The sequence below is a fragment of the Helianthus annuus genome, chromosome 2 (genome assembly GCF_002127325.2).
Source record: "Helianthus annuus cultivar XRQ/B chromosome 2, HanXRQr2.0-SUNRISE, whole genome shotgun sequence".
NCBI classification, from domain to species: Eukaryota; Viridiplantae; Streptophyta; class Magnoliopsida; order Asterales; family Asteraceae; genus Helianthus; species Helianthus annuus.
In genome coordinates this window covers 63,921,402-63,993,490 of record NC_035434.2, presented here as the reverse complement: position 1 = coordinate 63,993,490, position 72,089 = coordinate 63,921,402, and the positions used below count along the sequence as shown (strand labels likewise).

Here is a 72,089-nt window from a genome sequence, read left to right as displayed (position 1 = left end):
GAGTAACTGGGAATGAACATGTCACGTTTTTAAACTTTGGGGTAACCCCCACGGCAGGATGCCAGTTAAAGGAAACTGTTTTTGAAACAACTAAAACGAACACCCAACCGTGAACTCACTCAACTAGTTGTTGACTCGTTACTACATGCTTTGCAGGACCATAGGTACTGAGCTGGAGCTTGCATGGAGGAGGGTCGTTGTGGGACACGGATTGCTACGTGCTATGTTAAACTTGAAACTTTTGAACTTATGTTATAACTTTAAACTTAGGCTTCCGCTTGCAACTTAACTTGTTTGTTTTGAAACACCAATCGTATTGGTTAAACTATTACAACTGTTTATATGCTTGTTCAGTATGATTGGTGGCTGGATCCTGGTCAGTCACGCCTCCCAGCGGTAGTACTCCGCAGGTGGGATTTTGGGGGTGTGACACAGTAGCGGTAGATCTATCTGGGTGTAGCGAGCCCAGCCCCAGGCCCAGCAGAACGGACCTCGGGGTGACTTTGTGCCCAACGCAAAATATGCTAGGTTTGAGTCTTCCTACTGCACTTCACACATATCAATGGCCTTGCAAACCATTGGTGATCTCTTTATTTCCTTATTTGCTACATACCAGGGTTTTTATACATACAAAGGTTTTACTTACTCACTACACATGAACTCGCTCAACATTTTTGTTGATTTTTTTCAACTTACATGTATTTCAGGGAACTAAGGATTCTGGCACGATATGCTACGTTTTCACGCTGCAATAGAGTCACGGGATCATCCACGTTTAGGGATTGTGACTTTTACCTGGACGAGTCGCAAGTCTTAAACGATGTTTATTTTAAAGTTTGTGGTTGTGTCTTAAGAACAATGTTTTCATTTGGTAGGTTGTAATTTCCGTTGCATGTGTCAACGCTTTGAGACAATGTTGTTACTTTTGTTTTTAAGACTTTAATGGATGATTCTGCATGGTTTTACATTCATATAGCTTGGTTATGATTAAGCTATGGTATTAAGAAGTCACACCATATTAACGCACGCTTCCGCAAAGCCAGGGTGTGACAGCTTGGTATCAGAGCACTGATCATAGCGAACTAGGATTCCTTCTCGAGTCTAGACTATGATCACTAGGGCTCTCACGAAAACATTTTTACACTGCATACCACTTAAGTCCAGATCCAAAACGTTTTTACAAATAAAAGTTGAGCACATTTTATTTATTAGCTATGGCACAGTCTGGGAGGCTGAGGTTCGGTCTGGGAGACCGAGGTAGTTGTCTAGTGGGACTAGGGAGTCAGTCTGGGAGGCTGGGAAAATTGTCTAGTGGGACTAGGGAGTCAATCTGGGAGGCTGGGAAGTTAATCTAGTGGACTAGGGAGTCAGTCTGGGAGGCTAGTGGGACTAGGAAAGAGCAGTCTGGGAGGCTGGGAGGCTAGTGGGACTAGGAAGAGCAGTCTGGGAGGCTGGGAGGCTAGTGGGACTAGGAAGATCAGTCTGGGAGGCTGGGAGGCTAGTGGGACTAGGAGAACTATTTGATTGCTTATTGATGGCTAATGTGTTTATCTGACTATATGATTGATTATTTGTGCATATTTGTGTTTGTGTTACAAACACTATGGATTCATCCGGCACAGGAGGGTCGGACACCACTGACCCTATACACATTGTATCAGACGACCGGGAGTCATCAGAGCGAGGGTGTACACTTCGGACACCACCAGTACAGACGATGACGATTTCCAGCCGTTTGCACTACCCGATGCCGTGATTGAGCCCGCTGATGGCCCCATCATCGGGGATTTGCCGCTTGTGGAGATCCCTGCTCCCATACCCCTTGCCATGTACCCTGTTATTGATATGCCTCTAGACGTAGTCGTTGACGACGACGTCGATTTGTTTGACGACGAGCCACTAGAGGCTGACGTTGAGGGCGAGGCCCTATTAGCTGCCGACGATCTTTTGCTACTCGCAGATGCTCCTGCTGAGGAGTCACCTGATCATTCACCCGTCGCAGACTCTTTCGAGTCTGTGGCATCTGCACCGTCGCACGCGTAGGGCGCGTAACACTATTCTCATGATTCAGACCCTGATAGGGCGTCATCTGCTGCACCTGCCCCTGCCCCGAGTTGTCACACCCCGATTTCCACGTGTCTCACCGGTGGGCCCGGTGGGGGATTACCGTGACGATATTGGCAACAATATAGTCAAACCACACAATTATATAATGCACAGCGGAAGCTTAAAGATAAATAAATATATTTCAACCTCTGATTGTAATATCAAATGTATTACAGAAGTCGAATGTATCCACAGCGGATCAAAATAAATAAATATTGTTCATTCAGATACGGCATCGAGTTTGCGAGACTATCCGTGATGCTTAGGCAGCTAATACCAACCAATTTCGTCTAGCACCTGCACTTAATCTTTTTGGGGAAAATACGTCAGTTTACACTGGTAAATACATTCAACTGACACATTTGAAAATGTTTATTAAAATTGATTTGAATGCACAAGGCACAAACTCTTTTATAACTTGGGAAAATTATAATAAAATCTTGTGAACGTTTTACATGTTCTTTTATGCGTTCAGTAGCCCGGGTCGTGCCGGGTTAAAGATTTATAGACACACCACATTGCGTAAAACCGTAGTATAAAAACCAACGGCTACGTCTTTTAATTTAATGTCAACACTTTATACCGGGTGTACGCCTACACCGGGATGTCGATGGTCGTGGCCATTTCGTAAAATGATGCCAAGGATATCCGGGACAACGGTCATTAAACCCCCCAAAGGCTTATAAGCAACAAAACTGTTTAAATGAGCCGATCATATTATTTAATTAACCACCTAAGCGATGGAAGAATATAATGCTCAATCAAGCGGTATTAATATACCGTAACCCAAGCCCATATAGGGGAAATAAGTTAAAGTATTTACCTTTGCAAGTATATTTCCTTAATTTGGATTAAATCACCGATAGCTTTTACTGGGGCTCCTAATCTGGAACGAAGGTTTTAATTAACCTCTTAGAATCCTAACGAGTCGTTATAATGGTCGTAGCCTAGACCGGTTGGTTCCGATATATATATAGATATGGTTTAATCGCGCGAAAAGGCGAAAACCGAGAATGGAGTGTGATTCTGACCCAACAAGTTCAGAGACTTGTTCATTATGGGTTAATGGTTCACACTCTGGATTTTGGGGTTCAAATAATATAATTTGACCCGTATCGGCTAATTTATGAAAACTAGTTTCATAAGCCGAACCGTGCGCGCAATAGGCGAAACGGTTAACCATGAGAGTCGTACGCTTATTTCCTAAGTCAATATGCCTTAAATGGGTTGTGGTATCAGTAGGATACCTTCCGTGACGCCCGTAACGAGTTTAAGTTAATACTATGCCCCGTAGGGGCTTTTCGGTCATTTTAAAGACTTTTAAAGAGCTTTTCGAGTTCTACAGGAAATCTGAGTTTCCCGAACAGCTTATAAAGCTTAAAATACTTTATTTATTATTTAAAACCAGTAGCAACTGGAATCGGGTCAAAAGACCTTGTAGAACTCATGTTTTGGCCGAAAAGGGCATATTCGGTATTTACCGAACCGTAGCCATAACCGCAGGTTATGAGCGAGGTAAAAATTATTAAAAATCTTTAAAATTCCCAAAATATTATTTTAATACAGTGGGTAAAAGTTTTGGTGGCGAAATCTTGGTTTAGATAGGTGTTATGCTAATTGCGCCGTTAATTACTAAAGTTTATTTAAATTGCGCTAATTAGCATAACTCTCATTCGAGACCTCGGATTGACGTGAAACTTTAAGGACATGCTTATAATTTAATAAGCAAGGTTCTGGTCCGTTCACGTGTCCGAAATACTCGTTTAAATTTCAAAAGGCCGTTACGGTCAACTTTTAGGCGAATGACAGAAATGCGCAAAAGACTCGGATAACTCATGAACCGATCACAGAGGTTTATACCAACATGTGACCTGGTCCTAAGAGAGTTCTAAGGCATATCTATACCTCACTAAAACGGGTCAGAACTGAAGTCAAAGCAAAAGTCAAACTTTTGCGACATTCGGCTCCGAACCGGGTCAATATAGCAAATGGTCGATTCAAACGAGCGCAAACAAGTTTATATACTTATTATCATGTTTTATAAGTGTCAAAACAGGTTTTATAACATATACATTACAGATTATGCATAAATCGCTAAAATAGCTTTCTGTTGACTTTTTAACCGCACGTTTGACTCGATATTTGACATAGTTAGAGTGGTGATCAGGGGGAACCCTTTTAGAGGTTTATTACCCACATAAATACCAACTCAAAACTACTTTTGATCCGTCATAAGACTGAACCATTTGCAAGTTATTGTAATGACAACCGTTAGTTACGACGGTTGTGTTTCTAAGCTAAAACTATGGAAATGTATGACCAAAATGGTTATGAACGACTTACAGAAGTTGTATCTTGATTATGGAACAGAAGAGAATGCTAGGGAGCTCTTGGAATGATCAGATGGAAGTGTTTGAGTTGTGTGAATGTTGTAACCTCAACATTGCTATTTATAGTGCTCAAAGGACCTCAAGATCATCACAACTCAGCCTACATTTGATCATGGATCATGGGCAGGTGTCCCTAAGGTGTATGGGTCGAGTAGGGGGCACCCATGCCTCATTGATTGATGTTTGGTCGTTCAAATGCTCCAAAAGGCAAGTAGTTACAACTTTCTGCATCTGGGCGTCTAATGCGGCCCGCATGGGAGTTCCATGCGTTTCTAATGCGGGCCGCCTGGGATTTAAATATCAGGCGAGTAAAAGAGGAGGCTCGCGGCCCGCCTCAACTTAACCACAAATGCAATGCGGGTCGCGTGGGGCCTGTTTTTCAGATTTTTAAAATCTATTGAAATGATTACGAAATCCTGGTAATTAATAACGAAATCTTTCGTAATGATTTACCTGACCTTTCGGGTTTGAAGGGGTAACTTTGCGGTTTGGCCCTCGGTTATTTACCGATAGGGGCCTCGTGTTATTTACCCGCATTATAAAGTCCCTGGTTAGTTTATTAATTATTTGGAAAGCCTTAACTTTCACTATTGACGCTTTTAACCCTTCTCATACGAATTTGAGTATAACTCTTTCGTTTTAAGACGGAACTTCGCGGAATTTATACAGTATATTCTAGTGAGCGTATAACACTGTTACGAACCGGCCCGCCTCAACTTAACCACAAATGCAATGCGGGTCGCGTGGGGCCTGTTTTTCAGATTTTTAAAATCTATTGAAATGATTACGAAATCCTGGTAATTAATAACGAAATCTTTCGTAATGATTTACCTGACCTTTCGGGTTTGAAGGGGTAACTTTGCGGTTTGGCCCTCGGTTATTTACCGATAGGGGCCTCGTGTTATTTACCCGCATTATAAAGTCCCTGGTTAGTTTATTAATTATTTGGAAAGCCTTAACTTTCACTGTTGACGCTTTTAACCCTTCTCATACGAATTTGAGTATAACTCTTTCGTTTTAAGACGGAACTTCGCGGAATTTATACAGTATATTCTAGTGAGCGTATAACACTGTTACGAAGTCTTGGGAACGTTAAAGGGTCACTCAGAGGTAATATTAAACATGTTGACACAGTTAACCCCTGTAGCTCGTAATCTCTCACTTTCTTCCGCGTTTCGCTTCCGTACGATTTATGATTTATTCGTTTGAAGGTATAAGCGTTATTTAGGGTTACTATACAGTATATTTACCCTTGTTGACATTTATAACCCTCGAATTTATATACTTTCAAGGTTTGTCAAAACTAGTCCTTTATTTATTATAGATGCCACGTGTAAACAAATGACACGTGTTAACACATCATTGGACACAAAAATTCGAGGTGTTACATCCTCACCCCCTTAAAATAAATCTCGACTCGAGATTTACTCAAATAAATAGGGGTACTTTTCTTTCATTGTAGCTTCGACTTCCCACGTATATTCAGGACCTCTACGAGCATCCCATTTGACTTTTACAATCGGTACGTGCTTTCTGCGAAGCTTCTTCACCTGTCGATCTTCAATCGACAAAGGTTTTTCTATAAATTTTAAGCTCTCATCTATATGCACATCTGTGTGTGGAATCACCAATGATTCATCGGCGAAGCACTTTTTGAGATTGCAGATGTGGAACACGTTGTGAATTCCATTGAGCTCTTCAGGCAAGTTTAACTTATAGGCAACTGATCCGACCCGTTCAATGACCTCAAAAGGTCCTATGTATCTCGGACTCAGTTTGCCTTTCTTGCCGAAACGCATCACCCCCTTCCAAGGTGACACCTTAAGCAATACCTTTTCACCCACTTCGAAGTGAAAATCCTTACGCTTTGGATCAGCGTAGCTCTTCTGCCTATCGCGGGCAGCCTTGAGACGTTCCCGGATCTGGACAATCTTGTCCGTCGTCTGGAAAACAATCTCTGGTCCTGTTAATTGGACCTCTCCTACTTCCGCCCAACAAACAGGCGATCTACATTTCCTACCGTATAATGCCTCGAAAGGCGCAGCCTTTATGCTAGTGTGGTAGCTATTATTGTAGGAGAATTCGATCAGAGGTAGATTCTTATCCCAGTTACCACCTAAATCGATCGCACATGCACGAAGCATGTCTTCAAGCGTTTGTATAGTACGCTCACTTTGACCGTCCGTCTGTGGATGGTAAGCCGTACTAAAGTTTAAACGCGTGCCCAAAGATTGCTGGAAACTTTTCCAGAAATGAGATGTGTATCTAGTATCCCTGTCGGAGATAATAGACACAGGTATGCCGTGTAAGGCTACAATCTTATCAACATAAAGTTGGGCTAACATATCGGAGCTATATGTCTCCTTAATGGGTAGAAAATGAGCTGATTTTGTCAGCCTATCAACTATGACCCATATTGTATCGTTTCCTTTCCTGGTTTTGGGTAACTTGGTTATGAAGTCCATAGTTACGCATTCCCACTTCCACTCGGGAAGTTCAGGCTGTTGTAGCAAGCCAGACGGCTTTTGGTGCTCGGCTTTGACCTGAGCACAAGTCAAGCACTTTGCTACGTGGGCGGCTACAGACTTTTTCAAGCCTATCCACCAATAATTTGCCTTTAAGTCTTGGTACATCTTATCAGCACCAGGATGAACTGAGTCTTTGGAACTATGGGCTTCCTGGAGAACAACATCTCGTAGTCCTCCATAAATCGGAACCCATATACGTCCGTTCAGCCTCAAGATTCCATCCTTGCTAAGAGTCAACTGCTCCTCAGTTACTCCTAGCTTTTCATTAGGGTAATTAGCTTCCAACACAGCCTCTCGCTGTGCAGCTAATATCCTTTCAATTAGGTTGTTCTTGACCTCAATGCTCTTGGCATTGATTCGAATAGGTTTTACCCTTTCTTTCCTGCTTAAGGCATCAGCGACTACATTCGCCTTGCCGGGATGGTACCTGATCTCACAATCATAGTCATTCAGGGTCTCCATCCAACGGCGTTACCTCATGTTCAACTCTTTCTGGTTGAACAGGTGCTGGAGGCTTTTGTGATCAGAATAAATCACAAATTTAATACCATAAAGGTAGTGCCTCCACAACTTCAGTGCAAATACAACGGCACCCAACTCCAAATCATGGGTGGTGTAATTCTTTTCATGCACCTTTAATTGCCTTGAAGCATAGGCAATCACCTTGCCCTTCTGCATAAGAACACACCCCATGCCCGTGTGTGATGCATCGCAGTAAACTACGAATTCATCTGTACCTTCCGGTAATGTCAACACAGGTGCGTTGCTTAGCTTTTGCTTCAGTATTTCGAAGGACTCTTGCTGCTTTGGGCCCCAAATGTACTTTTCTTTCTTCTTGGTCAAGGAAGTCAAGGGCGCAGCAATCCTCGAAAAATTTTCAATAAATCTCCGGTAGTATCCTGCTAACCCCAGGAAGCTACGGATTTCGGTAGGCGTCTTTGGCTCTTGCCAGTTCATGACGGCCTCTACCTTAGCGGGATCCACTTGGATACCACGCTCACTCACAACGTGCCCTAAAAATTGAACCTCTCGTAGCCAGAATTCACATTTCGAGAATTTGGCGTAGAGTTTCTCACGCTGTAGTAATTCGAGAATGCAACGGAGGTGCTTCTCGTGGTCTGCTTGGTTTTTGGAATATATAAGGATATCGTCGATGAAGACTATGACAAATTTGTCCAAATACGGCTTGCAGACGCGATTCATGAGATCCATGAACGCAGCCGGTGCATTTGTGAGCCCAAAAGGCATCACTAGGAACTCGTAATGACCATAGCGAGTCCTAAATGCAGTCTTGTGTACATCTTCATCTCTGACCCTTAGCTGATGATAGCCCGACCTCAAGTCGATCTTCGAGAAGTAGCTTGCTCCTTGCAGCTGGTCGAACAGATCATCGATCCTCGGTAAAGGATATCTGTTCTTTATGGTAACTTTATTTAGCTCTCGGTAGTCGATGCACAACCGCATCGATCCGTCCTTCTTCTTTACAAATAGGACTGGTGCTCCCCAGGGAGATGAACTAGGTCTGATAAAACCTTTCGCCAGCAGTTCATCCAACTGGGTCCTCAGTTCTTTCATTTCCGTCGGAGCTAATCTGTAAGGTGCTCTTGCTATCGGAGCCGCTCCAGGAATGATGTCTATTCTGAACTCCACTTGTCTATCTGGTGGCAAACCAGGTAGTTCTTCGGGAAAAACCTCGGGGTATTCAGAAATGACAGGAAGATCCTCGATCTTCGGCTTCGGTTCTTCAAGTATCACCTGAGCCATGTAAATTACACAGCCTCTGTTCAAACATCTTGAAGCTTTTAGCATAGATACGTCTTCGGGCAATCCGTACTGCGTATCCCCTCGAATGGTAAGAGATTCACCACTCGGAGTCTTTAGCACTATATGCCTCTTGCCGCAAATGATTTGGGCCTGGTTATGGGATAACCAGTCCATGCCTAGGACAATGTCAAAACCCGCTAATTTGAAGGGAAGTAGAGATAAAGGAAAAGAATGGTTCCTAATGGACATTTCACATCCTTCTAGAACAGTTGAGACGGTTTCTATCGTGCCGTCTGCTAACTCTACTTCGTATTTCTCATCAAGGGTTTTGATAGGCATATTTAGTAGTTGGCAAAATTTCTGGTCTACAAAGGATTTATCTGCGCCAGAATCGAATAGTACTCTTGCAAATATATTATTTACGAGGAAAGTACCTGTAAGCACATTGTCGTTCTGGACCGCTTCCTTTGCATCCATGCGAAAAACTCTCGCATTCGACTTCTTCGTCTCTTCCGCCTTCTTGGCATACTTTGGGCAGTTACTCTTGATGTGCCCTTTTTCATTACAACCATAGCAGGTTGCATCCTTGATCTTTTTGCACTCCACAGTCTTATGATCCTTGGACTTGCATAGTCCACAGGAAGGAGTCTTTGATTGCGACTGTGAGTTTGATGCAAATCTGCATTTCCCAGAGTGGGGTTTCTTGCATATCTTGCAGTTGGGCCTTTCACCAGTTTGCCCATCCTTCTTTGCCTCCGACCCTCTTTTGCCTTCACCGCTTCCACGGTGCTTCTTCCCTGATCTTCGTGAGGTATCATCCTCACGTTTTCTCTTCTCAGCCTCCTTGTTCCTTAGTGTCCTCAGACGGACAGCGTCTAAAGTTAGAGACAAGGAGAGGTCAGTAACTGACCTGAAGGTCGTCGGCCGAGAAGCCTTTACGCTAGCCTTTATTGCAGGCTCTAATCCCCCAATGAAACGGGCGATTCTTCTGGGTTCTGGTGTCACCAGGTATGGAACTAGACGAGACATGGTATTGAAACTCGTCAAATACGCCTGGCAGTCCAGGTTCGTCATCACCAGTGAGACAAAATCAGCCTCTATCTTCTCAACCTCGTGCTGAGGGCAGTAGTTTTCTTTAATGAGAGCAATAAATTCCTCCCATGTCATCTTGTACAAAGCAGACTTACCAGATGCCTGCACCAACGCCCTCCACCATGCCAGGGCCTCGCCCTTGAATGACTGTGAGACATACTTCACCACATCCCTCGCTGCACACCCGCTGATGTCCACGATAGTGTCCATCTCGTCTAGCCAGGTGATACAATCAACAGCACCTTTCTCCCCTGTAAATTCCCGGGGCTTACACGATACAAAGTATTTGTAGGTGCAACCCTTAGCATTTGATGCATCAGTATATTCTCTATCGCGATGAACGCTGTTCTCAGTGGACGAGTGTTTGTCGTCATCTTTCTTGGGTTCAGAGGGTGGTTTGGAGTGTGTCTTTGGTTTAGAGGGTGGTTTTGACACGGTTCTGCCTTGGGACTCAGTATATTGACGATCAAGAGCTGCCTGAACAGCATTGTCAATCAGAGCCTTCAGTTGTGCGCCTGTCAAATGCACTGACGCATTGTCGTATTCGTCATCATTAGTATGGCTATTCTCTCCATTGGGATCCACCATTGTAACTTGAATCTGTTACAGAAGATAACAAAATTTTATTCAGGAGATTATTATATAATTGTCTTTTATGACAATTTGTCAACCATGGTACAGAGACCATATTTGGTTAACTTATTATTTCATTTCATATTAGGATTTGAATATATCCTATTTCAGCTATATAAATAGTATTGGCGGCATAAAGCCTAATCACGATGATGTTTTATAATATTAGCCGAGATTTCAGAGAATCAAAGGCATAGAGAGTTGAACCGTAGTTCTTTTATCTCTTTCTGACAGGGAGTCATAGACCACCACTGTCTTTTGTCGTAATGAGACAATTATTACGGCCCATGGGCACTACACCTCTAATGGATGTTTTAATATGGTTGGCCCGTAGGCACTACATCTCTAATGGATGTTTTAATATGGTTGGCCCGTAGGCACTACATCTCTAATGGATGTTTTAATAGTATTGGCTCGTAGGCACTACATCACTAACGGATGTTTTAATTATACTGGCCCGTAGGCACTACATCACTAATGGATGTTTTAATTATATTGGCCCGTAGGCACTACATCACTAATGGATGTTTTAATAATATTGGCCCGTAGGCACTACATCACTAATGGATGTTTTAATAATATTGGCCCGTAGGCACTACATCACTAATGGATGTTTTAATAATACTGGCCCGTAGGCATTACATCACTGATGGATGTTTTTATAATACTGGCCCGTAGGCATTACATCACTAATGGATGTTTTAATAATATTGATCACCTTCATTGGTGATTTAACCCATGATTTATAAATCATTTAGTTGGGTTTTGAAATCCTTAAAGGATTATTGTATAAGAATGACGTGCGTGATTTTTAACGAATCACATCTGCCATGAATGTTAACATGCGTACAGAGGTTAACAGGGAATCAGAATCTTTTCAATTAGGTCGTACCATCTTGACTGGATCTTAAAAGACACCAAGCTAGGTTTCACCTTTTAAGATTCTTTATCTAGGCAGATCAATATAAAAGGAATGGTTTTGATTTATTTTATACATATTAAAACAAAACTCATAACATACATTCCAAAATCTCAAATACAATTACATATTGCCCTAAACGGGTCTTTCAAATAGTACATACCTCCATAGAGGTTTAAAAATAAGTGACAAGTCCACGCAGGGACTAATATAAGATAGATGTCCATGCAAGGACTAAAGATAAGTCCACGTAGGGATTGAAATATGATAAGTTGTCCACGCAGGGACTTATTTCAAAGTAGAAATTACATTAGTACAATTATTAAGGGCTAGTGGTCACGTTTCTTCTTTTTGCCCTTTAGTAGGTTCGCCAAGCCCTTGAGAAATCCTCGGTGGCTCTTTTTCTCTTCTTCGAACTCTCTCTCCACACGATCTAGTCGATGGAGTATTTCTTCCTGTTCAGGAGGAGAGAAACGTGGTTGTGGCGCTTGATGCGGAACTGGAGGTCTGGGAGGTATTGGATACCTATGAGCTGAGTAGTCCGGTGGTCCCATGTTTCCATGTGCTCCGTCAGGGTAGCGCGCATTATATCTTGCCGACACCACATATGGGTCGCGCTCATAGCCGTAGTTGTATTGTGCTTGTGATGGTTCGAACGGGTTGTAAGCCGTCGGACCCGTGTAAGCTGGTATGGGTTGGTCATACCCAAATGGTGGCGAATTTTGTGCAGCTGGTGCGGAGTTCGCCTCCTGTATAGGACTTGAAGGTCCTTCTTCTTGTAGTGGCGGATAGTGGCTACTACTAGAGTGTCGAGGAGTGCTGAAGTGGATACCCCCTCCTCCTCGTGTAGAAATACGAGCATTTGTCCTCCTACGCCTTGGCGGATCAGGTATTACTGGTTGTGCCGGTGGCGGAGGTGGTGGCGTAACTGCCACAAAGCGTGAATCCTCAGAGGGATCCTGTGGATGTCGCGGTTGTTGTGATGTCTGTTGAGGTGGTGTGTAGTACCACTCATGTCGGTCGAACAACGCTTGGAAACTGTCTGGCCCCTGATAGGGTGTGCCATGGAAGGATGACCCATCAGAGACTTCTATCGGATGCGTGGGCGTACCACGCGCAGGTTCAGTTGGATCAGTATCTTCATCCATATGGTCCTCGGAGAAATGATCTTGTGGCCCTAGTGGAACAAAGCCTGAAGGTTCCTGTATGTAGTCAGCTGGATTAAACTGACCTATGTAGTAGGGAGTAGGGTCGTCATAATTCCGGGTCGATACTGAACGTTGTAGAGGTATGAAGGAAGGTTGTGGGTTGTTGGGATCATTTTCTGAATTCGGTCCAAAGGAGTGCCGGTAGGATGGCGTCGAGCTGTGCGAAGTGGAATGCCTCGCGGGTTCGTAAAGATCTCTCCGTCGTTGTGGCTCTTCGCTCCGTGTCATCGAAGGATGTCTTGTACCAGATGGTCCAGCTTCATTATCGTGATGTGTCACGACTTCTCCTCTGCCTCTTCTTCCCCTTCCTCTTCCTCGGAATATAACAGGTGGCATTTTCCTGCTTTATAAAACTTTAAATTCCAATAATAAAAGAAAAAGACAAAAAGGAGTATTAATCCGAATTTGTCCTATGTTATTGTCTAGACTCAAGTATGTGCAATTGTGTCATTGAGATTAAACACATTAGGAAAGTGTTTAATTCACTCAATGTTGGCTCTGATACCAACCTGTCACACCCCGATTTCCACGTGTCTCACCGGTGGGCCCGGTGGGGGATTACCGTGACGATGTTGGCAACAATATAGTCAAACCACACAATTATATAATGCACAACGGAAGCTTAAAGATAAATAAATATATTTCAACCTCTGATTGTAATATCAAATGTATTACAGAAGTCGAATGTATCCACAGCGGATCAAAATAAATAAATATTGTTCATTCAGATACGGCATCGAGTTTGCGAGACTATTCGTGATGCTTAGGCAGCTAATACCAGCCAATTTCGTCTAGCACCTGCACTTAATCTTTTTGGGGAAAATACGTCAGTTTACACTGGTAAATACATTCAACTGACACATTTGAAAATGTTTATTAAAATTGATTTGAATGCACAAGGCACAAACTCTTTTATAACTTGGGAAAATTATAATAAAATCTTGTGAACGTTTTACATGTTCTTTTATGCGTTCAGTAGCCCGGGTCGTGCCGGGTTAAAGATTTATAGACACACCACATTGTGTAAAACCGTAGTATAAAAACCAACGGCTACGTCTTTTAATTTAATGTCGACACTTTATACCGGGTGTACGCCTACACCGGGATGTCGATGGTCGTGGCCATTTCGTAAAATGATGCCAAGGATATCCGGGACAACGGTCATTAAACCCCCCAAAGGCTTATAAGCAACAAAACTGTTTAAATGAGCCGATCATATTATTTAATTAACCACCTAAGCGATGGAAGAATATAATGCTCAATCAAGCGGTATTAATATACCGTAACCCAAGCCCATATAGGGGAAATAAGTTAAAGTATTTACCTTTGCAAGTATATTTCCTTAATTTGGATTAAATCACCGATAGCTTTTACTGGGGCTCCTAATCTGGAACGAAGGTTTTAATTAACCTCTTAGAATCCTAACGAGTCGTTATAATGGCCGTAGCCTAGACCGGTTGGTTCCGATATATATATAGATATGGTTTAATCGCGCGAAAAGGCGAAAACCGAGAATGGAGTGTGATTCTGACCCAACAAGTTCAGAGACTTGTTCATTATGGGTTAATGGTTCACACTCTGGATTTTGGGGTTCAAATAATATAATTTGACCCGTATCGGCTAATTTATGAAAACTAGTTTCATAAGCCGAACCGTGCGCGCAATAGGCGAAACGGTTAACCATGAGAGTCGTACGCTTATTTCCTAAGTCAATATGCCTTAAATGGGTTGTGGTATCAGTAGGATACCTTCCGTGACGCCCGTAACGAGTTTAAGTTAATACTATGCCCCGTAGGGGCTTTTCGGTCATTTTAAAGACTTTTAAAGAGCTTTTCGAGTTCTACAGGAAATCTGAGTTTCCCGAACAGCTTATAAAGCTTAAAATACTTTATTTATTATTTAAAACCAGTAGCAACTGGAATCGGGTCAAAAGACCTTGTAGAACTCATGTTTTGGCCGAAAAGGGCATATTCGGTATTTACCGAACAGTAGCCATAACCGCAGGTTATGAGCGAGGTAAAAATTATTAAAAATCTTTAAAATTCCCAAAATATTATTTTAATACAGTGGGTAAAAGTTTTGGTGGCGAAATCTTGGTTTAGATAGGTGTTATGCTAATTGCGCCGTTAATTACTAAAGTTTATTTAAATTGCGCTAATTAGCATAACTCTCATTCTAGACCTCGGATTGACGTGAAACTTTAAGGACATGCTTATAATTTAATAAGCAAGGTTCTGGTCCGTTCACGTGTCCGAAATACTCGTTTAAATTTCAAAAGGCCGTTACGGTCAACTTTTAGGCGAATGACGGAAATGCGCAAAAGACTCGGATAACTCATGAACCGATCACAGAGGTTTATACCAACATGTTACCTGGTCCTAAGAGAGTTCTAAGGCATATCTATACCTCACTAAAACGGGTCAGAACTGAAGTCAAAGCAAAAGTCAAACTTTTGCGACATTCGGCTCCGAACCGGGTCAATATAGCAAATGGTCGATTCAAACGAGCGCAAACAAGTTTATATACTTATTATCATGTTTTATATGTGTCAAAACAGGTTTTATAACATATACATTACAGATTATGCATAAATCGCTAAAATAGCTTTCTGTTGACTTTTTAACCGCACGTTTGACTCGATATTTGACATAGTTAGAGTGGTGATCAGGGGGAACCCTTTTAGAGGTTTATTACCCACATAAATACCAACTCAAAACTACTTTTGATCCGTCATAAGACTGAACCATTTGCAAGTTATTGTAATGACAACCGTTAGTTACGACGGTTGTGTTTCTAAGCTAAAACTATGGAAATGTATGACCAAAATGGTTATGAACGACTTACAGAAGTTGTATCTTGATTATGGAACAGAAGAGAATGCTAGGGAGCTCTTGGAATGATCAGATGGAAGTGTTTGAGTTGTGTGAATGTTGTAACCTCAACATTGCTATTTATAGTGCTCAAAGGACCTCAAGATCATCACAACTCAGCCTACATTTGATCATGGATCATGGGCAGGTGTCCCTAAGGTGTATGGGTCGAGTAGGGGGCACCCATGCCTCATTGATTGATGTTTGGTCGTTCAAATGCTCCAAAAGGCAAGTAGTTACAACTTTCTGCATCTGGGCGTCTAATGCGGCCCGCATGGGAGTTCCATGCGTTTCTAATGCGGGCCGCCTGGGATTTAAATATCAGGCGAGTAAAAGAGGAGGCTCGCGGCCCGCCTCAACTTAACCACAAATGCAATGCGGGTCGCGTGGGGCCTGTTTTTCAGATTTTTAAAATCTTTTGAAATGATTACGAAATCCTGGTAATTAATAACGAAATCTTTCGTAATGATTTACCTGACCTTTCGGGTTTGAAGGGGTAACTTTGCGGTTTGGCCCTCGGTTATTTACCGATAGGGGCCTCGTGTTATTTACCCGCATTATAAAGTCCCTGGTTAGTTTATTAATTATTTGGAAAGCCTTAACTTTCACTGTTGACGCTTTTAACCCTTCTCATACGAATTTGAGTATAACTCTTTCGTTTTAAGACGGAACTTCGCGGAATTTATACAGTATATTCTAGTGAGCGTATAACACTGTTACGAAGTCTTGGGAACGTTAAAGGGTCACTCAGAGGTAATATTAAACATGTTGACACAGTTAACCCCTGTAGCTCGTAATCTCTCACTTTCTTCCGCGTTTCGCTTCCGTACGATTTATGATTTATTCGTTTGAAGGTATAAGCGTTATTTAGGGTTACTATACAGTATATTTACCCTTGTTGACATTTATAACCCTCGAATTTATATACTTTCAAGGTTTGTCAAAACTAGTCCTTTATTTATTATAGATGCCACGTGTAAACAAATGACACGTGTTAACACATCATTGGACACAAAAATTCGAGGTGTTACACGAGTTTTGCTATTGATCATGACATTGATGAGGATTCTGACCCCGTCTTCCCACCTGGCTTCGATCCAGACCAGGACATTGAGTTTATACACCTAGATCAGCCCATGGAGGACCCAGTTGATCCTGTTGACCCTTCATTTGCTGACCCCGCAGATTTCAAGATGGAGTTTGACGACCCAGAGCCTGCTGTGGCCCCCGAGCCAGTAGTTGCTCCAGACCCCGTATTCGAGCATGACCCTATTCATGCTGACGTACCCATTGTTGATCCTTTGATTGCCGATGTACCTATCGATGATCATCCTATTGTTGCTCCACTATTGGAGGATGAGCATGCTGTTGATGCTCAGGTTGTTGCCCCTCACATTGCTGATATACCCGCTGAGCCTGATGTTGTTGCTCCTTTTCCTGACCCGGTGCCTCTAGAGCCCGACCATGCACTCTTTGCGACTCATGTCGACCCTCAGTATGCGCACACCCGGAATGGGTGGATAGAGGACGATGATGATTATCCACCTTTTGTAGTACTAGTTACACCAGTTCCAGCACCAGCTTCAGCTCCTTTTGATGCACCCCTGTTCCCCACACACACTGCTGATGCTCACCGCACAGACCTGCCTATTACATTTCTCCAGGAGATCCCTCCGCCACGTCTTGGAGAGGGCTCTTCTCGTCAGCCTTTCGACCTTGCACCTTTTCTGACTGGAGCAGATCAGTTTGCACCGCAGATCCTTCACCATACTGCTGTTCCCCCTGTTCCACCGTTTACTGTGCCACCTTTTACTCCAGCTAGTGAGCCTTTTCTTTGGACATCACCACCAATCATGCCACCATCGGATCCTTATCATCCTTTTCACATGGGTTATTCTGTAGAGGATGTTCTCAGGTCATTCATGGTCCAGCAAGAGGCACTTACGCGTCGCGTACAGGAGCTCGAGAGAGCACAACGACCCCCATGCCAGTGCCCTCCTCACCCTGCGATTTCACACCCCCCTCGACCATTTTCTCCAGACTCTGCTGCACATTTTTGGACTCAGGAGCAGCAGATAGCTTTCTTGTTGCGTTCTCACCGAGCCATGGAGGAGGATTGGCTCCACATGCGCCGTTTGTTCTATTCTCATTTCCCCCTCCTCTACCGCCATCAGTGTAGGGCTATTTTGTACAGCACGGGTGGACTTTTGTTGAGAAGACGGCGATTGCACAGACTACACAACTTTTGGAGACTGCATGTTGATCCTGACTTTTGTTGTTATGTATATGGGATATTGTTGACATTGATTTGATATTTTGGACTGGGGTGATGTAGCCCTTAGTCGTTGATGTTGTATGTTACAGTTATGTACTTGTAAACTTTACTTTGTGGTCTCGATTTATGGCAATGCAATCGCAATATTCTCATCATATGTGATTCTTGATTGATTATTTATGTTCTATAACATGGGATGTTGTGTGATTGATTTATTTATAACATGGGATGTTATGTGATTGGTTTATTTTAACATGAGATGTTATGTACTACTACTATCGTTATATACGTACACTTTACTATGACCTGACCAACGTGAACCATCTTTTAGAAGATGCCACCGAGACGCCAAGCACGCATGCCTACCAACGAGGCAGAACTTCAGCAGGTCATCGCTGCCGCCTTTGCGCAATACGCTGCCTCTCAAGGAGGAACTAGCGGAAGTAATTCTGGCAATACCGGCAACAACAATCCGCCTCATGGTAATACTAAGTCATTAAGGCATACCATGATACATTGGATATCTCTAGCAAGTTTGCCAATGCCATTCATATATTATAACGTATGTGCAGGGTGCACCTACAAGTAGTTCCTAAACTGCAAGCCTGTCAACTTTGATGGCACCGGAGGTGCTGTTGCTTTTGTTCGATGGGCCAAGGAGACAGAATCTGTTCTCCGCATGAGCAAATGCGCTCCAGACCAGCAAGTTACTTACATTTCTGGGCTATTCTTAGACGGAGCCCTGTCATGGTGGAATTTACAAGTTCAAACCCTTGGTGAAACCGCAGCCTACGCAATGACATGGAACGAGCTGAAAGAGCTCATGCATAGAAAGTATTGCTCTCGCGCTGAAATTCAAAGGTTGGAAACTGAGTTTTGGCATCTGAAGATGGAAGGTCCGAAAATTGCGGAATATGTTCAAAGGTTTCACGACTTGTCTCATGTGGTACCTTATATGGTCACACCAGAATTCAAGCGGATTGAGCGCTTCATTTGGGGTTTAGCTCCTCAAATCATAAGTATGGTGACTTCTTCAAAGCCGGCAACAATCACTGAGGCGATCGATCTGAGCGTAGCTCTCACGGAGGAGGCTATCCGCCTAAACAAGTTTTCTGATGATGAGTCAAAGAAGAAGGAGACTCACGTTGAGTCATCCGGGGGTAACAAATGAAAGTTCTCGAATTTCAAACAAGGCACTAGTGGGGTTGTTAAGAAAGGAGAACCGAGCGAGCCAGTCCAAACTGCAACTGGTACTGGAAGAAAAGGAAATGGGTATATGGGTACCCATCCTAAGTGCAACACCTGCCAGAGTCACCATTCTGGCCGGTGTGGTTCAAAAGTATGTGAAGCATGTGGGAAGGCTGGTCACTCGAAGGATTCTTGTTGGGCTATTGCTGGCCGGGGAGGCCAAGGAGGATTTGGGAATAGAAACAATAATCGTGGTGGTATTGGGAATCGCCCACAGGGGAACAATGGAGGAAATGGGAATCGAGGCAACAATGTGAATCAGGCTGGTAATGTGAATCGGAATCAGAACAACAATCAAGCTGGGAATGGAGGTGGAAACGGGCAAAGACCAGGTTGTTTTAACTGTGGTAACATTGGGCACTATAAGAGGAACTGCCCAGAATTGACCCAAGCCCATGGAAGAGTGTTTAATATCGAAGCAAGGGAAGCGCGCCAGGATCCCAATGTTGTTACTGGTACGTTCCCTGTAAACCAACGCTTTGCATCCGTTTTATTTGATACTGGTGCCGATTATAGCTTCGTATCGTTAGAGTTTAAGAATATGCTTGGTTTAGCCGCTAGTAAATTAGATATCCCCTACTCAATCAGATTGGCTAATGGAAAGTTGGTAGAAGCCAATGAAGTGGTCAGAGGTTGTGTGATCGAGTTGGGAGAGCGTGAGTTTGCTTTGGATCTGCTACCAGTCCAGCTGGGGAGCTTCGACGTGGTAGTAGGAATGGATTGGTTATCAAGCAACAAGGTAGAAATTGTGTGTCACGAAAAGGTTGTTCGTATCCCAACCGAGGATGGTGAAACAATTGTGGTTCATGGTGAGAAACGTGATACACCTTTAAGAATCATCAGCTGCCTGAAAGCCCGTAAGTGTTTACAAAAGGGATGTGCTGCCTTCCTGGTACACATTGTAGATAAGAAAGCTGCTGAACCAAAGGTCGAAGACGTCCCTGTCGTGAGGGAATATCCGGAAGTCTTCCCAGAGGACTTGCCAGGATTGCCACCCCAGAGGCAAGTGGAGTTTCGCATCGACTCAGTTCCAGGCGCCGCGCCTATGGCAAAGGCACCCTATAGACTCGCACCGTCAGAGATGCAGGAATTGTCGACACAACTTCAAGAGTTGCTAGACAAAGGATTCATCAGACCAAGCTTCTCACCTTGGGGAGCTCCGGTCCTGTTTGTCAAGAAGAAGGACGGTAGTTTTCGAATGTGCATCGACTACCGGGAGTTGAATAAGTTGACGATCAAGAATAGATACCCTCTGCCAAGAATCGATGACTTATTCGATCAGCTCCAAGGTTCAAGCTTTTATTCAAAGATCGATTTGCGATCTGGATACCATCAGCAAAGGATACAAGAGGAGAGTATCCCGAAGACAGCCTTCAGAACTCGCTATGGACACTACGAGTTCCTAGTTATGCCGTTTGGGTTGACAAACGCACCTGCTGTTTTTATGGACCTAATGAATAGAGTTTGTAAGCCGTACTTGGATAAGTTCGTGATTGTGTTTATCGACGACATTTTGATTTATTCCAAGATGAAGGCGGAGCACGAACAGCATCTAAGAGCAATTTTGGAACTGCTGAAAAAGGAACAGTTGTATGCCAAGTTCTCTAAGTGCGAGTTTTGGCTACGTGAAGTCCAATTCCTTGGACACATGGTAAATGGGGATGGAATTCATGTGGATCCCACCAAGATCGAAGTGATCAAGAATTGGGAGACCTCAAAGACGCCAACTAAGATTCGACAATTCTTGGGTTTGGCTGGCTACTATCGAAGGTTCATTGAGGATTTTTCAAAAATTGCTCAACCACTGACGCTCCTCACACAAAAGGATAAGAAGTTTGATTGGGGAATCAAACAGGAGGAAGCGTTTCAGTTGTTAAAGGATAAGCTCTGCAATGCGCCAATCTTAACACTACCGGAAGGTACAGATGATTTTGTGGTATACTGTGACGCTTCGCGCCAAGGATTGGGTTGCGTGTTGATGCAACGCTAGAAAGTTATAGCTTACGCGTCCCACCAATTGAAGGAACATGAAAAGAACTATACCACACATGATTTGGAGCTCGGCACAGTGGTATTTGCTTTAAAGATCTGGAGACACTACCTATATGGTACGAAATGTACAATTTTTACAGATCATAAGAGCCTACAACACATATTCGACCAGAAGGAGTTGAATATGAGACAAAGACGATGGGTTGAGTTGTTGAACGACTACGACTGCGAAATTAAGTACCATCCAGAGAAGGCGAATGTGGTCGCCGACGCCCTAAGTCGAAAAGAAAGGATCAAGCCCATAAGGGTTAGGGCTTTGGAAATGATTATCCAAACCAATCTTTCCTTGCGCATTCGTGCCGCACAGAAAGAAGCTCTTATGGAAAGAAACCTTGAAGAAGAGTATCTCCGTGGGATGGAGAAGCAATTAATACCAAACGAGGAAGGAACGTTATGTTTTATGAAAAGGAGTTGGGTTCCTCTGTTTGGTGGTTTGAGGAAAGTTATTTTCGATGAGGCACACAAATCACGGTACTCTATCCATCCAGGAGCGGATAAGATGTACCAAGATCTGAAAGATTGTTATTGGTGGCCTAGAATGAAAGGCGACGTTGCTGTTTACGTGAGCAAGTGTTTAACATGTGCTAAAGTTAAAGCTGAATACCAGAAGCCTTCAGGACTTCTGCAACAACCTGAGATTCCCAAGTGGAAATGGGAACAAATTTCAATGGATTTTATTACAAAGTTGCCAAGAACGCCAAGAGGTCATGACACTATTTGGGTAATAGTGGACCGATTAACAAAGTCTGCACACTTCTTACCTATCAGGGAGAAAGATAATACGAGCAAGTTGGCTAAAATTTACATGAGAGAAATCGTTACGCGCCATGGAGTACCTCTCTCGATCATCACTGATAGAGACGGAAGGTTTGTGTCAAGGATTTGGCAATCCTTCCAAGAAGCTTTTGGCTCGCAATTGAACCTGAGCACTGCGTTTCACCCACAGACCGATGGACAAAGCGAGCGAACGATACAAACATTGGAGGATATGCTGAGAGCATGTGTTATGGATTTGGGCGGTAGCTGGGATAAACATTTACCATTGGTCGAATTTTCATATAACAACAGCTACCACACCAGTATTGGTGCCGCGCCATTTGAAGCGTTATATGGCCGCAAGTGCAGATCACCGCTTTGTTGGTCAGATGCAGGTGATAAACAATTGGTTGGTCCTAATGTGGTCCAGGAAACCACAGACAAGATTGCACAGATCCGAGATCGCATCAAGGCGGCTCGTGATCGCCAGAAATGTTATGCGGACCGAAGAAGGAAACCTCTAGAGTTTGAGGCAGGCGATATGGTATTATTAAAGGTATCACCCTGGAAGGGTGTGGCACGCTTCGGGAAGCGTGGAAAGTTGAACCAGCGGTACATTGGTCCATTCAAGATTCTAAAAAGAATTGGGTTAGTGGCGTACAAGTTGGACTTACCTGCCGAACTGAATGGTGTTCACGATACATTTCATGTATCAAATTTGAAGAAAAGTCTAACTCAAGATACTGTTGTCATTCCCACAGACGAGATTCATATTGACGACACGCTCCACTTTGTCGAAGAACCGGTTGAGGTTACAGATTGGAAAGTGAACAAAACCCGCCGGAGCAGTGTCAAGCTCGTCAAGGTTTGTTGGAATGCAAGGCATGGTCCTGAATACACCTGGGAGCGTGAGGACCGAATGAAAGAAAAGTACCCCCACTTATTTCCCAAGAACCCAGCATCTAGAAGCAGAACTTAAAATTTCAGGACAAAATTTTTCTAACGGGGGGAGAATCTGACAACCCTCACCAAATCAGGTATCCGTACGAATTAATTACTATTTAATTACTGCTTAATTACTGTGCTTGCTTACATTGTGAATAAACTGCTACATGAATTCTGATACGTACGCTTACATGCATCATACTTTACTTACTTGTCACTCCATTATTTACATATAGAACTTTAGTGACAACCTTGATGCACAAAAGCACAGTAGCACAACGAACGGATAACCCATTGAACGTGCTGATATAGCCAGCATCAGGCAGACACTGCCTCTAAGGCCTGTATGAGCCAGAGATAGTTTACTACACTAGTAAAGAGTGTAGGGATATGAGGGTTGTAGAAGTGCGTCACTAGGTGATAGTTATAGTGACCGGATGTGCCAAAAATATGATTTAAACACAAAATCCTGCACTTTAATATAAAATTCAGCTTTTGAGCAAACTAGTAAAGTGCAAAAACATGGGAAAATAATACTAGACACTTTCCAAAGTGTCGGGAATACTTCGTGTCACTAAAAATAATATTAACGACACTTTAAAGCTTTAATAAGCACTTTAACGGATCAGTATCCAACCGAACAACCGGACTTTACCCGGAACATAAAAATATTGTCATTAACATTGTTTTTCTTTTTCTGAGCCAGTTAGGGTCCCCGAATACCCTAGCACCCGTTACAATTTACAACACACTAGTAACTAATATTAAAACTCTAATTAACTAACTAATACTTAACATATCTAGTTACAAATCAACCATTGTTAAACCCCCCCCCCCCCAACGATTGTTTCCCCATGTGGAAACATACCACTAATTCTTTGGATTATAATAATCTATATGCCTAAAATCTAGATAGCATAATATCCTATGGTTAAAATTTTGAGATTGGTTTATAAATATATTTCATGGGTTCCTAAATCACTTCACATCACCACAACAAAAAAAAAAAAAAATCAACTCTTTCCTTTCTTTTTGCCTACTGCCGAGAGCATTCACTTCCATCCATCCATTTTTCAATTTCCTTCAAGTAAGTCCAAGTACATACAAGTGTGAGGGATCACGCATAAGGGAGCTCGGTGCACTCGGGAACACAAGGACCCCTCTACGTTGCTATTAACCACCCGTTTTTCGACTAGTTTCTTCCCTAGACTCGAGCTAGTAGTAAGTGACTCTAAACGCCTTTTTGATCTATTCTAAAGTGGTTAATAAAAGATTTAACGGGCAAAAATCATAAACACTAGAGATCAAAGTTTAAAGTCTACAAAAAAAAGATAAACAAAGTGGTTAATAATAGTGTAAAACTTATAAATCTAGTTTTATTATGATTATTTATTGTTGTTGATTGCTAGTAAGGGAATGGATCGTCATCAAACCACGCTAGATTATGTTCACAAAACATGAACTAGCCTTATGTTAAGTCGTAAAGTTATTAGATGACGAACCCTTCCAAACATAAACATGAACTTGTGTAAAAACAGTTTTTCTTATGAAATAGAGTTCTAAACTAGTGGATCTAAAGATCTACAAGTGGTATTTTCGAAGAACCAAGTGTCAAATGAAATCATATTTTGAAAGCCGGATCTTTCCCTAAACAAAGGTGATTTTTGTGAATACACAAGTGTGTGGACACTTGTGTAACCAAAAGTTTTAAACAAGAATTATTTTTGTAATTTTTGACAAGAAGTTGTAAAGACGTGTCTTCTTTAAAAACAAGATTCGCAAGAAACCGATTTTATTTATAAAAAGATCTATTAGAAATAATGGAAAGTTACTACATAAACCACAAGTTCATGTGTTTTGCGATTTATATCTATTTTGACTATTTTGATGATGAAACTTGGTTGATTAATGTTGGGAACATTGTTGATTTGAATTTTTAAAAGAAAATGATACGCTTAAAAGCGTGGCCACCTCCAGTTACAGAGGAAACTCTGGCGAAATTTTTTACAAAAATCTAACACTTGGAAATATTTTTATCACAAGTGTTATGAATATAATTTTTTTTACTTATTTTTCCAAATAAACTTCGCCACGATTTTATTACGAAACTCCCAAGTGTCGGAGGTGGGATTTTCACAAAATAAAACTTGCTAAAATATATATTTAGTATATATTTTACATAACAGCACATGTGTAAATTTTTATGATCATTTTGTGAACTACGTAAATATTATTTTTAGGGTAAAAATAATATTACTGATTATTAACGGCTCCAAAATAATATGAACGCCGTCACAATAATTATTTAAGTTACACCGGTATTATTAATACCACCCGAACCTTACAACGTAACTTACGTATTTTCAGAATATACTATTGAACGCGTATTTTGATAAGAGTATCATTTTGGAAAATTATATGGAATAAAATATAATATTTTTGGGAAAAATATTTATATTTTGGAGTTAGAATTAAAATATATTGTAAGTGAGACTTAATAATATATTTCGAAATTTTACGAACGCACATGTATTAAAACCCCCATCCTTGGGAAGGAATGTATTTACCAAATAATTACGAAGTGTAAACACGAAATAGTTGCCTAACTATTTCCCAAAGACATTAAACCTTAAACTAAGGCACGACCGTCCGTCTAATAGAAGTTAGTACGTGTAGGTCGTCGCATTGCAGATTTTCTGGGAGATACCTTTTAGAGACGCACTTCGGTGAGTTAATGTCCCCCTTTTCTCTTAACTGTTTTCAGTTTTCTAAACTGCGGGGGTGAAATACATGTTACTATGTTTACGAGTACTTTACACATGGTATGATTAGTGTAAGGAGGGTTACTACTTAGATCATGTGAGTGGGTAGGCGTGAACTGAAGGCCATTAATCCTCAGAGTAGGACCGAGGGACAGTAGTCGTAGATCTATCTGGGTGTAGCGAGCCCAGCCCCAGGCCCAGCAGAACGGACCTCGGGGTGACTTTGTGCCCAACGCAAAATATGCTAGGTTTGAGTCTTCCTACTGCACTTCACACATATCAATGGCCTTGCAAACCATTGGTGATCTCTTTATTTCCTTATTTGCTACATACCAGGGTTTTTATACATACAAAGGTTTTGCTTACTCACTACACATGAACTTGCTCAACATTTTTGTTGATTTTTTTCAACTTACATGTATTTCAGGGAACTAAGGATTCTGGCACGGTATGCTACGTTTTCACGCTGCAATAGAGTTACGGGATCATCCACGTTTAGGGATTGCGACTTTTACCTGGACGAGTCGCAAGTCTTAAACGGTGTTTATTTTAAAGTTTGTGGTTGTGTCTTAAGAACAATGTTTTCATTTGGTAGGTTGTAATTTCCGTTGCATGTGTCAACGCTTTGAGACAATGTTGTTACTTTTGTTTTTAAGACTTTAATGGATGATTCTGCATGGTTTTACATTCATATAGCTTGGTTATGATTAAGCTATGGTATTAAGAAGTCACAACATATTAACCCACGCTTCCGCAAAGCCAGGGTGTGACACTCACGCTTAAAATGTCCTATCTCTTTGCATTTAAAACACGTCACTTTGGACTTATCAAATCTGTAGGATCGTGCGCGGACCCGAAACGAGTCAATCAGAGGCGTTCTACTCAAAATGAAGGCGGAAACAGACATGATGAGTTCGATTCAGCTAGATATTCACTTTAACTGTCGTATATATTGATCTGAAACAATTTTACAGTAAGACGACACTTCGACAGAGCTTCGCCGTCGGAAACACTCTTCCTAATTCCGTTCTAAATGAAACGAAAACACACATATATATAGGCTGACTAATTCCGCTTGAACATGCTCAAGCGGAATTACATGTCAAACGAAATTACATCCAAACGATATTACAAAGTAATTCCGTGCGGAATTACTTGATGACCTTCAAGCGAAATTAGTTGGTTCATGCGGAATTAACTTTTTTATTGGACTCTTGATCTTCGTGCCATGACCAATGTAAGACTTGATACAAGACAAAGTCGAGAGAAGTACACACCAACAGACTCCCCCTCAGATGTTGACGAGTCTACTGTGTCGAGTCTTTGCCGTCTTCAGTCTTTATCAGTCTCCTCGAACTCTTTGAATTATCTAACACTGTAAAGCTTCTGCAATCTTCTCTTTAACTCTCCTCTTTAGCTTCAACAGACTCCCCCTCTCGACATGCTTGATCTCAACTCACTTTCACAGAATCAGGATCTTGAACTGGCTCTTAAGCTTTCTAATTCTCTTGATCAGATCTCTTGATTCCTTAAGTTTATCAGCATCCTCAGCTTGCGTGATCTTTAGTTCCAGGATTGTAACCTTGCTCTCCCTAATCACAGAATCCTCAGGTATCGGAACCTGGCTTTACTCAAATCTCATACCTGCACATTCTCTATCACAAACATAAGTTTTATAATATTAAGATTTGATAATCTCAGACACCACTTGCAGATCTCTTTCAACAACTATTATCTTTATTCTGAGGTAGAAACATTTAGAGTTTTCTGATGACCACATGTAGGAAAGAATTTAAACATTTTAAATTCAACAGACTCCCCCTCAAATTAATCATCATGTTCAGCACTTGGAATTTTGAAAATCAGCTTTCCAACATCAGTTGTCGAAAATCTTTTTGAATTTTTCTAAAATTTCTACTAAAACACACTCAAAATCTTTTTGGAATTTTTGAATAAAAGAAATGCAATAAAGAAATATTTACAAACAATATTTTTTGTGAGTCAGACAAATCATCAACACCGTTAAGCTTTATTTCATTTTAAGTTCTAAACAATTCACTTAGATTGCCAGTATACTGGTCCTCTTAAATTTTCATACAAAGTTCAACTGTTTCGAGATACGAGATTAGTGTTTTAATGGACTTAAACTTATTCGCGTGTCCCACCACTTGAATATACTCCTGTATCCAGATCCAAATATTCAGTCTTACAGGTGAGTATACCTAGATGATATCTGTAAAGGGTTAAATGCGAAACCCTGAGATCTCAGGTCAGAACTTCCGTTCAGCAGAGAGATGACGGTTCGACTTTAGGTGTGTTCCCTTTAGAGAATCTTTTCTTCAACAGCACACGATTAGCATTTTTCAATGTTTCATCATTTTTTGTACTGAGGGCAGCGCTATATTTCAAGCAAATGCAAAGTATTATACAGGGACTAGGCCATTGCTTCCGCAATATCAGAAGTCCCGGGAGAATACCCCAGATATCACTGAGTATAAAAACCTAGTATCTCAGAAAGAGGGACCTTTCAAACAAGATTTCGGGGGTTACCCATATATCCAAGAAATGTTCCCCATGAGATAAGAAAGTTTGAAATTTAAGTTTATATCTCGAAAACAATCTACTAAATGTACAAAAACCTACTGGCACATTCGCAGTGAGATTGTTTATCACATTTTACTTTCCAAATCTTTAGCGTGTTGTGATAGTCCACTGATGTACTATAATTTCCTCTTTTTACAACAAAACTCAATTTTAAATTTTATCATGTTTTTGGCTTTTTCAAATTTTCTAATGTTTTTGGATTTTCTGAAAATTTTTACTCCCCCTAAACTGCAAACACATTTAAAGAAATTTGAAAACAAACTGTACAAGTAAAGTGACAACTGTTGTGAATCGCCTCAATTCGCCATCCACTTGGCATAAACAATCAGAACTCCCCCTCACAACAAACTATTTTCCCATTAGGATATCAAAACACTTACGTTTGTTTTAATCAAAATGGTTTTTCCGGAAAATAAGTTTTATTGATTTTACCATTTGTATGAAACGGGGATCAATTCATCACCTTCTTTTTCAAACACTTGAATGAAAGTTAAACTAAGTTCAACTTAATGACCTTTATTAACCACTTTGACAGACCAAACCTCTGTACCAATTGTTGAAGAAAATCATACACAAATAAACCTGATATAAAGAATGATGCCGATTCCTGCTCCACTCTTACCAACCTGGGAGCTCTGGCAAGTCAGATTTTTACATATTAAACACAGACATCCAAGCCTCAGTAAGCTTGGGTGTTAGCTTATAAAGTTCACTTTCAGTCAGGGTGTATGTTGCCTTCTTCGTTTCATAAAAATCTTTTACCCCTTTCACCTTACCCTCAACCATTTTTCCAAAAATCTTTTTCACATTTCCATTAAACGCTTTATCGACATCAAATTCTTTCTTTTCAGAATAGAATTGATTCGATATCTCCACCTTACCAACTTTTGATTTAAAATTCTCAGCTCTCAATGGTTGAAAATTAACATCATCCATTGGAGGCACTGAGTTTTCATCTTTAACCTCAACCTGTGGCTCCTCTGACTTTGTGGAATCAGATTCATCACCAGATTTCATATCAACTTTCTTAACAACCCACATTTGGTTGTCTTTGGTTTTCTTTTTGTAAAAATTTTTCTTTGAACACTCACCAACTTCATATGTTGAATTTTCAAAAATTTTAAATTTTTCAGTTGGTGGTTCATTTTTCTCAACAACTTTTTCTTTGAGCTTTTTAGAAACTTCCTGTTTTGGTTTTGTTGCTTGAGAACAGTTCCATGCAATGTGACCAACTTCATTGCATTTATAACAGGTTCTTGTTTCTTTATTCTGATTAGCTCCACTTTTCATAACTTCTTGCTTCTTTGCAAGAAAATCTTTATTCGATTGCTTCCAGAATGGGCTTTTTGCTTCTTCTTCCGAGTTTGTTCCTGAAACAAATTTTGTTTGTGTTTTAGAAATTTTCTCATTTTTATAATTTTCAGGTGGAATAAAACCTAACCCTTTCTTTTTGAAATTACCGTTATGGTTTGGTTTCTTTTGAAAACCAGAACCAGAACTGTAACCTTTTTTCTTGTTTAGTCGTTGTTGAACTCTTGAAGTGTATTTTTTAGGTTTTTCAGTAAGATTTACATCTTTTATTTCAGAAATATTGATTTCTGTTAGTTTGAAAACCTTTTTGATCTTTTCAACTTGAACACTTCTTATTGGAAACTCTTTATAAGAATATAATTTGTCAGAATCATTCAAAGTATATGCAACTTCAAATGTTTCATCATTCAAATTAGATTTTGATAGCAAAAATTCTTTACTATAAACTCGTTTAACCGACGTCTTTGAATTGTTGACCGACGAACTCGAACTTCCAGACTCAGACTTTGACTCAGACTCCTCATCTTTATCCAACACCTAATCAACCACCTTTTTTATTAACTCTGACTCATGATCGGTGTCAGACGATGTAAAAGTGATGTCAATGTTTTCTGGTAAATCATCGGTTATATCAGACTTCAGTTTTATATTGACTGCCTTTTGGACTTGCTCCTCATTTGGTTTTCTGGGAGAGTAACCTTCCCAGATCGGAGGCGGACACTTGTTATAACTAATACTCTGTTTCTTACCAGTATCCTTCTTCTTCGGCCTTTTATCATCTTGAAATGCTTCCAAACCTGCAACAGTTGGATAAATTCGGTCAATTACATAATCAGAACTAGAATAACTTTGCAATAGTCTTCTAATTCTTTCATTTTCAATCCTCTCAGTCTCCAACTCTTGCTTTAACTTTGCACATTCCTCAATGTAATGATTGATAGCTTTTTGTTTCGACATCATCACTGCATTCATCATTGTCAAAGCATCTTCTCTTTCAGAATTTGTCTTCTGTAGACCAGTCACTGTCTTGTTCAACACATCATACGATTCTTTCATATAATTAAGATTGAACAATAATTGTTCTTTCATCTTTTCTTGTTCACAAAATTTCTCATCCTTTTCTTCACAATTCTTGCAAGATTCCAAGCATTTTAAACAAGGCTTGATAATCTCAACAATCTTTTCTACTTCAATTATCTTCTCCACTTCAACAACTTTTTCAATCTTAATCACCTTCTCAGCTTCAACATTCCTCTTAGCAGTAATAACTTCCTTCACACTTTGTTCAGAATCAACATTTTCACATTTCTTCCTTTGCTTTTCTTTTGCTGCTCGTTTCTCCTTCAACTTCTTCAAGCGATCTGCAAAATAAAATTGAAAACTTTCAGGAGATAAATGAGTTTTTGCAACATCAATATGCATTTCTTCCTCATAATCACTATTGTCATCAGTTTCTATTGGTGATTGATCAAACTCTATTGTCTTTTCTGTACTATCATCTGAAAATCCAGAATCAAATGGTGTTTGATCAAAAACTATTGTTCTTTCTGAACTTTCATCTAATGAAACAGACTCTCCTTCTTGACTTTTATCATCACTAGCAAACACTTTCATCCATTCTGTAAACAGATCAGGTTCTTGAATGACTTTTGCAATGAGAGCAACAACTTTTGAATCAGGTGGAATGTATTTGTCCCAGCTGAAACCTCCTGCCACCTTTTCATCATCTTGATCAATGATACCATAATAAGCTTTCTTATTTGCATCTTCGATCATTCTAGCATGAGTAGTTTGTGGCTCTTTTTGTTGATTTGGTTGATGAACAACTTGTTGATATATTGCTTTTCGATAGTAATCATCTTTTCCAAATGGATTCTTTGCTCCACTTGCTTCTTGATTTTTGCATTCTCTCTTGAAATGACCTTTTTCCCTGCATCGAAAACAAGTAACTTTAGATTTATCAAAACCCAAAGTAGAAACATGTGCATCTAGAAAATCATTTCTTCCTGTAATCATTTTAAACTTTTCTGCTCTCCTCAATACACTAGCCAAGCACCATTTGATGTCCATAAGTTCCATCTCTTCTGCATCAATCTGATCGTAATCCTCTTTCGTCAGCATAGGATTTCGAATCCTTCCAGCAACCAATCCTTCATAAGTCTCCAAAACTGTAGCAAATAATGTCATGTGATCTTTTGCAACTTCTTCATACAAACTCTGACCATTCGGGAGATTCAATGCAATGTTGCACTGTATCACACAACCATTTCCACTCTTTGAGCTTTGAGACTGAAACCTTGAAGATGAGCTCTTCGGATTCACACTTGGATATGAAGAGATTCCACTGCTGTTGTTTGAACTTTGATCAGCATTTCCAGGTGAGTTCCCAGCACTAAAAGCAGTTTGAATTTTCGGACTCATTTCAACCTCTTGAACATTGCCTTTGTAATACATTTTCACATCTTGTTGATTACTAGGATTATTCATCCTTGCAATCTTTTGTTGTTCAAGGTCTTGACCTTCAATCTTTTCGATGAACTAAGAAATTGTCAAGCCATCATATTCTCTAGTATTCTTTAGAATCATCAAAAATGTACCCTACTCTTTCTGAGGTAAAGCATCAGCTAATTTGTCGACCCATTCATCTTGACTTTTCTCTATTCCCAACAAAGACATAGATCGAACTAGATGGCAGTATCTTTCAATCAGCTTCTTTGAAGATTCTCCCGACAAACTTGAAAACAAATCAAATTCTTTCTTAAGCAATGCTTTCTTGCTCCTGATCATCTTTTCACTGCCTTCAAACTTAACACGCAATGCATCCCAAATTAAACGCGAAGTGTTATCATGTTGAAGCAAGATAAAAATGTCTTCTTTCACAGCTTGCTGTAAAAGACTGATCATCATCTTTTCTGCTTTATACAGGTCCCGTTCTTTATCATTCAGTTCAGAAATAGCTTTTGTGACTCCCAACTCTGTACGTGGTCTAACATACTTTTTCTCGCTACATTCCCAAGATCTCAAGTGATTTGCTTGCACCCAGTTTTCGAAACGATCTTTCCAACCATAATACTCTTCTGTGCCCATAAGCTTAGGAGGTTTTTGTAAAGTTCCGGTCTTATTTTCCATGTTCATGTTTTGAGCAAAAGCAGCCGGAGTAGTCGGGGATGAAGCAAATGCGTTATAGAATTCCTCTTCCATGATTCGGGAACACGTTTTTCAAGACAAAACACTTTCAAACGAAAACAATCCTTCAAACGGAATTATTTCGAGCGAGATTACCTGCACAACAACTTTCAAATGGAATTAAAGATTCAAGCGAAATTAGATACTTCCGTTTGAACTGGACAAACAAAATTAATTTCGTGCGGAATTAGTGATGTGCACAAAATGCAACATATTAAATTACATCAAGTGTGGCATAAAACTAACCCTTTTTTAGTACTAATGTTGGAAAAAGTGTGCTTTTGTCTTCCTTTTGTATTTTCAGGATTAAATTAGCTCAAAATAACAAAAGAAGCAAAAAGATAGCAAAATCTAACATAAATACAAGAAAAGGAACAAAAGTGACATGCCCGAGCCCCCGACAGCATCTTCCCAAGCAAAACAAAGAAAACAGAAGACTGAACACGCCCCGTGCTCAGTGAGCACAGGGCCGTGCCCAAGTAGCAGCAGAAAAGACAAACTCATAGAAGCTTCTACTGCCCACCACGGGGCCGTTCCCAGCGGACACGGGGGCGTGGTCAACTACCTGCAGGCACATTTATTGGAATTGCGAATTGCAATTAATGAAGAGAGAGGGTCAGATGGACACGGGGCCGTGCCCAGCGGACACGGGGCCGTGCCCGAGCTTCTGTTCAGCCTATAAATAGGAGTGTTTGGAGCTCTTGCAACTCATCCCTTGGCACACCACCTCTCTCACACTTCACCCACCACCCACCACCACCATAACACCATCATCCACCACCATCATCCATTATCCATCATAGAGTGTGTGAGTCGTCTCAGGATCCAAGATTGATCGTAAGAGTTCTTGACAATCAAAGGCCATGTTTGCCTAAGTCTCTTACATCACTTGGTGAAGACAAGTGTTTAGTGTAATACTTTTTATTTTTAATCTTTTGCACTTTTTAATTGGTTTTGTATTAATGACTTTAGTTACTAGTTTCTTATGTTGAAGGTGATTCTTCCTTATCGTTTGTCCGTGGTGTCTTGGCATTATTTTACTGTCTATATAAAATAAAAGATTTTCACCATTCATATCTCCACGGTCTATATGGAGGTATGTTGGCTACCTGATCGTGGGTTAAGGGAACGGTTTGGTAAGAGTCTTGCCATTGTTCAGTGTATAGATCCTGCAAAGGACCTGGGTCAAATTTAGTAGGACCTCCTTCAATACCCAAAGGTATTGGATGGCGGGGGTCCAAACTCTTTGATCCCCTCATAAGTTAAACTACTATTAAAACTTTAACCTAGCTACTTAGGACTGTATCCCTGCTGATTCAGACAACTTAGCTGAGGGTAATGATGTGTGTAAAATGCAACATATAAATCACATCAATTAAGGCATAAAACTAACCCTTTTTAAGTACTAATGTTGGAAAAAGAGTGTTTTTATCTTCCTTTTGTATTTTCAGGATGAAATGAGCTCAAAATCACAAAAGAAGCAAAAAGACAACTAATTCTACCATAAAATACAAGAAAAGGAACAAAAGTGGACTGCCCGGACCCTCAACGGCACCTCCCAAGGCAAAGGAGAAGAAACAGAGTCTGAACACGCCCCGTGTCCAGCGAACACGGGGGCGTGCCCAGGAAGCAGTAGAAAAGACAAACCAGTAGAAGCTTCCATTGCCCACCATGGGGCCGTGTCCAGCGAGCACGGGGGCGTGGTGAAAGTACAGCAGGCGCATTAATTGTAATTCGCAATTACAATTAATGAAGTGAGAGAATGTCAGACGGGCACGGGGCCGTGTCCAGCGGACACGGGGCCGTGTCCAGCCTTCTGTTCAGCCTATAAATAGAGGACCTTGGCTTCATTCTCTCTCATCCCTTGGCACACCACCTCTCTCACACTTCATCCACCACCCACCACCACCATAACACCATCATCCACCACCATCATCCATTGTCCATCGTAGAGTGTGTGAGTCGTCTCGGGATCCAAGATTGATCGTAAGAGTTCTTGACAATCAAGGCCATGTTTGCCTAAGTCTCTTACATCACTTGGTGAAGATAAGTGTTTAGTATAATACTTTTTATTTTTAATCTTTTGCACTTTTTATTTGGTTTTGTATTAATGACTTTAATAACTAGTTACTTATGTTGAAGGTGATCTTTCCTTATCGTTTGTCCGTGGTGTCTTGGCATTATTTTACTGTCTATATAAAATAAAAGATTTTCACCATTCATATCTCCATGGTCTATATGGAGGTATGTTGGCTACCTGGTCGGGGGTTAAGGGAACGGTTTGGTAAGGGTCTTGCCCTTGTTCAGCGTTTAGAGGTCCTGCTTGGGACCTGGGTCAAATTTAGTAGGATCTCCTTCAATGCCCATAGGTATTGGATGGCGGGGATCCAAACTCTTTGACCCCCTCATAAGTTAACTACTATTAATACTATAACCCGGCTATTTAGGACTGTATCCCTGCTGACTCAGACTACTTAGCCGAGGGTAACGTCACCGCCAAAAGCGGGGCCTACCATAATTTGCATTAATAACTTAATTCATTATCTTTCAATAATCCGACCCTTTAGGATTGTATCCTTGCTGACTCAAACTACTGGGTTGAGGGTAACATCGCCTTCAAAAGAGGGGCCTACTACAATAACTAAGATAATCTCTTAAACAAGTGCAAAAGTGCGAAAATAATCAAAGGTTATACTAATACACGTGTCGGATCCAAGTGATTCATCTTGTCTATCTGTTTTTATTTTATTTTTATTTTCAGCATTTAGTTAGTTTTTATTTTTCTTAGTTTAAAACATTTTTCTCACTTTTTGATTTGATTAGACGTTGAGGATAAACCGGTATTAAAAGCTCTTGTGTCCTTGGACGACCTCGGTATCTTACCAACACTATACTACGTCCACGATGGGTGCACTTGCCCATATGTGTGTTTAGTGTTAGTGAATATCGTGCTTTATAAATTTAAAACTTGGCTAAAAGTGTAAAAAGGGCTTAATTATACATCTAAAAATATAACACACTTCACGCACATCAAGTTTTTGGCGCCGTTGCCGGGGACACAAGGATTTTAAGAAAGTTAGGAATCAACGGCCTAATCATATTTTTATTTTTCTTTGATTTTTTTAGGATTTTTCTTAGATTTTTTGCTTCTGCAGAGCTCAGCACGGGGCCGTGCCTGGTCGGACACGGGCCGTGCTCAGCAACGTTACTGGCAGTTTTTGTTTTTCAAGTTACGGAAGGCTGACCACGGGGCCGTGCCGGTGCAACACGGGGCCGTGTCCAACTTCCAGTAACTGGGATCTGAAAAACAATCACTGTAATTCCGACCACGGGGCCGTGTTCACTCAACACGGGGCCGTGGTGAACCTTCTGACCAACATTCTTTTCTGTTTTTATTGCAGGACTTGGAACCCAACGCCATCCTCACGTAGTGTATGAGCTCCAGTTCCAATAAAGACATAAAGGAACCGCTAGAAGAACCTGAACGCTTTCTCAGAAAAAGGTTAAAAGCCAAAAACCAAGAGAAGGTTTCGGGTGATCCAACCCCAATGGCGGACCAACGTACCCTTATGGATTATCTACGGCCCACCGTAGGTAATCTAGGCGCCGCTATCAATGCTCCGAATGTCGAAGCCAATAACTTCGAACTTCGACCGCATTTGATATAAATGCTCCAAAACTCCGCAACCTTCCACGGGCTTGCGGACGAGGATCCTCATCTACATATAACTAATTTCTTAGAAATATGTGATACCTTTCGGATCAATGGAGCATCAAACGACGCCATCCGCCTCCGTATGTTTCCATTCTCACTAAAAGACCGAGCAAAAGCTTGGCTCAACACCCTCCCAGCTGGATCGGTAAACACCTGGGATGAACTAGCCCAAAAGTTTCTATATAAGTATTTTCCTCCTTCTAAAACTGCTAAATTAATGGCTGAAATTAATACATACTCACAAGAGGACGGGGAATCCTTATATGAAACTTGGGAAAGGTTCAAGGAGCTATTACGCAAGTGTCCCCATCACGGCCTCGCAATATGGCAACAAGTATCCACTTTCTACAATGGATTGTTGCCACACACTAGGCAGACACTTGATTCTAGCTCCGGGGGACTTTTAGGTAATCGACGCCCACACGAAATATATAATCAGATTGAGGAAATTGCTCAAACCAATTTTCAATGGCACACTCCCCGGGGAAATAAGTCTATTGCCCCGGGCGCCCATAAGGTCGACGAAAGCACCTCTTTACAAGCCCAAATCGAGGCCCTTTCTTCAAAAATAAAAAAATTAGAAATGACAAAAACAGTCTCGGTTATGGCTTGTGAAGGGTGTGGTGGGTCACATGAAAATTGGAGTTGCATGAAAGAAACGGACGATCAACAAGAAATGGTAAACTACATTGATAATAGACCTAGGCCGCCGGGTCCTCCAACGGGAACTTACAACCAAGGATGGCGAAATCACCCAAACCTTGGTTGGAGGGAAACCGGCAATAGTAGTAACCAACAAACCCAACGAACAAACTTTCAGCAATCAAGAAATGAGTCACAAAATTTCACTCAACAACAAGGTGGACGAGAAAGGCTCGAAGATACTATATCTTGCCTCGTCTCTGACACTGATAAGAAAAACTCGGAAAGATTTCTACAATTAGAATCTAATTTTAGGAATCAACAAGCTAGCATTCAAAACATAGAAAAACAAATAAATCAACTAGCACAAAATTTTTCCGAGAGACCGCAAGGCGCATTACCTAGCAATACCGAAACAAACCCAAAGGCGCAAGTTCACCTCATCACACTATGAAACCGCACCGTAGGACCTGCAGAAGTACCTCCACCAACGGAAGAAACAATGCCAATACATCTGCAGGAAAAGAACTCTCCCCCATCACCAGAGCCTACCAAGGCTCCTCGAGTTCCGTACCCCGGTAGGTTAATTCGTCAAAAGACCAATGAGCAGTTCGCAAAATTCGAAAGTCTGTTAAAACAATTGCATGTCAATATTCCTTTTATCGAAGTCCTAACCCAAATGCCCAAATATTCTAAATTTATGAGGGACTTCCTTACACACAAAAAGAAAATTGAAAATTTGCAATTAGTTAATTTAGGCGAAGAATGCTCTGCCCTCGTACTCAATAAACTACCCCAAAAGAAAATCGATCCCGGAAGTTTCACGATTCCATGCTCAATAGGGGAATCACCCGTTCGCAATGCCTTGGCCGACTTAGGGGCTAGCATTAACCTCATGCCCTCATCGATGTTCAAAAGGCTTGGCTTGGGAACCACGAGCCCTACAAAAATAAGCATACAACTCGCTGATCGATCAGTCAAGTTCCCACAAGGTGTCATCGAGAATGTCTTGGTAAGGGTAAGCAGATTCGTTTATCCAGTTGACTTTGTCATACTCGACATGGAGGAAGACACCGAGGTCACCCTTATCCTAGGGAGACCCTTCCTTGCCACAGCACAAGCAGTGGTAGACATGAATGACGGGACACTGACTTTGAGGTATGGGGACGATGAGGTGAAGTTCGGAGTTGGGAAGAAAATAGAGGACGACGACCCAGTCAATTACATGAAGGTTATTGATTCAAGCTTGGATGCCGCTCTCCGACGGTGTAACTTGGGAAGCAAGGCACTCCACTCAGAAGATATATAACCGGGAATCGGGTCTAGCCAAGGACCCTTATAAACGTGGCGCACCACGGAGGCATTCCGCGGATCTATCCTTAGTTTAGTTTAGTTTAATCTTTTAGTTTTTGCAGAATAAAACACACTCATGGTGGTAATGGATGAAAAAGGGAACGAGAAAAATGGAACCATGCACGAAGAACAGAGCAACCCGACAAAAATCTCCATCACAGAAGGCTCAACACGGGTCGTGCCCAACCAACACGGCCCCGTGCTGAGCCCCTGCAGAAAATCACCCAGTTCAGGTAACTGGACACGGGTCGTGTTCAGCGGACACGCCCCCGTGTCCAGGCTTCTGTTTCAATTCTGTAATTTTTGTTACTGGCACTTGACCACGGGGCCGTGCCCGGTCAACACGGGGCCGTGTCCAGGATGCCAGTAACATAAATCTTTGCTTTTTAACACACTTTTATACATTCTAATCAACCAAAAACATTATTTTTGGACACATTGAGGACAATGTGTAATTTAAGTGTGGGGGGGATGCTAAAACCCTTGAAATTTTGGAAAATCCTAAACACAAGCCTTACACAAAACTCTATTTGAACCGCTAAACACCCCAAATTTTTTCAAAAACTTTTTCATTTTTTTTTACTTGTCTTAGTTTAAGTTTGGAATAACAAGTCCTAAAAAGGTTATATTTTTACAAGTTTACAACCGATAGCGTCGTGATAAAAAAAGAACCAACATAAGAAAATTATGAAACGGTATAACAAGTCTAGTTAAAAATTCGATTATATATGCTTGGTCACATTAAAAACCCATTCCCACAAAAGTGAGTTTTGAGCCTTTATTGAGCATAAAAATACACATATTTAGATTAAATGCTCATTTTTCGTTTCTTGTGTGAATAGCCGCTCGGTCCTTACAAATCTAGAACTTGCCACGACGATACATTCCCGGTCCTTACCAACTTAAACCCAAGTAAGTAAATGATGGAGGCATTAGGACTAACCATTTTTTTCTTTCAAAACCATTATTTTTCATTTTTTTTTACCTACCCAAAATCCCCCTAGATAGCCCCTTTGAGCCTAAACCTTTCATTTCATTACCCCAAAACCCTTTTTACCCACCAAAAACCTTTTTATTTATTTTTTTAGTAACAAGTTCGCTTTTTCGTAAACTCACCTTTTTATGTGACGATTGAAAAAGAAAAAAAAATGATGATGATGAAGTCAAAAACAAACAAAAGCTATAAAAGCTTGTTTGGAGAAATACTTCAAAATAAAAAGTCACTAAAAACAAGGTACTTCACGAAAACCGACGCTTGTTACGATTTTCGCCCTTTTTACTAACCACTAACCAACCACCCACCTTTAAACCCAAGCCTTCACCCAAAAAAAAAGTCCTCTTGATATTTACAAAGGTAAAAAGTTAAAAAGGAGGAGGATTGATTGCTTGGCAAGCCTATGGAAGACGTGAGTTCCGTGCCGCTCTCGAGTGATTCACTAAAAATATACACCTTCGGCCGAGTGTTGAGTGATCTCCCGTGAGGTATGTGAACTTGTATATAAATGGAATTTTAATAAGGCATGCTATGCCCAAATAAGTAATTCATCTTATGAAACGTTCAAAATAAATCATAACGAATAGGATTGTAAATAAATAAAAATAAAACCTATAAAAACCTTGGATTCCCGACACTCTAGGACAAGCTAAAAAACTTCTCTTCTACCTATTCCATTTGGGAGTGTAAGCCACATTTAAAGAGTTTTGCTTGAGGACAAGCAAAAGTTCAAGTGTGGGGGTATTTGATGTGTGTAAAATGCAACATATAAATCACATCAATTAAGGCATAAAACTAACCCTTTTTAAGTACTAATGTTGGAAAAAGAGTGTTTTTGTCTTCCTTTTGTATTTTCAGGATGAAATGAGCTCAAAATCACAAAAGAAGCAAAAAGACAACTAATTCTACCATAAAATACAAGAAAAGGAACAAAAGTGGACTGCCCGGACCCTCAACGGCACCTCCCAAGGCAAAGGAGAAGAAACAGAGTCTGAACACGCCCCGTGTCCAGCGAACACGGGGGCGTGCCCAGGAAGCAGTAGAAAAGACAAACCAGTAGAAGCTTCCATTGCCCACCACGGGGCCGTGTCCAGCGAGCACGGGGGCGTGGTGAAAGTACAGCAGGCGCATTAATTGTAATTCGCAATTACAATTAATGAAGTGAGAGAATGTCAGACGGACACGGGGCCGTGTCCAGCGGACACGGGGCCGTGTCCAGCCTTCTGTTCAGCCTATAAATAGAGGAGCTTGGCTTCATTCTCTCTCATCCCTTGGCACACCACCTCTCTCACACTTCATCCACCACCCACCACCACCATAACACCATCATCCACCACCATCATCCATTGTCCATCGTAGAGTGTGTGAGTCGTCTCGGGATCCAAGATTGATCGTAAGAGTTCTTGACAATCAAGGCCATGTTTGCCTAAGTCTCTTACATCACTTGGTGAAGACAAGTGTTTAGTATAATACTTTTTATTTTTAATCTTTTGCACTTTTTATTTGGTTTTGTATTAATGACTTTAATAACTAGTTACTTATGTTGAAGGTGATCTTTCCTTATCGTTTGTCCGTGGTGTCTTGGCATTATTTTACTGTCTATATAAAATAAAAGATTTTCACCATTCATATCTCCACGGTCTATATGGAGGTATGTTGGCTACCTGGTCGGGGGTTAAGGGAACGGTTTGGTAAGGGTCTTGCCCTTGTTCAGCGTTTAGAGGTCCTGCTTGGGACCTGGGTCAAATTTAGTAGGATCTCCTTCAATGCCCATAGGTATTGGATGGCGGGGATCCAAACTCTTTGACCCCCTCATAAGTTAACTACTATTAATACTATAACCCGGCTATTTAGGACTGTATCCCTGCTGACTCAGACTACTTAGCCGAGGGTAACGTCACCGCCAAAAGCGGGGCCTACCATAATTTGCATTAATAACTTAATTCATTATCTTTCAATAATCCGACCCTTTAGGATTGTATCTTGCTGACTCAAACTACTGGGTTGAGGGTAACGTCGCCTTCAAAAGAGGGGCCTACTACAATAACTAAGATAATCTCTTAAACAAGTGCAAAAGTGCGAAAATAATCAAAGGTTATACTAATACACGTGTCGGATCCAAGTGATTCATCTTGTCTATCTGTTTTTATTTTATTTTTATTTTCAGCATTTAGTTAGTTTTTATTTTTCTTAGTTTAAAACATTTTTCTCACTTTTTGATTTGATTAGACGTTGAGGATAAACCGGTATTAAAAGCTCTTGTGTCCTTGGACGACCTCGGTATCTTACCAACACTATACTACATCCACGATGGGTGCACTTGCCCATATGTGTGTTTAGTGTTAGTGAATATCGTGCTTTATAAATTTAAAACTTGGCTAAAAGTGTAAAAAGGGCTTAATTATACATCTAAAAATATAACACACTTCACGCACATCAGTAACGTCGCCTTCAAAAGAGGGGCCTACCACATTATGCATTAATAACTTAATTAATTATCTTTCAATAATCCGACCCTTTAGGATTGTATCCTTGCTGACTCAAACTACTGGGTTGAGGGTAACGTCGCCTTCAAAAGAGGGGCCTACTACAATAACTAAGATAATCTCTTAAAGAAGTGCAAAAGTGCGAAAATAATCAAAGGTTACACTACACACGAGTCGGATCCAAGTGATTCATCTTGTCTATCTGTTTTTATTTTTATTTTATTTTTCAGCATTTTAGTTAGTTTTATTTTCTTAGTTTAAAAACCTTTTTCTAACATTTTGATTTGATTAGACGTTAAGGATAAACCGGTACTAAAAGCTCTTGTGTCCTTGGACGACCTCGGTATCTTACCAACACTATACTACATCCACGATGGGTGCACTTGCCCATATGTGTGTTTAGTGTTAGTAAATATCGTGTTTTATAAATTTAAAACTTGGCTAAAAAGTGTAAAAGGGCTTAAAATATATACCTAAAATATAACACACTTCACGCACATCAAGTTTTTTGGCGCCGTTGCCGGGGACACAAGGATTTTAAGAAAGTTAGGAATCAACGGCCTAATCATTTTTTCTATTTTCTTTTTATTTTTTTAGGATTTTCTTAATTTTTCAACTTCTAAAGAACTCAGCACGGGCCGTGCCCGCTGAACACGCCCCGTGCCCAATCTTTGGAGCTTGTAATCTTGTTTTAAGTCAGACAATAAGCTGAACACGGGGCCGTGCCCACTCAACACGCCCCTGTGCACAAGATTCAGTTACTGAAAACAGAACCGTAAGATCCCGACGATTGGTAATTTCTGACACAAAAATGAGTGATAATGATCTTTTTTAATTTTGGCACTCTTATGGTACGTGGTGTCAATTACGTGGAGGCGGTCATAAAGAATTAGAATGTTATTTTTCTAAATTATAAGCCCCACTATATAGATCCATCGTTTGCCTGTAGCCTTAAGAGGGGCGAAAGTAAAAATAATCCTTATCTCTCCCTCGAAGGCGCCCAACCAGATATTTTAGGAGAAATGCTTCTTGATGAACTATTTCAACTAGAAGATATGATTCTTAATTAGTTAAAAGAACTTAAGATAGATTTCCTTAATTCATCTCAAGACAATGACCAAGAAGAAGTGTTGGGATCGCATTCAGACAGCCTCGTTGCTCCCGATAATACCTTCAATTCTAGCAAAGACTTGGACGATAGTCGTCCCTGTGCCGATTGTGCCGTGAAGGACTCCCCATCGACTTCGTTCGATGCATACATAGACCTGAGCGATTCGGCATACACCTTCTTTAACGAGAGCCCGGAAAAGGGTGGGACTTGTCCACCTACATTTAGCATAGGAATCACCCTCACCGACAACCTCTTGCATTCTCGTCTTAATCTAGAGCAATTAAGGTATCTTAGGCACTTTGGGGTTGTTCCATCCAGTAAGGAACCGCCCAATCCGGATAAGTTCCTTGAAAGTAGACAAACTTCATAATAAGCCTTCCGACACGGGGCCGTGCCCAGCCAACACGCCCCCGTGTCCACCAAAAGATTCCTTTCTGACTTTGCGTCAGAATACGGACAAACTGTGTCAGGATTCTGTCTGCACACGGGGCCGTGTCCAGCCGACACGGGGCCGTGTCCAGTACGCTGTCGTTTTCTATAAATGCAGCCAAGAATCCTGCACATTTGGACCATCCAGGGACAGAGATTTGAAAGGATCTTCTCTCCTACCATCCTAGGTATGTTCTAAAAGAAGGTTCCAACAACAATCTTGTCCTTTCCTCTTTTATCCATTTCCTTCTTCTTCATCTTTCTCCAAAAACCTCCATTAAAGCTTGAGATTTCAAGCTTTATTGAAAGGATTATTGAGTTTTGTTCAAAGAATCTTGTTAAAAATAAGTTGTACAACATTGTTTTAAGTTACTATTGATAAAAAAGGCTTCACAAGAAATAACTTAAAACTTCAAGATTCCTTGTTACAAAATTCTGTAGAAAGGTGAACACGGGGCCGTGCTCATTGAGCACGGGGCCGTGTCCAAGATACTGTTTCATTAAAATAAGCTGTTTCGGTTTATTTTCGTAGAATGTCAAGTGAAAACAGTGGAACATCAACCGTGCATTCAACGAACAGTAGAAGAGGAAGGAGGCCTTCCATTGAAGCTACCCTTGTACACTACGTCATGGCACTACGGGAAGCTCTCGATGAAATGACTTCGGTAGAGGATGTCCTAATAGACCATATAAACTATCTTACGGTGGGGCTGGAAAATAGTTTACAAGAAATTAACCTCTTGCACCAAAGGTTAAATATTCTTGTAACACCTCCCATGGAACCCGTCCTCCCTCAAGAGGATTGGAACCTAGCACTTGGAGTCAACAACCCTACCGGATGGGATGACATTCCAGCGGAGCCTCCCCTTGAAGATCTATAAGAAGTCCCGGTGGAAGTTGTACCTCCTCAAACCGACGCCAACGAGCCCTCTTTCCTCCTCCCAAGGGAGATAGAGGAGTGGCTCGCCGACATATGAGGAATCCATGCCCGGAAGGAGGAGTTCTGTGAAGCCACATCTAACCAAGACCATTATCTTCTTGGAAATTTTGCTAATTAAAATAACTTGTAGGCTAGAACTCCTAGGTTTAAGCTTCATGTGCTTACTTATCTAACTTAGTAGCATTTTAGGATAATGTAATTCTCTCTATGATGGTTTTTAATGAAAAGATGGTTTTAAGGTTTGGATGATGTTGTAATAAATAAAACACACTCGGGATGGTGAAGGATAACAAGGGAAACGAGAAACATCGCCATGCACGAAAACAGGGCCATCCGACAACGATTTCTTCATTACAGTAAGCTCAGCACGGGCCGTGTCCGCCCAACACGGCCCCGTGCTGCACACTCTACAGAAAATCGCCCAGTTTAGGTAACTGGATGCGGGCCGTGTTCGCTGAACACGCCCCCATGTCCAGGCTTCTGTTCCTTTTCTTTAATTTTTGTCACTGGCACCTGAACACGGGGCCATGCCCGGTCACCACGGGGCCGTGTCCAGGATGCTAGTAACATAAAATTTTGCTTTTAACACCATTTTACACATTCAATCAACCTAAAAACTTATTTTTGGGACACATTGAGGACAATGTGTAATTTAAGTGTGGGGGGGGGATGCTAAAACCTTGAATCTTGCAAGTCCTAATAACAAGCCTTACACAAAACTCTATTGGAACCGCTAATCACCCCAAATTTTTTCAAAAAATTTTCATTTTTTCTACTTGTCTAAGTTTAAGTTGGGATTCAAGTTCTAACATGATTATATTTTTACAAGTTTACAACCGATAGCGTCGTGATAAAAAGAACCAACATAAGAAAATTATGAAAAGGCATGACAAACTTAGTTAAAATTTGATTATATATACTTGATCACATAAAAACCCTTTCCCACAAAAGTGAGTTTTGAGCCTTTATCGAGCATACAAATACATATCTTTACACTAAATGCTCATTTTTCGTTTCTTGTGTGAATGGCCGCTTGGTTCGTACAACTCTAGAACTTGCCACAACAATACATTCCCGGTCCTTACCAACTTAAACCCAGGTAAGTAAATGATGGAGGCATTAGGACTAACCCTTTTTCTTTCTACACCATTATTTTTCATTTTTTTACCACCTACCCAAAATCCCCCTAGTCAACCCCTTTGAGCCTAAACCTTTTCATTTCTTAACCCAAAACAATCACCCTTTCTACCCACCTAAACCTTTTTATTTTACCCCTTTTCTTTTAGTAACAACGTTCGATTTCCTCATGACTTGAAAAAAAAAATAAATTTTTTTTGATGAAATCAAACAAACAAACAAGTTCATCAAAAATAACTTTGTTTGAAACAAATGGTTCATCAAAATAAAATAAAATTGTGAAAAATAAAAAGTCTTTCAAAAAGCGACGTTTGTTACATCTTTCGCCCTTTTACTAACCACTAACCCAACCACCCACCTTTAGCCCAAGCCTAACCCTTCACCCAAAAAGTCCTCTTGATATTTACAAAGGAATATAATTAAAAAGGAGGAGGATTGATTGCTTGGCAAGCGTATGGTAGGAGTAAGTTCCATGCCGCTCTCGAGTGATTCACTAAAAATACACCTTCGGCCGAGTGTTGAGTGATTCCCCGTGAGGTATGTGAACTTGTATATAAATGGAATTTTAAAAAGGTATGTTATGCCCTAATAATTAATTTATCTTAAGAAACGTTTTTAACAAATCATGACGAATAGGATTGTAAATACAAAAAAATAAAACCTAAATAAAGAATCTTGGAAATCCCGACACTTTATGACAAGCCCAAAGACCTTCTCTTCTACCCATTCCATTTGGGAGTGAAAAAAGCCACATTATAAAGAGTTTTGCTTGAGGACAAGCAAAGATTCAAGTGTGGGGGTAATTGATGTGCACAAAATGCAACATATAAATTACATCAATTGTGGCATAAAACTAACCCTTTTTTAGTACTAATGTTGGAAAAAGTGTGCTTTTGTCTTCCTTTTGTATTTTCAGGATTAAATGAGCTCAAAATAACAAAAGAAGCAAAAAGACAGCAAAATCTAACATAAATACAAGAAAAGGAACAAAAGTGACATGCCCGAGCCCCCGACCGCATCTTCCCAAGCAAAACAAAGAAGACAGAAGACTGAACACGCCCCGTGCTCAGTGAGCACGGGGCCGTGCCCAAGTAGCAGCAGAAAAGACAAACTCATAGAAGCTTCTACTACCCACCACGGGGCCGTGCCCAGCGGACAAGGGGGCGTGGTCAACTTCCTGCAGGCGCATTTATTGGAATTGCGAATTGCAATTAATGAAGAGAGAGGGCCACATGGACACGGGGCCGTGCCCGAGCTTCTGTTCAGCCTATAAATAGGAGTGTTTGGAGCTCTTGCAACTCATCCCTTGGCACACCACCTCTCTCACACTTCACCCACCACCCACCACCACCATAACACCATCATCCACCACCATCATCCATTATCCATCATAGAGTGTGTGATTCGTCTCAGGATCCAAGATTGATCGTAAGAGTTCTTGACAATCAAAGGCCATGTTTGTCTAAGTCTCTTACATCACTTGGTGAAGACAAGTGTTTAGTGTAATACTTTTTATTTTTAATCTTTTGCACCTTTTAATTGGTTTTGTATTAATGATTTTAATTACTAGTTTCCTATGTTGAAGGTGATTCTTTCTTATCGTTTGTCCGTGTGTCTTGGCATTATTTTACTGTCTATATAAAATAAAAGATTTTCACCATTCATATCTCCATGGTCTATATAGAGGTATGTTGGCTACCTGGTTGGGGGTTAAGGGAACTGTTTGGTAAGAGTCTTGCCATTGTTCAGTGTATAGATCCTGTAAAGGACCTGAGTCAAATTTAGTAGGACCTCCTTCAATACCCAAAGGTATTGGATGGCGGGGGTCCAAACTCTTTGATCCCCTCATAAGTTAAACTACTATTAAAACTTTAACCCAGCTACTTAGGACTGTATCCCTGCTGACTCAGACTACTTAGCTGAGGGTAACGTCGCCTTCAAAAGAGGGGCCTACCATATTATGCATTAATAACTTAATTAATTATCTTTCAATAATCCGACCCTTTAGGATTGTATCCTTGCTGACTCAAACTACAGGGTTGAGGGTAACGTCGCCTTCAAAAAAGAGGCCTACTACAATAACTAAGATAATCTCTTAAACAAGTGCAAAAGTGCGAAAATAATCAAAGGTTACACTACACACGAGTCGGATCCAACTGATTCATCTTGTCTATCTGTTTTTATTTTTATTTTATTTTTCAGCATTTTAGTTAGTTTTATTTTCTTAGTTTAAAAACCTTTTTCTAACATTTTGATTTGATTAGACGTTGAGGATAAACCGGTACTAAAAGCTCTTGTGTCCTTGGACGACCTCGGTATCTTACCAACACTATACTACGTCCACGATGGGTGCACTTGCCCATATGTGTGTTTAGTGTTAGTAAATATCGTGTTTTATAAATTTAAAACTTGGCTAAAAAGTGTAAAAGGGCTTAAAATATATACCTAAAATATAACACACTTCACGCACATCAATTAGCAACAATTCAAACGAAATTAAATCTGTGGAACGAAATTACTAATTCCGCACGGAATTAGTAGAAATTTCAAACGAAATTATCCAAACAGTGTAATTCCGTGCGAAATTAATGAACAATTTCAAACGGAATTAATGCTGATGTCATTATTTCGAACAGATTTTCAAGCGGAATTATGTATATTATCAGATTTAGATTGAATTAAGGTTCAATTTCTTCAAGGATTTGTTAAAATACAATTCCGCAGATAATATGTGAAATTCAGATCATTTTGACCGTTAAAACATGTTCAATTGAAGAAAGAAGGTGTAGAAGTAAGAAAATAAGATGAAATCAGGCTGAAATCGGTTGAATCCTCCTCCTGTGCTCTGATACCAATTGTAGGATCGTGTGCGGACCCGAAACGAGTCAATCAGAGGCGTTCTACTCAAAATGAGAGGCAGAAACAGACATGATGAGTTCGATTCAGCTAGATATTCACTTTAACTGTCGTATATATTGATCTGAATGTAACACCCCAAAAACGTAAACCCGTATATTATAAAGTTCAAGGAATTAATAAACAAGAAATTACCAATTAAGAACTTAACCTAGTTAAGTTCTAGTCTAGAAATAACTCATATTATGGTTAAAATACTTGAAACTAGAGAAAATGGTAGTCAAGGGACTAAACTTGTCAAAAATGAAACTCTTATTACTAATAGTAACAAAATCAAAACCAAACACACCAAAAATTGGTGGTCTGGTCGACAGAAGCAGAGAAAAGGGGCGAACCCCATATCCAAAACCCTAACATCACCATTTCTTGCAAATTGAAGGCTCAAATCCTAACCAAAACAAAATCCGAGCTTAGAATCGTGTTCCTCATCGCGAGAGGGTCTAGAGGTTGTAATTAGTTAGATTAAAGATGAAATAGTGTCTAGGGTTAAAACCTAGACAACTATAGGTGAAATCATGCCCTAATTCAAGAAAATTCCATGAATCCATAAATGTTAAGTTATGGGTTTTGTATGTTGATGATGAATATTAGGATTTTGAGTGTAATCCTAGTATAAATTTCATTATAAGAAATAATTTCAGTGATATTGATACTAATTGTATGCAAAATTGCTATTATAGTGAAATTTGATGGCAAATCTTAAAGTCACGAACTTGTTTATGAAGGTGGAAAAATCTGACCCGCTAGGTGTTTGTAGAAATGCCTAAGTGAGGACTTAAATATTAAAATTTGGATAAAAACGCAGATTGATAATGGTCCATAATGATGAGATTATGGTCATGAAAAGAGTTCTAAACATGTTGTGAAAACTGAATTTTCTAGGCAAAGAGTCCGGTTCCTCTAGCGGACAAGCCGAGGGGAAATCACGAGGAAAAGGCGCGCTCTAAAGGTACGAAATTTATCGTTTCGTTACATTATACCTTATTGTTAGTTTTATGTAGTCAATTTTGAAACACGACGACCAAGATTTACCAATACGTCACGAATATGATTAGTGCCTTAAACAAGTAAATGGGTCAAAACAAGTGAAAATGCATGAAATCTTACATATCCGAAATGGTGTGTAAGTTTAACACCCAAACGGGTCAAACAAGTTATGGTAATAAGCATGAAGCATGACCTTATTACACAATGCGTGAATTACATGATAAGTATGCCGTGTAACGAACACCATACCCAAATTAAGAAATCTTGTTCTTAATATAGGAGCTAAGGTGTATATCCGATGCATGAAAATAGTATAAACAACCAAATATTATGTCTTGTAATCTAGGGTGTAAGTTGATTTCGTAAGCATGCCCGCTCAAGAATAGTTGAGTAATGTTATAAACCAAAACAAGTATGAAGTACTAGCCCAGCCGCGCAGCAATTTATGCGAATTTGTGTTGTTTCGACTCATAGCGAATCAGCAAGAAAACTGCATTTTAAACAAGGAAGAGATGTGCAGAGTCTACCGTAAATTACGGTAGTACCGTAATTTACGGTGGCCTGAAATTATTTACGGTGAGTCTCTACTGTGTTACGGTAGATCCCAAATGACCAGAAGCCACCGTAATTTACGGTGACACCGTAAATTACGGTGGAGCCCTGTTAGACAAAAGTTGTTTTGATCATTTTCTCGAATCCGTGTTCGGACCTGATTCGAATACGTAATTACCAAGAGTGTTAGTACTAATGCTTGTTTTAAATGTTAGTTCTCAGGTACCAAGAAAAAGGATGAAGATCAAGCAAATGAATCGAACCGAACACACACACATTTTAAGAACGCTTCCGCATCCAAACTTTGTGTTAGAAACTATGTAAATTAATGGTAGTTACTGTCTTGTATGTGGTTTGTAACAACAATACACGAAGGTTGTGTTAATTTTGGGTTAAACTATGAAAGTTTTTGTAAAGTCGTCATTTTGGCGTTAAATGCAAGGTTTTTAGGTTATTAAATTTGGTAAAATAAGCTGGGTCTTACAAGTTGGTAATCAGAGCTTAAGGTTGCCAATAAGTGTTCGGTTCAAGCTTGATCAACATCCGGTAAGAGTTATTGCTTAAGTAGAATTTAGAAGTATAGAAATAATTCACAAACGAATATACATGGAAAAGAGTGTGTAAGCACACTCAAACACGAGAAAAGCATGAAACAAGAATAATAGAATCAAGAGTGTGTAAGCACACTCAAACACGAGAAAAGCATGAGACAAGAATGATTGAGTCAAGTTGCGAACTTGATCAAATCAAAACAAGTAAAACATGTATTACAAATGAAATGTTTAACGATATATGTAAACATTTCAGTATCAAAGATGGCAAGCGGAGGTGACGGAGATGCGGTGCCAAGAGTCACCGAACAGATGAGAATAGTGATTGCCGAAGAAGTTGGAAAGGCGATCGAAAACAGCTTGTCGAATTTCATTGATAAAATCCAAAATACGGTTTTATCAGTGGTAGAAGAAAGAATCAAGAAGCTGGAAGATAATTCAAATCTAGCAAAGGAAAAATCCGGGGAACGAAAACCTTGTTCATACAAGGAATTCATAGCTTGTAAACCGCCTATCTATAATGGGGAAGTTGATCCAATCGTGTGTCAGCGATGGATAGGCGATATCGAGGGAGTGTTCGAGAGAACACATTGTGATGAAAATGACTATGTAGCTTATGGTACGGGTCAATTAAGAGGTCAAGCGAAGGATTGGTGGGATAACAAGAAGAAAGAGATTGGAAACGAAGCGGCTAAGGCCATGACGTGGGAGGAGTTTAAGACGCCGTTTCTTAAACACCATAGCCCCAAAGCGGTTATAAACAAGATTAAGGAAGAGTTCATGCAACTCAGACACAAGGGTGAATCCATAGACAAGATCACGGGGGTGTTTATGGACAAAATGAAGTTCTGTGATGATCTGATCACGAACGAAGAACAGAAAGTCTATTACTACCATAACATGCTGAGCGCTGAATATAGGGAGTTCATAACCCCTTCAAAGTATGAGACCCTTACCGAGATTGTCAATGCTGCTCGGGAAAGGGAGATTGAGTTGAAGAAGAGTATAGAGCGGGGTGAACGAAGGGCACAGGATATAAATCCAAGCCCTACCAAGAAGGCAAGAACGAATGAAACATCAAAGAAATCAGACGCAAAGAGCGGTACGCCAAGTTGCAAAATCTGCGGCAAGAATCACAAAGGTGAATGTCGCTTCAAGGATAAGCCATGTCCTATATGTCGAAAAACGGGACATATGGCTATATCATGCCCGGAAAAAGTGACCGTTTGTTATAACTGTTACCGAACGGGTCACAAAAGATCAGAGTGCCCAGAATTGGCGGGAAAGAATGAAGGGCAAGATTCAAAAGGTGAAGCCGCAAAAGCCAAAGCAAGATCCTTTCAATTGACCGCTGCTGAAGCAAAGGTCGAACCTGACGTGGTCTCAGGTATATTCACTATAAATTCAATTCCCGCACGTGTGTTATTTGATACTGGTGCGAATAAATCCTTTGTTTCATATGGGTTTATTCGACACCCCTCATTTGTTCTAACAAAATTGCCTATGCCTTTAGAGGTAGAGATAGGTAATAATAAAAGCTTTATTGTCTGTGATGTATGTAAAAACTGCACGATGAATATTGATGACGAGGAATATGCAATAGACTTGATCCCGATGTCGATGGGAGAATTCCAAGTGGTAGTGGGAATGGATTGGCTATCCCGTTACCACGCAAAAGTGGTTTGTTTCCGAAAGGAAATAAAACTAACTTCTCCTAGCGGAAAGCAAGTTACAATATATGGAGAAAAGGGAGGTAACCCGGTGATATGCTCAATGCTAGAAGCTCGCAAACTCATGAAACATGGATGCAAGGCCTTTATGGTATATGCGAGCGAAACGGAAAAGGAACTCCTCAAAGTTGGGGATGTACCAGTCGTACGAGATTATGAAGACGTGTTTCCGGAAGAACTACCGGGGATACCGCCAGAACGGGAGGTAGAGTTCGGAATCGAGTTGATTCCGGGCGCGAAACCCGTGGCCAAGGCGCCATACCGACTTGCACCGTCGGAGTTACAAGAATTGATGTCTCAAATTCAGGAATTTCTTGACAAGGGATTTATCCGACCGAGTGTGTCTCCGTGGGGCGCACCAGTCTTATTCGTGAAAAAGAAAGATGGCAGTATGCGCATGTGTATCGATTACCGGGAGTTAAACAAACTCACGGTGAAGAATCGATACCCACTTCCAAGAATCGACGATTTATTCGACCAACTGCAAGGAGCAAGTTGGTTTTCCAAAATTGATCTCCGATCCGGTTATCACCAATTGAAAGTCAAGGAGGAGGACGTACCCAAAACGGCTTTCCGTACGAGGTACGGGCATTATGAATTCCTCGTAATGCCTTTCGGATTGACCAATGCGCCCGCGGCTTTCATGGACCTCATGAACCGGGTTTGCAAACCCATGCTAGATAAGTCGGTAATTGTATTTATCGACGACATTCTGGTATATTCAAAGAGTGAAGCCGAGCACGTGTGTCATTTGCGGGAGATATTAGACACACTTAGACGAGAGAAGCTGTATGCAAAATTCACGAAGTGTGCTTTCTGGTTACGGGAAGTACAGTTTCTTGGGCATCTTATTAGTGCTGATGGAGTACTAGTAGATCCGTCAAAGATAGAAGCTGTGACAAAATGGAGCCCTCCAAGAAATCCCTCGGAAATCCGAAGCTTTTTAGGGCTTGCGGGATATTATCGGAGATTCATACAGGATTTCTCCAAAATTGCCTTACCCTTGACCAAATTAACTCGTAAGGAGGAAAAGTTTGTGTGGGGCATTAAGCAAGAGGAAGCTTTCCAAACACTCAAGGAAAAGTTGACCCACGCTCCGGTACTGACCTTACCGGAAGGGACTGAAGACATGGTGGTTTACTCGGACGCTTCTCAATTGGGGCTCGGATGCGTGTTAATGCAACGAGGCAAGGTTATCGCCTATGCCTCGAGGCAATTGAAGATTCATGAAAATAAATATCCGGTTCACGACTTAGAATTGGCGGCGGTGGTGTTTGCCTTAAAGATATGGAGACATTACTTGTACGGAGTAAAGTTTACAATCTTTACCGACCATAAAAGCTTGAAATATTTCTTCGACCAGAAGGAATTAAACATGCGGCAAAGGCGGTGGTTAGAAACCGTCAAGGACTATGACTGCGAAATACATTACCACCCCGGAAGGGCCAATGTAGTTGCCGATGCGCTGAGTCGCAAAACAGATTATGCCCCGATACGGGTACGATCAATGCAACTGGTTGTGACTTCAAGTTTACTAGAACGAATTCGAGAAGCACAAGATGAAGCTGTAAAGGCGGAAAACTGGAAAAAGGAAAGAATTATTGGTCAAGTTAAAGACCTTGAAGTGGGCAGTCACGGCCTAAGAACTCGTTTTAATAGAATCTGGGTCCCCAACACATGTGGTGTTAAGAAGCTTCTCCTTGATGAAGCTCATAAATCCCGTTATTCCATTCACCCGGGGGCGACCAAAATGTATCATGACTTGAAGCAAAACTATTGGTGGCCCGGAATGAAGCGAGACACTGTGAAATATGTGGAAAAATGCTTGACATGCCTACAAGTCAAAGCGGAACACCAAAAGCCGTATGGTAAGCTCCAACCGTTAGAAATTCCGGTTTGGAAATGGGAGCAAATCACGATGGACCTATTGACTAAACTACCTAAAACAAGTCGTGGTTTTGACGCTATTTGGGTGGTCGTGGATAGGTTAACTAAAAGCGCCCACTTTATTCCGATTCGTGAAACCTATACATCTGAGAAAATGTCGGAGGTATACACCAATGAAATCATAGCAAGGCATGGGGTACCGATATCCATTGTATCAGACAGAGATACTCGGTTTACCTCGAAATTCTGGCGTGAATTCCAAGAACAGATGGGAACCAAATTGTTCCTTAGCACTGCTTACCATCCACAAACGGATGGGCAGAGCGAAAGAACAATACAAACATTGGGTGATATGCTACGGGCTTGCATTATTGACTTTGGGGGTAGTTGGGATGTCCATTTACCCTTGGTCGAATTCGCGTATAATAATAGCTATCACGCGAGCATTAAAATGGCCCCGTATGAGCTATTATATGGCAGAAAGTGTCGGACTCCGGTATGTTGGGGAGAGGTGGGCCCGCGAGGGCTAGCACCAACTGACGTAATCCGAGCTACAAATGCGAAAATTGACATAGTTCGGACACATTTAAAGGCGGCTCAAGACCGACAAAAGGCATACGCAGACAAAAGAAATAGGCCAATCGAGTTCCAAGTTGGCGAAATGGTCATGCTAAAGGTTTCCCCATGGAAGGGTATTATTAGATTCCGAAAAAGGGGAAAGTTAAGCCCGAGATTCATTGGGCCATTTAGAATCATTGAACGAGTTGGTAAGGTAGCTTATCGACTTGAATTACCCGAAGAATTGAGTGGGATTCATAACACATTTCACGTATCACATCTCCGGAAATGTTTGGCCGACGAGACCACTCATGTCCACTACGATGATATCGAGGTGGATAACAGTCTCAACTATGCAGTGAAACCGATTGTGATTTTAGATCGTAAAGAGAAAAGCTTGAGGAACAAAGTGATAAATCAAGTCAAGGTTAAGTGGGACCACAGAAAAGGGTCAGACACTACTTGGGAATCCGAAGAGGAGATGCGGCGTCTCTACCCTACATTATTTGGTACGTAATTCGGTTTCGGGGACGAAACCCCTTTTAAGGGGGGTGGACTTGTAACACCCCAAAAACGTAAACCCGTATATTATAAAGTTCAAGGAATTAATAAACAAGAAATTACCAATTAAGAACTTAACCTAGTTAAGTTCTAGTCTAGAAATAACTCATATTATGGTTAAAATACTTGAAACTAGAGAAAATGGTAGTCAAGGGACTAAACTTGTCAAAAATGAAACTCTTATTACTAATAGTAACAAAATCAAAACCAAACACACCAAAAATTGGTGGTCTGGTCGACAGAAGCAGAGAAAAGGGGCGAACCCCATATCCAAAACCCTAACATCACCATTTCTTGCAAATTGAAGGCTCAAATCCTAACCAAAACAAAATCCGAGCTTAGAATCGTGTTCCTCATCGCGAGAGGGTCTAGAGGTATGTAAAATTTTGTGAGAATTCACTACTTGAAATTCTCATGAATCTAGCAAAATCTGAAATTTATTTGATGCATGATAGTAATTAGTTAGATTAAAGATGAAATAGTGTCTAGGGTTAAAACCTAGACAACTATAGGTGAAATCATGCCCTAATTCAAGAAAATTCCATGAATCCATAAATGTTAAGTTATGGGTTTTGTATGTTGATGATGAATATTAGGATTTTGAGTGTAATCCTAGTATAAATTTCATTATAAGAAATAATTTCAGTGATATTGATACTAATTGTATGCAAAATTGCTATTATAGTGAAATTTGATGGCAAATCTTAAAGTCACGAACTTGTTTATGAAGGTGGAAAAATCTGACCCGCTAGGTGTTTGTAGAAATGCCTAAGTGAGGACTTAAATATTAAAATTTGGATAAAAACGCAGATTGATAATGGTCCATAATGATGAGATTATGGTCATGAAAAGAGTTCTAAACATGTTGTGAAAACTGAATTTTCTAGGCAAAGAGTCCGGTTCCTCTAGCGGACAAGCCGAGGGGAAATCACGAGGAAAAGGCGCGCTCTAAAGGTACGAAATTTATCGTTTCGTTACATTATACCTTATTGTTAGTTTTATGTAGTCAATTTTGAAACACGACGACCAAGATTTACCAATACGTCACGAATATGATTAGTGCCTTAAACAAGTAAATGGGTCAAAACAAGTGAAAATGCATGAAATCTTACATATCCGAAATGGTGTGTAAGTTAAACACCCAAACGGGTCAAACAAGTTATGGTAATAAGCATGAAGCATGACCTTATTACACAATGCGTGAATTACATGATAAGTATGCCGTGTAACGAACACCATACCCAAATTAAGAAATCTTGTTCTTAATATAGGAGCTAAGGTGTATATCCGATGCATGAAAATAGTATAAACAACCAAATATTATGTCTTGTAATCTAGGGTGTAAGTTGATTTCGTAAGCATGCCCGCTCAAGAATAGTTGAGTAATGTTATAAACCAAAACAAGTATGAAGTACTAGCCCAGCCGCGCAGCAATTTATGCGAATTTGTGTTGTTTCGACTCATAGCGAATCAGCAAGAAAACTGCATTTTAAACAAGGAAGAGATGTGCAGAGTCTACCGTAAATTACGGTAGTACCGTAATTTACGGTGGCCTGAAATTATTTACGGTGAGTCTCTACTGTGTTACGGTAGATCCCAAATGACCAGAAGCCACCGTAATTTACGGTGACACCGTAAATTACGGTGGAGCCCTGTTAGACAAAAGTTGTTTTGATCATTTTCTCGAATCCGTGTTCGGACCTGATTCGAATACGTAATTACCAAGAGTGTTAGTACTAATGCTTGTTTTAAATGTTAGTTCTCAGGTACCAAGAAAAAGGATGAAGATCAAGCAAATGAATCGAACCGAACACACACACATTTTAAGAACGCTTCCGCATCCAAACTTTGTGTTAGAAACTATGTAAATTAATGGTAGTTACTGTCTTGTATGTGGTTTGTAACAACAATACACGAAGGTTGTGTTAATTTTGGGTTAAACTATGAAAGTTTTTGTAAAGTCGTCATTTTGGCGTTAAATGCAAGGTTTTTAGGTTATTAAATTTGGTAAAATAAGCTGGGTCTTACACTGAAACAATTTTATAGCAAGACGACACTTCGACAGAGCTTCACCGTCGGAAACACTCTTCCTAATTCCGTTCCAAATGAAACGGAAGCACACATATATATAGGCTGACTAATTCCGCTTGAACATGCTCAAGCGGAATTACATGTCAAACGAAATTACATCCAAACGATATTACAAAGTAATTCCGCGTGGAATTACTTAATGACCTTCAAGCGAAATTAGTTGGTCCATGCGGAATTAACTTTTTGCTTGGACTCTTGATCTTCGTGCCATGACCAATGTAAGACTCGATACAAGACGAAGTCGACAGACGTATGCACCAACAAAATCCGAGCTTGTTATCTGGTCCTGACAAACTGTTCTAACCCGTAATTTCCATAAACCTTTGGGCTCTTCTTACCAAGCTAGCCATCCCCCATTTGATGTCAATCAGCTCTAGCTCCTCTGGATCGATTTGATCGTAATCCTCTTTTATCATGTCTGGATTACCGATCCTTCCAGCTACCAAACTCTCATATGACTCAAGAACGAAAGCTAACAGTGCGATGTGTTGCTTTGCAGCTGCTTCTGTAAACTCTTGTCCATTTTTGATGTTTACAGCAATGTTACACTGTATCCCAGAAGCATAACCCTGATTGTTCGAGCTTGATGAGCTTCGTGGAGACATTTGTTCTGAAGCCTTGGGATTTGGCTCATAACTTGCAAACGGTGAAGGCTTGTTGTTGCTTAATGTACTAGACGAAACACCGGATGTTGAATCTGCACTGAACATTGTCTGAATCTTCGGGCTTAGATTCGTTGTTGCCGAAGAACTTCCTTTGTAATAAAGTGAAACATCTTGTTGATCATTTGCAGCATTCATCTTTCTGATCTTCATCAGTTCAAGTTCATGTGCTTCGATCTTTTTAATGAATGAACTGAGGTTAAACCCAACATACTCTAAGTTGTTCTTCAACACCAAAAGATAAGTACCCCATTCATCATATGGCAAGGCATCTGCCAGTTTATCAACCCAGTCTTCATCAGTTTTCTCAATACCCAAACGCTTCATTTCAACAACTAAGTGATAGTATCTCTCGATCTACTGTTTTGTTGTTTCACCTTTAATTCCCCTGAAGATGTCAAATTCTTTCTTCAGCAAAGCAGTCTTGCTTTTTATCATTGATACACTTCCCAAAAACTTCACTTTCAAAGCATGCCACACTGATTGTGAATTATCTTGATGTTGCAGTAACACTAAGATATCTTCTTTAATTGCTTGTTGTAGAATGCCCATCATCTTCTTTTTTGCCTTGAAATCTTCTTGTTCAAGTTGTGTCAAACTGCTAATCGACTTCTCAAGACCCGAACCATTCTTAGGAGGAATATATTTCGATTCGATCCTCATCCAACACTCGAAATGGTTGGCTTGTACCCATGTCTTAAACCTTCCAGACCACCCAACATACTCATCAATATTCATCAATTTAGGTGGTTTCTGCATTGTCCCGAGCTCATTCTCCATGTTCACATTTTGTACTATACTAGCCGGGGTTTGTGCTGCCGTCATTCCACCGCCGACAAACAAGTTGTAAAACCCGTTATCCATTTTATAAAAACAGTTTACGGAAAAATTTTTCAAGTTTTGAAAACAGGTCAATTTCAAGCGAAATTAGGTTCTCCACACGAAATCAGACTTTCGAACGAAATTACAAACAAAGTGGACTTTCACACGAAATTAGACTTTCACACGAAATTAAGTTTCAAGCAAAAACATCTATCTCACACGAAATTACACTCTTAAGCGAAATCAAATGGCATTTCAAGCGAAATACGTAATTTCGTGCGGAATTAGCCAAACAGAATTACCTTCAAACGAAATTAGATATAATTTCAAACGAAATCAGTAATTTCGTGTGAAAATACATCAACTTTTCAAACGAAATTAGATGTTCGTTCAAACGAAATTAACCTTTTTACGCATTTTTTGTCACTTTTAGTTCGAATTTTGATCTGATTCTCTCAAGGGTTTGTTAAAACTGTATTTACACACAATATCAGAAAATCAGTCCATTCTGTCCGTTAAATTGTCCAGAAGTCCAAGAATGTGTAGAAAAGGGCACTGATTCAAGTGTATTGACTCATCACTGGCTATGATACCACTTATAGGATCGTTTTACCGACCAAATGAGTCAATCAGAGGCAATACACAACTGTTTGAGAGGCGGAAACTAACAAACAGCTTAGAATCAGTGAAGAAATGAGTAGAAACAGATTGTTATACTTCAAAACAAGCTTCTCATTCAGATTAGACTTGATTACACGGTAGAATTTCAACAGCACTTCGTGACACTACATGTAATTCCGTGCCAAATGAGAAGACATGACTGCCTATTTATAGGCTTCTAATTCCGCATGGAATTACATGTTCCGGTTCATGCGAAATTACCCTGGGTAATTTCGTGCGGAATTACATTACAACCTTTCATGAGAAATTACATCAAACAACCCTAAACTTTACATATTTGACATATTTAACCCCTATACATCATGACCTAGACTTCAGACGTAGGCTATAGACATTATGCACGAACAGTATATGGCCTTAACAGGTAACATGTACTAAACTGGTAGACACGAAAATACCTGTTAATTTTCGTGTCTAAACAGGTAAAATACTTGTTTACCTATTCCATACCTGTTAATACATGTTAACAATTTTAATATAATAAAAATATAATTTAGTGGGACCATGTGATTTGAAAACATGATCTTATTATTTATCTCTCTAGTTTCCCTAACCCTTGCTGTTCACATTCCAATTGACATATTAAAAAAAAACCCTAAGGTAGTGTTTGGTATGCATGAATGAGAGGCGGAATGGAATAGACTATTACGAGGGAATGAAAAAAAAATGTGTTTGGTTGGTAAAGGTAATGGAATGACCCATTACATAGGGCATTCCATTCCATCAAATCCATTCCATCCACACCCCTAGGTAGTGTTTGGTATGCAGGAATGTGAGGTGGAATGTAATGAACTATTGCGAGGGAATGATAAAAAGTGTGTTTGGTTGGTCAACGTAATGAAATCACCCATTACGTAGGCTGAGAGAGGGAATGGAAAAAAAAAACAGGGGGAGTGGATGAAATGAATTTGAGGGAAAGGAATGACTTATGTAATGGGTGATTCCATTACGTTGAGCAACCAAACACACTTTTTTCATTCCCTTGCAATAGTTCATTCCATTCCACCTCCCATTCCTGCATACCAAACACTACCTAATTCTTCACTTCTCCAGCCCAACTCCTAGCAACACCACCCCAACCACCGGCCGTCGAGAAGAAAAACCCATGTGAACTTTGAATTGAAGATTTGAGAAGACTCATTTGAACTTTACATTGTTTTGAATGGATGTTATGAATTATTTAAACCTATTGTGATTTGTCATTTATGGATTTTGTTTCAAACTTGTTACGAATTATGCGTATATGCATTATTTACACATATTGTGAACTTTTGGCAACTTTTGTTTCACTAAACAGGTTCCTAGATATGTAATTATTGAAACATTCGTAAACAGGTGTTAACAGGTAATTATCGTGTATACCTATTAAAAATATTTGATGTTCATGTATGGAAAACTGTCACAAAAGCTTATCGTGTCGTGTTCGTGTATGGGATTTCGTGTGTCGTGTATATTCATGTACATGTATACACGATACGCCACCCTACCTAGGACCCAATATTTTAAAATAAAAAATAGTGTGGATATATTTATATGTATGACTTTTTTTTGGATAAAAGACTATTACTATATATTACTATATTATTATTATTATTATTATTATTATTATTATTATTATTATTATTATTATTATTATTATTATTATTATTATTATATTACTAAACGAATTAAAATGAATAGTGATTTTAATATTATAATAATATATAATTTTTTTAATTAATTTAAAAACCCATTATGTTTGTTCAATCCATTAACTTCTGTATAAGTTTAAGCCCATTAAACAACTAAAATCATTTACCCAACTAAACTCATTAGCTAAATATTGTTTTAAACTACACTCTTAAATCCAACCAAATAAAACTGGCGAGTGGCGGAAACACAAAAAAATGTCGAGGGACGATTGAACGTTGAAGCGGCACGAAAGGATAGGGCCGATGAATTGACGACCGAAAAAAAGGGGTGTGATTATATGATTAAGGCTTGAAATGGAACGGACTCTAAACTCAGTGATTCAGTGAAGTAGGGATGGCAAAAATACCCGAGCCAGACGGGTATACTAGAAACCCAACACAAATGGGACGGGTATGGGATTAGTTTTAAAAAATTTCACCGGTATGGGTGGGGTATGGGATTAGGTGATACCTGTCACACCCCGACCACGTTAAAACAACAAACCGTGGCAGAAACGTCGGGGAGTGTTGCAACAGAATTATTGTTTCACAACCATGGTAACCAAATGTTTTGTTTTGTTGAATTATTATGTAATGTACATTGTCTTTAAATCAAAACAAACAAACTACATATTGTTTATAACTGTTTTTAAATCACTAAGGCCTCGTCCAGGTCCTATATGACATAAGCTTCCAAGCAAGCAACATCAAGCAATACCACCTGAAACATATGTAAAAAGTAAAGTCAGCAAAGAAATGCTGGCGAGTACATAGGTTTTATGGGAGTATCGGATTCATGGCTCGTTTATATGTTGTAGTATCTCGTTAGACTACATGAGTCAAAATACAAACCTCGTTTAGAAAAAAAATGTATTGCAACATAATTAACCAACTCAAATCAAATTGGTTATAGTTTATAAAATCTCGTAGCCATGACTCTTAACTCAAAAACATTTGTTTTAGTATAACAACTTGTAAACATCTCATAAAAACTCGTTAATAAAACTCGTATGGTTTATATCGTTTTGAAAACCTCGTTGTGTGACATCGTTTCAAAAATCGTTTCCCCAGTGAACTAAATAATGATACACAATGTAATATGATAGAAGCACTTATATATAAGATGTACCAGCGGCGTATCTACCATGATTCTATCATACTACACCCGTCCCATTATCTAATCACTACCAAAAACCAATCGTTTAATTCGTCTAACTTGTTTCAAATCGTGTATCTCGTTTCAAATTGTTTAACTCGTCCCAAAATCGTATTCGTTTTAATAGTGAAACTACTTTTGGTCATCTTGCTAACAACATTCAAACCTTTGTGACTCGTCTAACTCGTTTCTCGCATTAACAAACCACCATAGGGTAAGTTAACAATAACAGATTCGGTCATTATCTACATAACCCCCACACATAACAATGGGTGTAGTCTGATAACGGGATTTGTCAGATCCTATGGTACCATAACCTAATACTGGTCGGCTTGATCAGAGCTAATGAATGTCATTTGTTATGTAAATACAACCAACAAGTCTTGTTCACTTTATTGAAATCGTTATTAGTTTAGTATAAACCATCGTTTTTGAAACCCTCGTTTAAACCTTGAAATTCGTTTTGTACATATGAATCACCCCAAAACAATTGAAAACAATAAAATAGGGGAACTATGTACTCACTTGGGATTGCTAATTAGCCTTGAGAATAAGACCAATTTAAGCTCCAAGTATCACGGAATCAACCGGCACCTAGTATAGGTAACTATGTTAATAAATCGGCTCCTAAATCGGGAGATGGGATAGAATGAGGTTCTATAAATCAAATGAGTAATTGCACTCATATGGTATGATTTAATAGGCCCTACATTCTGATTGGAAAGCCTACCTAAGTGCTTTTGACCCGTTTCGACACATTATGGTAACATAAGCTACTATAAGGCGTCGTTAGCGTATAACTATGTTCGGATGGTAATCTATGTGCTATGCCAAGTCTTACATGCCCAATTATCCCTAAACATGTTACTAAATCAGATTACAAGTCAAAAATATGTTCACATAGTCAAATTACGGATTTTAGCTTCAAAAGGGCATTTTGGTCATTTCCTATGGGCATACAAGCTAACAAGCATATGACTAACCAATCCTATCTGATCATAAGGTATAACCTCAGTGGTTATTCCCTATGAAACTATGATCACTAACTAAGCTTGGTCGGATCCTAAAGATCGACCAAACGGGTCGGGTTCGAAAGTGTAAGCGGTTGTTTAGACCGCTTAACTTACGACCCTAAACAAGCACAAACTAATAGTGTCGAGTTAGACATGTCAAAACATGGTATCAAAACAAAGTGTTTTGATACCCTAAAGTAGTTCCGAGGCAAAATGCGTGCTAAAACGCATTTTGACCGAAACTTTGACTCGACACTACAACTAGCTAACGTGATAATCAATAGCTATAATCACGAAGGATTATAACTATCGTGATTACAATCACGTTTCAAAGTTCAATTGAACTTTGACTTGACCAATTGATGGTCAAAACCGAAAGTCAAACTGTTGGCCAAACGTTTGACTTTCTGCACTACATAAGGAAAAAGCCATAAAAAGAATGAAAGAAGCTCACTTAGGGTCCTTGCTATCTTTTCTACAAAGAAGATAAAGTCCCAATTCAGCTTAGAAAGCTTCCAAGCAGATGTAGAGGAGAAGAAATGAGAATGAGCAAAGAATGGAGTGAAAGGCCTTGCTATTTATAGTTGTGGTGATGCTCTAGGATCATTACAAGTGGTTTTCTTTGTCATTAAGCATTAAATCACAACCATACATGTGTTTAGGGACAGCTAGCATGCCTTGGAGAAGTGTTAACTTGGTCACCACACAAAGAATTTACCAAAACAGCCCCTGAATTTGCAAACAGCAGCCAAAAACACACTTTCTGGTTACTGGCACCCTGATGCGGCCCGCCTGGGATATGGGAGGGGGCTCACGCGGGCCGCCTGACCCTCCCAGGTCAGCCAAAGTTTCAAAAATTACAGTTCAGGTCCCTGCATGTGTTTTAAGCCCATTTCAGCCCTTTTTGACCCCCGTTAAGCCATTTTCAAGGCTCTACAAGGTCAATAAAGTTTAGAGGACTCAAAATATGCTTGGAACACTTTCGGATGTCGGCTCGTTTGGTCGTACGGTCGCGTTGTTCGTTAAATTACGACGAAACTCAAACGGACGCGAAAACGATCCAAATTAAGCGACGAATGGAATTTTTGCATGCCGATCACTTAAATATAAATATTTTAGTGTGTACAAAAATTTTGGATGTCCAGATGTGGTCAGAACGTAAGATATGCGCGAAAATGCAAACTTACGCCATTTTTGACACTTTTAGTCCCTGAAAGATCAAATAAGCATGTTTACGCACACCGAACCACTCAAAGCTTATTTCTAAGCTATGTTTAGGTTATTTATGGTATGTTTAGCTTATGATCAAGTTCCGGACTGTTCGACACCATACGAATCGGTATAGTTTCGCAGTTTGACACAAATAGTCCCTACGATCGAACAAACTTGCTTTCGACACACCAAACCTTCCAAAACTTATTTCTAAGTTATGTTGAGGTTATTTAAGGTATGTTAAGCCTATTTAACTATCCCGGAGTGTTTGTCGCATTAAACCGACTGCATTTACGCACCCGTTTGCGTATAACTTTCCAGAAAGTGATTTAGAGCTTGAAATCGAACGAGAATTGATATGTGAAAACGATACACATATTTATACAAATTCCAAGTATGAAATACAATATTTCATTGATTTGGTATTTTTTCGATGGTCTTGGAGGCACAGATGTCACAGTCTCCCCTACTTCAGGAAATTTCGTCCCGAAATTTAATTAGAGGAAACTTGTGAGAGCTGGAAACATGAAGTCGAAAAGATAAGACAATACTGGTTGGGTTCTGAACTTCTAGTAACTTTAATAACATTATGCTTGCAATGTAAGAGGGACACTTATATACAAGTATATGAAGTGCCATGGTGCGTCCACCGTACCTCCATTACATCGTTCACATTCCGTTATTGTTGTCACTATCAGTTCTTACACATGATAAATCTTACTGTGGTTTCCGTGCACTGAATTTCATAATTATGTACGCGTCCATAATTACGTAATTCCTTGCATAGTCCACACAGTGTATTTGATAATGTGTAGGGAAGAACCAAATGAACGAACATGTGATGAGTGTGACTAGACCATCATTGAGTCCTTTAGATCAATAAATGATCTTTTAAAACAGACTACCTAGAAGTCTTTCCAGCTATATCACATGTCATTCTTGACCAGATGTTGAATCAATCTTTAACTAGACCACTCAAGGGGTCTTTTTCGAATTATGAAATGGCACTTATATAAATCCAAGGGTCTTAACTACCACATAAAAGCCCATTAAGGATTCAAGGTAGTACCTTTGAATATCCTACTATGAATCCCTCATATGAAGATATGGAAGATTCTATGAGGATTTCGAAAAAAATCGGATCGCACAAAACACAAAGGAGAACACATAAACACATAATCACAAAATCGCATAATTGATTAATTCGACCCTTAATTTGTTATCTTTGGACCCGGGTATTTGTAGGATCGGACTTCGACCTAAATGAGTCGTTCGGAAGAGCTCAAATCCGTTTCAGAGGCGGAAACAAAGAAACGGACGTATACACAGCTTGTATTATACTTTAATCCTCTTCTATATTGATATAACAACGTTTACAGTACAAGGAAATACCGGCAGCACCTCGGTAGCAAATCTGAACAACGTTACAAATGAATTAACAAACAACCTATATATACTCGATGTGAACCACTCCAATGGACTGACCATAAAAGCGATCCAGCGTCTGACGTTAAAGCGGTTCAGAACATGATGCCGTAAAGGCGGTTCAGCCAAGATCATAAAAGCGGTTCCCATGTTACTGAAAAATGGTCTGACATGTTGACTTCAAATGCTATACTTTCCACTCATTGGTCTTATCATTGGTGAGCTTTCATTGGACCACCAATTGGTCCAATCACAAACCATCTTGACTTTGATATTTTGATTTGTGAATTATAGACTTTGTTACTTTAGACATTTAATCGGCCAATATCACTTATATTTGAATGATGACATCACTTGTGATGTCACCTAGGTGATGTCACTCGTGATGTCATCCCCGATCAGATCCGCACCGCAGCCGAGACTTGACACTAGACGTAGTCGACAGATGACTGCACCAACAGACTCCCCCTCAGATGTTGACGAGTCTTAAGTGTCGAGTCTTCAACGACTTTAGTCTTTATCAGTCTTTGAGCTTCTCTCTCACTCTCTTCAGACTCCCCCTCTCGATTTGCTGGCATTCTTTTGATCTTCAGCAACATCTTCAGGATCGACGTCTGGCTTTCCTGCATCAACTCTACCTCAGAGTAAATTTCTTTCACATATATTTATCAAATATATGAACATACATCAATCCAGATTCTCATTCAAAACAAACACAGATATTTTGATGAACCACTTGACAGAGTTAGATTATGAAATCAATTAATTTCACACACACACTCCCCCTCAAGTATTGCTCATCATGTTTAGCACTCGGAATTTTGAAAATCAGCTATCCAACATCAGTTGTCGAAAATCTTTTTGAATTTTCAAAATTTATGCTAAAACACACTAAAAATCTTTTTGTATTTTGAAATAAAGAAACTAAAATGCAAAAATAAACTATTTACAAACAATATTTTTTGTGAGCTCGTGCAAGAGGATCATATCAGTTTTGAGATAAATCACCAACACCGTTAAGCTTTAAACATTCTCAGTTCTAAACAATTTACCTAGATTGTCAGTATGTTTGTCCACTTAAATTTTCAACACAAATTTTAATCGATTCGAGATACGATATTAATGTTTTAGAGACTTAAACTTAATTGTGTATCACTCCACTTGAATATACTCCCGTATCCAGATCCCAAATATTCAGTCTTACAGGTGAGTATACCACAGCTGATATCTGTAAAGGGGTTATGTGCGAGGGCCGTGAGAGCTCAGGTCGATACTTCCGTATACGCAGAGAGATGACGGCTTCGACTTTTGGTGGGTCCCCTTTAGAGGATCTTTTTGCATTTCAACAGCAGCGACTATCAATTTTATTGTTTCATCAGCATGCTGAGGGCGGCGCTTTTTCAAGCATTTGCAGAAAGTATTATCCGGGGACTAGGTCAGTACTTCCATACAGCAGAAGTCCCGGGATAATACCCCAGATATCACTGAGTATAAAGACCTAGTATCTCAGAATACGGGACCTTTCAAACAAGATTTCGGGGGTTACCCATATATCCAAGAATAGTTACCCACGAATTAAGCAAGTTTGATTTAGGTTTATATCTCGTTTCAATTTACTAAATGTGCGAAAATCTACTAACACATCCGCAGTAAGATCGTTTATCACATTTTGACTTTCCAATTCTTTAGCGTGTTGTGATAGTCCACTGATGTACTATCATTTCCTCTTTTATGCAACAAAAACTCATTTTTGATTTTATCATGTTTTTGACTTTTTCAAATTTTCTGATGTTTTTGGATTTTCTCTAAAAATTCTTACTCCCCCTAAAATTCAAATACATCTAATGAAAATTGAAAACAAACTATACAGAACATGACAACTGATATCGAATCTCCTCAATTCGCCATTCACTAGGCATAAACAATCAGAACTTCCCCTATCAACAAACTATTTTCCCATTTAGATTTCAAAACACTTAAGTTTGTTTTAATCAAAATGGTTTTTCCGGAAAATAAGTTTGATTGATTTTACCAATTGTAGATTATCATTTGTAGAAATATCCAACAAATGTTCGGGGTTGTGGTTCATCATCTTGTCTTTCGACCAATGTAGGAAAATACAAGTACAACTTAATGTCCTTGATTTACCATTTTCAGTTCAGAAACCTCCGTACCAATTGTAAGAAATACATAAACAAACCTCTTTACCGTTTGAATGACGTTACCGAATACAACTCTAAGAAAGATGCCGATTCATGCTCCACGCTTACCAACCTGGGAGCTCCGGCAAGTCCTGAGACTTACTGTTCGAAATATGTACCATCCCAGTCACAAACCAGGGATGGTTCAACTTTTTCCTTCTTTGTCTTCTTCTCATAGAATTCTTTAACCCCTTTGACTTTTCGATCAATCATTTTGCCAAAGATATGTTTTACCCTGGGGTTAAAGACCTTTTCAGCATCAAATTCCTGTTCATCATGGAAAAATTGGTTAGAAATCTCAACTTTACCAATTTTCTTTTTATAATTCTCAGCCCGAAGTGATGGAAATTCATCATCATTAACCATCGGAACTGAGTTCTCATTTTTTACATCAGCTTCACATTTTAAATCAACTTGTGGCTCAACTGACTTTGTGGAATCAGTTTCATCGCCTGAAGATAGCTCCTCTGATTTCGATCTATCAGAATCATCGCTAGAGCTTTCACCACCATTCTTCACAACCCATTTCTGGTTGCTAGATTTGGCTCTCTTTTTGTAAAACTTGGTCGAACATTCACCAGTTTCAAAAATAGAATCTTTAAACAACTTTGTTCTGTCAAGTGGTGATTCGAACGCATACACCTTTTCTGAAATTGTACGAAAAACTCCCTGTTTTGACTGTATCGCCTGAGTACAATCTTTGGCGATATGTCCAACATTGTTGCACTTGAAACAGGTTCTCGAGTCTTTCTTTTGTTCAGCTTGTTTCTTCTTCCAAAATTCACTATTCTTTTCTCTCCAGAAACTTGTCTTTTCTTCTTCATCAGTAGATGTGCCTGAAACAAATGACATTTTGGACTTAAAATCACGAACATATTTTTCATTTTTCTGTTTTTCAGTAGGAATAAAACCCAACCCTTTCTTTTTGAAATTACCGTTATGGTTTGATTTCTTTTGAAAATTTGAACTAGAACTGTATTTCTTTTTCTTATTCAATCTTTGCTGCACTCTTGAGGTGTAAGGTCTTGGTTTTTCATTAAGACATAAACCTTTGATTTCAGAAATATGGATTTCCGAGAGTATAAAAACCTTGTTAATCAGTTCAGTTTTAACACCTCTTATAGGAAATTCCTCATCAGAATATAATTTGTCCGAGTTATTTAAAGTATAAGCAACTTTAAACAATCCATCATCCAAATTAGATTTTGATAACAGGAATTTTCTATCATAAACCAATTTTCCCTGTTTTTCTGTTTGACTCGGAGCTTTTGATTCAGATTTTGATTCTGACGCGGACTCCGACTTTGACTCTTCACTGTCATCACTATCTAACACATGATCCACGACTTTCTTCATTAATTGAGACTGTTGATCAGTGTCAGATGATGTAAACACAACATCAATACTTTCGGGAAGATTGACCGACGACTCTGACTCCCACTGTAAATTTGTAGCCTTTTTGACTCTTTCATCGTTAGGATGTCTAGGCAAATATCCGTTTTCCAGTGGAGGTGGACATCTGTTATAACTAACACCTTTCTTCTTACCAGATGAAGTCTTTTCAGTATCCTTCTTCCTGTCACTCTTCTTCTTGTCAGCATTCTTTTCTCCAACACTCACTTCAGCTGCCTTTTCTTGAGTTGACTCATCTTCTTCCCAGACCTTCATGCTTTCAACAGTCGGATAGATCCTGTCAATCACATAGGAAGTACATGAGTAACTTTTCAATAAACGATTCACTCTTTCTGTTTCGATTCGTTGCAATTCAAGTTTTTGTTCTAACGCATCACACTTTTCAATATAGTTGTTTACAACTTTTTGTTTTGTCATGAATGCTCCCTGAAGAGTCCTCATCGCAACTGCTTGTTCTTCACTCGTTTGATCGTACTGATTCATTGTCTTGTTCAGCACATCATAAGACTCCTTCAGTCTGTTTAAGTTGTTAATCAACGTGCTGTTCTGCTTTTTCACAATCTCACAGTTTTCACACTTCACCTGAGTTTCTTTTGCATCAACTTTTTCATCAATCTTGAATTTTTGCACTTCTGTCATCTTTTTCTTTCTCACCACTTGCACATCTTCATCATCACTACTCACCGGCACTTCTTCATCATCACTACTCATCAACGACCCTTCTTCATCATCACTACTAACCGGTGTTTTGATCTTCTTCTTTTTCTTCTCCTTCTTGACCCTATCATCTTCACTCTCACTCTCAGCAACCAACTTCATATCAGCTCTGTATTTTCTTGCCCAATATTCTGTATCATCATCACTATCATCTTCAATCTTTGCAGCAAAAGCAGTATAAGCTGTAGTTTGATCAGGAACATAATCATCCCAAGTGAACTTTGCCCAGCTAAAACCTTCTGCAAGCTTTTCATCTTCTTGATCAATCAAATAAGCTTTTTTTCCGGTATCTTCAATCACATCTCTTCCATGTGCAGTCTGAGCTTGATGCTTTTGTTGTTGAGATGATTGACCAACTTGGTGATAAATGGCTTTGCGATAGTAATCGTTGTTGTTGTTGAACGGATTTTGAGCTCCACTTGCTTCTCGGTTTGTGCACTCCCTCTTGAAGTGTCCTTTTTCCCTGCACCGAAAACAAGTGACTTTAGATTTATCAAAACCTAAAGTAGAAACGTTCGCATCACGAAGATCATCTCTCCCCGTGATTTGTTTGAACTTCTCAGCTCTCCGTAAAACACTAGCCAGACACCATTTTATGTCCATTAGCTCCATCTCTTCAGCATCTATCTGGTCGTAGTCTTCTTTGGTTAGCATTGGATTTCCGATACGACCTGCAACAAAACAAGTATAAGATTCCAAAACCATTCCTAATAAAGACATTTGGTTTTTGGCAATATCCTCAGAATAATCTTGATCATTCTCAAGATTCAGTACAATGTTACACTGTAACTTTTTCCCATTCTTAGTTGCTGAGATGTTTGGATCAAAAGATGAAAATGGAGTAAAGCTGGTTTTGCTGCTTGATCCAGACGATGGGCTTTCAGATACACTCTTGGCACTCATTCCTGTCACAATCTTTGGAGATGAATTCGATGATTTTTCATTAACTCCAGCTTTGTAATATAACCCGACATCTTGTTCACCATCGAAGTCTCTCATTCTGATCACTTTACGCTGCTCCATTTCATAAGCTTCTATCTTTTCAATGAATTTGCTGAGTGTCAAACTGTTAAAACCCTTTTTGTTTCTAAGCATCAACAAGTATGTCCCCCAACTCTCATATGGCAAGGCATCAGCAAGTTTTTCGATTAACTCCTCATTGCTCTTCTGAATACTTAATCTTTTCATACTAGCAAGTAAATTGCAATATCGTTCAATGAGCTCTTTTGTGCTTTCATTCTTTCTCTGATGGAACAGATCAAACTCTTTCTTTAGAAGCGACTTTTTGCTTTTAATCATTTCATCACTTCCTTTAAATTTTGAACTTAATGCTTTCCAGATTGAGTAAGATGTTCCACTGTGCTGTAGCAGAACCATGATATCTTCTTTCACTGCCTGTTGAAGAAGACTTAGCATCATTTTCTCATTTTTGTACTTCTTCCTCTCATCTGCTCTAAGATCTTTGATTGGAACTGGCTCTTCATCATCATTCATTGGTCTGATATACTTTGTCTCGACACATTCCCAAGCATCAAGATAATTAGCTTGCACCCAATTCTCAAAACCGACCTTCCAATGTTGAAATTCCTCAATGCTCATTAACTTGGGAGGTTTTTGCATCGTTCCGGTTTCATTTTCGAGCATTGTGGTTTGAACAGCAGTGATTGGGGTACTCGGAGTAGCGAATGCGTTGTAAAAATCAGAATCCATTCTTCAAGAATCAGATGATATTTCGGGAAATACCGTAATGCTTCGGGAAAATACCTGAAAGACAAACAAACAACACAATCAGTTTACGGTATTATCAATTAATAGAAGCGAACTGGTA

The 72,089-nt window shown here is 39.9% G+C and overlaps 1 long non-coding RNA gene and 1 other non-coding gene across 4 annotated transcripts; one reads left to right on the top strand and one right to left on the bottom strand.

Moving 5' to 3' along the window:
* Window positions 1-36,575: 36,575 nt before the first annotated feature.
* Window positions 36,576-36,682, bottom strand: LOC118490012. The gene has a single exon (XR_004888023.1). It is a non-coding gene; the product is annotated as a small nucleolar RNA R71 (small nucleolar RNA).
* An 11,932-nt stretch (window positions 36,683-48,614) lies between these two features.
* On the top strand, window positions 48,615-57,020 carry LOC110915988. Of its 3 annotated transcripts, XR_002579410.2 has the most exons (4): window positions 48,615-48,818; window positions 49,255-49,321; window positions 56,086-56,152; window positions 56,958-57,020. It is a non-coding gene; the product is annotated as an uncharacterized LOC110915988 (long non-coding RNA). The 3 variants fall into 3 exon arrangements; XR_002579411.2 differs by lacking the exons at window positions 56,086-56,152; window positions 56,958-57,020 and adding an exon at window positions 50,127-50,189 and having other exon boundaries at window positions 48,626-48,818; XR_002579412.2 differs by lacking the exons at window positions 48,615-48,818; window positions 49,255-49,321 and adding an exon at window positions 55,380-55,572.
* The last annotated feature ends 15,069 nt before the right edge of the window (window positions 57,021-72,089 follow it).